The following is a 50810-nucleotide window of genomic DNA, read 5'->3' on the forward strand; positions in this document are numbered from 1 at the left end:
ATACAATTGAAGAATATTTTGTACCAGGTATGTACCGGTACATCCACCACACATTTTATTTCACCGAGTAAGTTATTATTATTTTATTTTTAATTGTAGCCCTTATATCGTGGCTAGCAATTCGGAATGTAATTGTGACATTAAAAATATATTTAGAAAAGTCTACGGTTTTTACTGCCTTATCGAAGCAACGAATACGAATGGACCCTAGACCATTACAGATGCGCAATTAACTGATTGCCCTCAGTCAGCTTCGTACAGAAACACAGCTTTCCTATTATCAAATGTCACGGCATGCCCTGATGGCGACAGATTTCAAGTTACAGAAATAAAGAAAATAAAAATTCAAATATATAAGATATTTTATTTATCCTGATTACCATAAAATTTGTTTCTACACAATACATATTTAGTACTAAAAGTATGCTCTTCATTTAAGTGTTTATGATGAAATTTGTGAACAAATTTTTTTTAAATATTGCAATAACGCAATTTTCCATTCTTAAATTCTTTGAAATTTCGTGTTTTATTCGGGAAATAAATCATTTAACAATAGTTTTCTTTTAAAACCTATTTGTTAGAAACATTAAATCTTCTTATTACATTTCATGTATATAAATTTAACAGCAGAACAAATGCTATCCAATGTTTTAGATTTTAAAAAATCCATGTTCTACGTCACAGATGCAAATACCACTTGTTTCTGAGTACAGAATATTAAATAAAATACAGAACACGAATTCAACAAAAAGTACACATGAATCAAAGAAGATCCACTGTTTTATAATTTTGTTCTTTCGGTGAATTCTTTAAAATAATATTTATTTTTAGCAATTTTGTATAGCTCGTTCATGGAAGTTACTCCTGTGTTCTTCACCAAATTATAAAAAGTTCCATTCACATTTTTCAGTAGTGCGTATGGTGTGTCAAATTGTTGTAATTTCCCTGTATCTAGAACCTAAAAAGTTAAAATATGTAATTAAAATACATATTAGCTTTATATTATAAGCAATAAAATCTTACCAGAACTTTATCCGAATCAATAATCGTATGTAATCTATGAGCTATTGTCAACACTGTACAAGATTTGAATTTTTCTCGAATTATTTTTTGTATGCAGGAATCAGTGCTAAATAGTAAATAAATAAAATATGTGTTATTGTTTTAAATATTAGTGTAAGTACGAAATTCGAAATACTCAGATGAGATGAAAAAATTATTTCAAAATATCACTAACAAGTTTGTTGACTCAAAAATATTTATTTAGCGATATTTTTTCTTAATTCATATATCTTTTGATAATTTTTTATTCTATTTATAGCATATTTACGTAATAATATTACTAAAATACATTCATTCATGCTATAATAAGTTTATTCAGTTATAATAAGTCAAGGTATTATAAATACAGTAATACCTCGACTTATGCTACCCCCCGACTTACGTGAACCCAGAGTTACGCGATATTCAAATCTCGTCGATTCATCTTTTGTTTAAGCGCCACGAAACTCTTGATTACTCATTCCTCCCACACTATTGTTCAGCTAACATGTTCGGACATATCGCGCGGAATCGACACATAGCTACAATTTATTTTGTGTTTGTTATATATAGGTAGCCTCGAGAGACTCTATGTGATGATTTCTTGTAACCGTGAACGAATCAAAAGACCAGATAAGATTAACGGACACATTTATTAGCTTACATACATATGACTTGGATTTTACACAAATTGCAAAATTATAACCCGACTTATGGTAATTCGACTTACGCGGTTATCTCTCGGTCTCACCTATTGCGTAAGTTTGGGGTATTACTGTATTTAAAAATGAGCCTCAATTCTGATATTTTATATACTTTATTTTTTATTTTCTAATTTAATATAAAATACTAGCACATGGTAAATGTATTACTACTGGTTTATATATTTATTACAAAAATTTATAATTTTGTTCGAAATAAAGTGAATAAAGTATATTAGTTCCTAATATTAGTTGATAGCAAAGTAAAGTTTTGATTTCAAATAAACGATTTATATAATCTGTGATAATTTCAAAACGAAAAATTGTACATTCATAAATGTTATGTAGAATCGTACAGAACAATATTTCAAGTCGTTCTGGCTTAGTGCCAAGAACAAACTACTTAACTGGAGTACTGTATATTAATTTTAACAAAATCTGACAAATTTTTACAGTTAGATGTCAATTCTAATATATTATAATTTTTTCTATTGAATTTAATATTGAAATGTATTTAAAAATATCGTATATATAACTACAGATATTAATAAATGTAATGTGATTTTTGTCATATGAATATAAGGATAACTTGATTTTTGGTGAATTTTTTAAATATAACATGTCTGACCTCGTTTGACGTATATTGCCCTTGGCTCTTTTAGAAAATACACGTAAAAAAAGGGGCGTGGCAAACGGTATTTTAAATACAGTAGAGCGTCGATTATCCGAAAGTCAATCATCCGAAATAATTCCAGTCGGCAAATTTAAATTTTTGACAGTGCTGTGGCGCTTAAATCTTTGGCTAGGTCTTGGACTACTCAAATATTTTACGTTTTTGATACTAAATTAACTTCTGAAGTATAAATTTTTATTGTTTTTATATTTTTAATATATTTATTTTGTTCGTACAAAATAAAAAAATAATTTTTAACGATACAATAGTCTTCGTTAGGCTTAAAATCGACGAAAATTCAACGCGAAGCGACACGCAACGGAGAAAAATGTCAAGATGGGATAAATTAATATATTTTTTCTCTGCATAATCGGTTATCCGAAACATCGATCTTCCGAACAACCCCAATCCCCAATTGATTCGGATAATAGACGCTCTACTGTAATTAATTAAATCAAAGGAACATGTTTTTCACTTAATTTCCTGATAATTTTTTTTTATTATTTTTGTAATTTACAGACATCATCAGGTATATTTCCTCTCCTCAAATTATCGCATATTTCACACAAAACTTTAATTTGATTGGGAGTAGCTTCTTTCAGTATTGCTTTTCATTGAGGAGTAGTCTTGGACAAAAGTGCTAACATATGATAATTTTTCTTTACATACTTCATTTTATTGGTAAGTGTATCCAAAAAATACCTTGTTTGTCGGGAAAACACGAATCTCTCACAGAAAATTTCTTATTCGTTTTAGAATGAAAATCTAATAACAAATAACCAAATTCTTTTTCCGTCGCTTTTTTTATATGCATCCATAAAAAATCGCATTTACTAGCAAAAGCTTGCTGCCCCAAACAACTTACTTGACTTTCATCGCGATTATTTTTAAATAATATCAAATAATGCGTGTTTAAAGTTATATCTCTTGTTAAGTTCAGTTGTAACATGTGTCAGAGATGTGTCAGGTGTGTGGATGTCAGCAAGTGGTGATGGACAGTTCACAGCTTTGTCACACGTGTCAGGTGAATGAGGTAACATTATCCCAAGAATTCGGGGTGAAATTGTCCTGCCTAGAGAGGGAGAAATGGTGAGAGAGGGAAATTTTGTGCGCTTCCCTTTGGTTGTGTGTATCGAGTCAGAGCTGTGTGTAGAGGCAGTGCTCAGAGGAGTGCTGACCACAGTACTGACTAGGGAGCTAACCAGAGTGGGTAGCTGTGTGGCTGGTCAGGAACCAGTGTTGTAATTACCAATAATTGTCGGGTGCCTGAGTGTTGCTCGATTGTGGAGTGCCAGAGTCACTCGCGGATTTGGAGACATTACAGAGTCATTGCATTGTTATTGTTACAAAGGAAGTTTGTACTGTGTTCTTTTAGACCGTGTAAACGGGAACATTTCATACCAACACCATTACAACATCATTTTTTATACAACATCTCTCATAACTCTATTTTTTGGAAACAAATTTTGCATTATCATTATCACGAGTACATTATAATGACGAGTCTCTGTTGTAAACAAAAATGCAGTTTTTGAACTGAGTTCGTGCATCAAATCATCAATTATTATTAAATCCCATCCTTGCACGGATTCAGGTAAACCGTACATGAATGAAACATCTTTTCCCTCGCGAAAAACGGTAAATATACGGAATAACACCATAGAACCACTTTTAATGTCTTTTCATAAATTTTGTTACGAATAATTTTTCTCCCTAGTGTAGTCTTTCCGCATTACGAGAATCCAACGATTATAAAGTTACTAGGATTTTTGAAGCACATATTAATTGAACTTATATGCTTTAGTAAATTTATAATGCTTTAATCCGCAAGTTATCTCTCTAAATATTAATATATTCTTTTTGTTCTTTTCTATATAAACTTCATTTATAACTTTTGAACATTCCTCGAACGAATAATGTAATTTATTACTAACTTGATTAATTCTTCCATCCTCGTCAACAATTATAAAACCAAATTTTTATTTCCTTTCCATATTTCATCGTTAACTTTAGAATAACATAAAACAATAGGGAAATTATCAGAAATATAGAAAGATAAATTATTTACCGCAGCAATGCAGGTATTCAAAGACTTGTAAAAACGAGGAGAAACAGAATAAATTCTATCACCCTAGTAAGTAATAATGTGAGGATCGTAAAAGCGCGTCGAAATTACGACTAATTACGAAACTTTTACGTCGGAGAGTTTCGAAGATAGAATCGGGTCAAGAGGGTGTGTTAATGACAGAACCCACATGGGACGAAAACTTTTTTCGAATTGTAAAACAAACGCGACGCGATGATAAACAACAGGGGGGAATGTCGACAGAGAGAAAGAGCTTTGTCGAAATGCTCGCGAACAAGTGTCGGGTCGTCGAGCGCGAACATTAAAAGCACCGTCATCACCTCTCCGATCTTTTCCCGACCCGGATCAGTCTCAAGTTTCGCCTAGAAACAAAAGAGTGACCAATCGGGGTAAGGGAGAGGGCGAAAGGAACCAATCAAGAGGGTGAGATTCGGGGAAAATCTTATAAAACCCCCGGATCTCAAGGACAGCAGAGAGATTCTCCGCCGCTTCTCTCCGAAGAGGAATTCCCAGCCGATTCTTCGCAGTTCTCCACTCGGACAAGTTTCTGCACCAGTGACCAAAATCTCCGTGCATCCGCAATATCACCGACAGAGGCACCTGTGTAACGGACACTCTCCTGTCAAGCCTAGGACACCAGTCAGCGCCCGTTCGTCGACATCAAGGAGCTCCCACCAAAGCCGATCTAGATCGCATTGTAATTGTCATTTTGTAAGTTAACCTTATGTCAAAATAAATGGTTTTCTTGTAAGACACTTGTCATCTTTGTCTCTTACCGCCACCACCCACATACGGTTTGACCCTAGGTTTTCCTGACGCGCAATTAACGTATTGTCCCCTAAAGTCGGCGACCTTACAATAATAAAACCATATGTTTCCATGATTNATGTCAAGATGGGATAAATTAATATATTTTTTCTCTGCATAATCGGTTATCCGAAACATCGATCTTCCGAACAACCCCAATCCCCAATTGATTCGGATAATAGACGCTCTACTGTAATTAATTAAATCAAAGGAACATGTTTTTCACTTAATTTCCTGATAATTTTTTTTTATTATTTTTGTAATTTACAGACATCATCAGGTATATTTCCTCTCCTCAAATTATCGCATATTTCACACAAAACTTTAATTTGATTGGGAGTAGCTTCTTTCAGTATTGCTTTTCATTGAGGAGTAGTCTTGGACAAAAGTGCTAACATATGATAATTTTTCTTTACATACTTCATTTTATTGGTAAGTGTATCCAAAAAATACCTTGTTTGTCGGGAAAACACGAATCTCTCACAGAAAATTTCTTATTCGTTTTAGAATGAAAATCTAATAACAAATAACCAAATTCTTTTTCCGTCGCTTTTTTTATATGCATCCATAAAAAATCGCATTTACTAGCAAAAGCTTGCTGCCCCAAACAACTTACTTGACTTTCATCGCGATTATTTTTAAATAATATCAAATAATGCGTGTTTAAAGTTATATCTCTTGTTAAGTTCAGTTGTAACATGTGTCAGAGATGTGTCAGGTGTGTGAATGTCAACAAGTGGTGATGGACAGTTCACAGCTTTGTCACACGTGTCAGGTGAATGAGGTAACATTATCCCAAGAATTCGGGGTGAAATTGTCCTGCCTAGAGAGGGAGAAATGGTGAGAGAGGGAAAATTTGTGCGCTTCCCTTTGGTTGTGTGTATCGAGTCAGAGCTGTGTGTAGAGGCAGTGCTCAGAGGAGTGCTGACCACAGTACTGACTAGGGAGCTAACCAGAGTGGGTAGCTGTGTGGCTGGTCAGGAACCAGTGTTGTAATTACCAATAATTGTCGGGTGCCTGAGTGTTGCTCGATTGTGGAGTGCCAGAGTCACTCGCGGATTTGGAGACATTACAGAGTCATTGCATTGTTATTGTTACAAAGGAAGTTTGTACTGTGTTCTTTTAGACCGTGTAAACGGAACATTTCATACCAACACCATTACAACATCATTTTTTATACAACATCTCTCATAACTCTATTTTTTGGAAACAAATTTTGCATTATCATTATCACGCGTACATTATAATGACGAGACTCTGTTGTAAACAAAAATGCAGTTTTTGAACTGAGTTCGTGCATCAAATCATCAATTATTATTAAATCCCATCCTTGCACGGATTCAGGTAAACCGTACATGAATGAAACATCTTTTCCCTCGCGAAAAACGGTAAATATACGGAATAACACCATAGAACCACTTTTAATGTCTTTTCATAAATTTTGTTACGAATAATTTTTCTCCCTAGTGTAGTCTTTCCGCATTACGAGAATCCAACGATTATAAAGTTACTAGGATTTTTGAAGCACATATTAATTGAACTTATATGCTTTAGTAAATTTATAATGCTTTAATCCGCAAGTTATCTCTCTAAATATTAATATATTCTTTTTGTTCTTTTCTATATAAACTTCATTTATAACTTTTGAACATTCCTCGAACGAATAATGTAATTTATTACTAACTTGATTAATTCTTCCATCCTCGTCAACAATTATAAAACCAAATTTTTATTTCCTTTCCATATTTCATCGTTAACTTTAGAATAACATAAAACAATAGGGAAATTATCAGAAATATAGAAAGATAAATTATTTACCGCAGCAATGCAGGTATTCAAAGACTTGTAAAAACGAGGAGAAACAGAATAAATTCTATCACCCTAGTAAGTAATAATGTGAGGATCGTAAAAGCGCGTCGAAATTACGACTAATTACGAAACTTTTACGTCGGAGAGTTTCGAAGATAAAATCGGGTCAAGAGGGTGTGTTAATGACAGAACCCACATGGAACGAAAACTTTTTTCGAATTGTAAAACAAACGCGACGCGATGATAAACAACAGGGGGGAATGTCGACAGAGAGAAAGAGCTTTGTCGAAATGCTCGCGAACAAGTGTCGGGTCGTCGAGCGCGAACATTAAAAGCACCGTCATCACCTCTCCGACCTTTTCCCGACCGGATCAGTCTCAAGTTTCGCCTAGAAACAAAAGAGTGACCAATCGGGGTAAGGGAGAGGGCGAAAGGAACCAATCAAGAGGGTGAGATTCGGGGAAAATCTTATAAAACCCCCGGATCTCAAGGACAGCAGAGAGATTCTCCGCCGCTTCTCTCCGAAGATGAATTCCCAGCCGATTCTTCGCAGTTCTCCACTCGGACAAGTTTCTGCACCAGTGACCAAAATCTCCGTGCATCCGCAATATCACCGACAGAGGCACCTGTGTAACGGACACTCTCCTGTCAAGCCTAGGACACCAGTCAGCGCCCGTTCGTCGACATCAAGGAGCTCCCACCAAAGCCGATCTAGATCGCATTGTAATTGTCATTTTGTAAGTTAACCTTATGTCAAAATAAATGGTTTTCTTGTAAGACACTTGTCATCTTTGTCTCTTACCGCCACCACCCACATACGGTTTGACCCTAGGTTTTCCTGACGCGCAATTAACGTATTGTCCCCTAAAGTCGGCGACCTTACAATAATAAAACCATATGTTTCCATGATTGCAACTTTCAATCTTGGTATTAAAAATAAATTCTAACGTTCCTTAAAACTACATTTATATCAAAAACCGACCAATCATATATCTTCTATAACATAATTCATAATCGAAATAAAAATTAGCTCATAAAATGAATTAGAAAAATAATTAATTTTTTAAAACATTTGATAATTAAACTTATTGTTAAAATACAATTAATTTAATTAAAATTTGTGATTAAGATTTTTCCTAAAAATTAATTTTGTAATCAGTATGTTTCAAACCACCACTACTGTACTGACATATATAGTATATATTCAACGGATATTCATTAAAATTCTTAAGATACTTGGTATAAAAATGTTTGGCTTTTCCATAAAGTTATTAAGTGAATTGAAACATTATTATATGATTTGCTCTAAAACCTAATGGATTTTTGTGTGCATTAGAAATTGCGTCCAATGAAGTGAAAGAAGTTAAATATTGACTCATGATTCATAAAGATTAAAACTAGTTAATAAAAAGATTAATAATAATTCGAACGTCGTATTACGCTCATGTTATAAATTATTATTCGATAATCAATTAGTAATTAAAATCCATTATCTAATTAAATGATGCCACTAGTTACACATCTAATCAACTACAAAACTATCTCGTGTAATATACATCCATTAACTTAGTCATTTTATGAGAAAGTTTAGTGCTATTCAAAAAGAAGCACTGTCCATTATTTTGACTCTCTTCGACTACTACTGAACATCGTCATTATCATGAACCCATTCAAAATCAACGAAATTTGCATGGGCTGTCTATTAAGACCATGCTGTGCACACGCTCTCATCTACGGTTTCGAACCTTTCAAGACTTGTAACCACACAAACAATAACCTTCAAATTATTCATAATAACAAATTTAAAAACGCTTATATTCAATTTATTGAATTGATATTTTGGAATCATTCTGTTATTTTATTGTGGCAAATTATTCCCAATTGGAATAAACATGCAGTCTGCCTTGGATGGTACAATATAATTGAAGGAGATGCGATGCTCGTTAAATGTGTAGTTATATGCTTGGTGTGTTCATGCGTCTTCATTTTCAATTTTTGCAAAAAGAAGAAAATGATTTTGGAATTAAAATTAAAAAACGAATATCTTATTCGAAACATAAAATCAATCAACTTCGCAATGAATGAGTTTTGTCTATTTGTTTCTTTTGCAATTATTTTCACAATCATTAATCAGGCTGCTCACAATCTTTTAACCTTTTATCCAGAAGTAGAAAAATCGGCAAAATTTCCAGGAGAAGCATTATTCTGTACCATCCAGCTTCAATTATACTGTACTTTTCTTTATGGCTTAATTGGTCACGGTTTAATAATGGCAGTTATATTGTTAATTCTCATCGAAATGGAATTCAAGCAACTATCTAAAGAACTGGCTCTTGTAAGAAGAAATGATGGCAATACCTATTCGAAATTGAAAGATGTGATGATTCGTCACGAAAGTCTATGGAAGTTCGTCAATCAGTTCAATACGAAATTCAGTCATCTTAGTATGATTACTTATTTTGCTATGACTTCGACTACGAGTTTTCTCTTTTACATGTTCTTACACACGGATGCAGCCGACATAATTCGTGTTGGATTTCTAATAATGCTTATTTTCTTTACTTTCACATGCATTATTACTGCTTGTCAATTGTGCTGTTTTGCCTTCACGGTAAAAATTATTTTTTTGTAATATACTAACGTCATATTTTAATATTTTCTGTTAATAAATTACTTGATTTTGCAGATGCAGAATGCCTTTCAGGACATCCGACAATTTGCTGTATGCGGTTTACGTATAGAAAAAAAATTAAAAGTAATAGGCAGCGTTTACATATATAGTGAAAGTATAATTTTAAAAAAATACACACATTTATATAGTAGGAAATACACAAAACGAGCTGAGCATTAAGTTCTCATAATCAGTAACCACCTATTCATATTAAAACATAGTAAAGTCATATGATTAAATTGTATTTAATAAACCAAAAATTACCTAAACAAATATGAGATTAAAGTAATAACTTTTAAAAATGATAAACATAAAGGTTTTTCTGTACGGAAAATTGTGAACTACGAGTTTTATACATTAACTGTTGTCAAGATGAATAAAAACATTTGAATCTTCGTAGTTTCAGACATTGTGTTTCAGACTTCTTCCAAAAATCAACACGGCTTTATCTTGAAGTGTACTGTTTTATAATAGCTACAGCAGCAAATTCAAATTTGTCCCGTATCGAAATTACTAAATTGTATTTTGAATATGTGGTGGTGAATGATGAATAATTAATACTCGAAAGCGCTTCAGCCGTTCAGTGTATTTCCTACTCAATTACATCACATTTTAATTTACAGTTTGAATTTTTATGCAATAATAATCTTAAAGATAAGTAATAATTAAATAAATTTTTACGAAATGTTATTTTTGCAGATTTTAAATTTTATGAAAAGATTTGGGAAAGTCTCCTTATGTCTGACCATTGGTGGTATCTACCCAGTTACAAAGAGAATTCCTTTCAAAGTTTGTAATTTTTTCACAGCGTAAAGGAGTTTTAAATCTTGATAAACATAGAAGTTTGCACATTAAAATTTTACCATAAAAAATTATATAAACTTTACATCAAGTCTATAACCCTTTTCAATGAAAGCTATTTTTAATATTACTAATATTTAATTTATAAAATAATTTAAATGCGAGAGATATATTATTTTATTCTTTTAAACTATAATTGGAAATGTCTATAGGCAGGAATATTTGAGAGACAATTTTATTTGTATTTAAATTAAACATATTAATTATTTAAAATATTAATGATACGAGTTTAAAATTTATAATAAAAATTAATATAAATATTTAACAAAGATGTTTATTCTTTTTTTAGGTGTTTTTAACCATTATCTGGCTAATTTATTTCACATTCTTGCAGGTTGCAAAAACATTACATTCCTTCTTTTCGGCTTTCATGAAACTTCAAGGTTTGTCGAAAGAAAAAAGCAGCTGTAACAACTTAACATTGTAATTAAATTCTTCAGAAAAGAAGTTTTTTAGATATTGATATTAAAACAATTCAAATATGCCCATAATTTAAATAAGTTATTATGTGTAAAATGCAATATAACCGTTCAAATACATGGAAGAAGGAGTATCTCTTGTTTGCATGAAAGATGCAAGTAGATTGCAATTATTCGTTTATACTTAATAGATGTTTTGTAAATCTAAACTGATTTTTTTATGATAAATAATTGTCGTATAAAGTCACTTTAATAGCGATAATAGTAATTCTCACATTTTATTTACCTAACAATAAATATTATTTTAATTTTTAAAAAATTAGTTGGGATGTCGACAAATGTCTAACTGGAAAACTAAATTAAACCAATTTTAATTGTTTCCTTTAATATATAGTAGAACTCGTTGTTCTTCGTTGTGGAATGATTGTGGAAAACAATAAATACTTATCAGTTTTTATTTGACAAGAATATTTTAGAATAAAAATACATTTGTTTAGTGTCGCACGAACATTTCTTTTGCAGTATTCTTTTAATAGAAATTGACATACAAATATATTTATAAAATTTATTTCTTGTCTAAAAGTGAAAGTGTTCTTTATAGCAAGATCTATAAAATAGATAAGGGAAAGTCATCCAGCATTCTCGCAGAGACCAGAAAACCTATTGTGCCAGAGTTGACAGGAAGCTAAGAGAAAACGATTCTAACTGGCCCACGGGAAAATTCATGAAGACTTACCAATATTATCCTGAGGTCGCTACAAAATGCAGAATACCGACGAGACAGCCACTTTATTCTCAATTCCAGCGCCAAAGACTTTTAGAACTCATAGAATAAGGCATTCATAGCCCAAACTCAATTCCCTGGGTCCATAGAATAAAATATTAGACTTTGTTGCAGAATACACAGAAAACTAAGGTTGTAAACATTATACATAAAATATGAATTTATTGTTTTCTTCACCAATATCCATACAGAAATCAAAGCATTTGTTATTTTTTAATCACTGCTAGTAATGTACTTATAGTAAAATTGGATTGTAAATCGAACCACACTTAATAATTTATAAAACATTTAAATTACGACAATGGAAAATTATTATTAGAATTTAGATTATTGAATTAATCGTGTTACACTTAGTTACGTGTATAGTAAAAACTGTCTCACGAAATTCAAGAATTAGCTAGCTTGAATGAGGTATCAAACACAATGTAGGAATGTTAATAACCACTATTTGGTCAATAAAAAATGTTAGTAATATCAAAATTAGAATGTACTTTGGTCTCCTTTTCTTATTTCTAATTTTGTGAAATTTTATACATTTTTGAATAAAATCCTAAATTTCCTTTTAAGAAAAAACTTAAAATTATTTCTATTGCTGTAAAACAAACGCAGACGTGAATGAGATAACTGTCTAACTTATTGATTGGAAACATCTTGATTGAAAAATTTGATAAATTGTTGACTCGTTTTAATAAAAACATGACAACAATTTTATTCATATATGCTGTTATATTCTTTATATTATTTGTATTCATATATAACTTCGTATATTTATGTACAGTACAGTAGAACGTCGATTATCCGAATCAATTGGGGACTGGGGTTGTTCGGATAACTGATATTTCGGATTATGTTCGAAAAAATAGTTTAACGTATTCGATGCTGAAATTTTTCTCCGTTGCGTGTCGCTTCGAGTTGAATTTTCGTCGCTGTTAAGTCTAACGAAGACTATTGTGTCATTAAAAATTATTTTTTTATTTTGTACAAACAAAATAAATATATTGAAAAATATAAAAACAATAAAAAATTATACTTCAGAAGTCAATTTAGTATCAAAAACGTAATATATTTGTTTAGCCCAAGACACAGCCGAAGATTGCAGCACCACAGCACTAGCAAAAATTTAAATTTGCCGACTGGAATTTTTTCGGATAATTGACGTTTCGGATAATCGACGCTCTACTGTATTCGTATAAGAGCTGACGTTGTTTACGAATATATACTTATAAGAATACATATGTGAAAATTCGGAAGCAAGTGTGAATTTTTACACTTTGTGTACTGTCACATCGAAGGTGACTTTCATTGTCTGAAAAAGGACTCCACTCACACCAGGGGATCGTTCATGTCTAACGTAAATATAAGGTGCAGACAAGTAACCAATTAACGGTGACGGCCCACTGTTACTGTGTGGAGAGTAACTAAAAAGGTCAGCTGCAGGGGTAGACTGTCAGGTGAGAAAATGTATAACGTTACTGGGAATGGCCAGTCATCACCTCAAGTGATGATAATTTTAATACTGACTGGTCGGTCGAGGTGACGTCGATGATCATAACTGCGCCACCGTGACGGGAGAGACAGTAATAAATCTGAAGAACTGTCAAAAATCAAGTAAACAGCATACCCAGTCAAGACAATTACGTCAAAAAAGTCCCAGGTATTTCCCACGCTAACCGTGTATAAAAAGTAGTCGAATTTGCACCTTCGGGTGGACTGCCGAAGAGGACTCCACCAGGTAAACACTCTCACCGAACAGCCGAAGAGGACCCCGCCGAAGCAACACCCTCAACGGACAGCCGATGGACAGACCTCTACAGTCGGAGATCAACGGAGCGTACACCCATATCGGACTGATGTACCTGGATGTCGAGCAGACATCCAGGAACATCAGTTCCATACCGCCATAACGTCCATCGCTCCATATCGCCATCCTAGGAAACTTCGATTAGAAACTGCCGATCACAGTGCATCCTACCAACGCCCTATACGAAGAGATCGAATCCTACGAGGTAAACCCTTGCTCGAATGTTGTCTCTCTCTCTCTCTCCAACACGTCCCTCTTAGAAAGGTCTCTCTTGATCTTTCGATCTTTAGTTTAAGATAAAACGTAGATATAGAATAGATTCCTTTTATTATTTATGCATGTGTCGTTTATGCTTTTTTCTTTGATATGTATAATTTCTTAGTTGTTCATTAAAAGTGTTGTGGTTGTTCAACCTGTGTAGTTATTTGGAAACCTTGTCATGGCCTCACGACCTCTCTCGACTCGATTTGCTTTCCTAAGCCATCCGACAAACCGAAAGCGGGTTTTACCAACCTGTGCAGATTAAGTGGTCATTAAGAATCAATCCGGTGGCCCCTGCTCACTCACACATACATATACATAATTTACACACTGTTTTTTTACATATAAAAAGACCAATATTAAATTATAATAAACTAGCAGATAAGCCCAGTGTTACCCAGGCAAAAAGTAATGATAACGAAAATTCAGATAATTATATCATAGTGAATCTTACAGAATGAAGGAATTAGGTCATCCTGTTTCCAGACTAATTAGAAAATTTTTAGATGGGTCAAAAAATATGTTTGATTTCTCGCAAAAACGCAAAAAACCACATTTGCACCTGTAAATCTTGCATGTTGCTTTCTCTTAACACTTAATTCTTACATTAACATTCTTAACACTTATTGTTAACATTGCAATTCTTAACACTTCTATTGTTAACACTTTCATTGTTAACATTGCCATTCTTAACACTTTTATTGTTAACACATTTATTCTCAACACTTCCATTCTTAACACTATTATTGTTAACACTTACATTCTTAACACTTTCATTTTTAACATTGCCATTCTTAACAATTTTATTGTTAACACTTCCATTGTTAACACATTTATTATTAACACTTTCATTCTCAACACTTCCATTCTTAACACTATTATTGTTAACACTTACATTCTTAACACTTTCATTTTTAACATTGCCATTCTTAACACTTTCATTCTCAACACTTCCATTTTTAACACTTTTATTGTTAACATCGCCATTATTAACAGTTTTATTTTTAGCACTGCCATTCTTAACACTTTTATTGTTAACACTTCCATTATTAACACTCGCATTGTTAACACTTCTTCCATGAGGAAATATTAACAACTTCTTTTCCGCGCGGGGGTAAAAGAATTTCGAAAATTTCTTTCTTCGTGTACATTGTTATGATATACCCTAATTTTGTATCAAATTCCAACTTTCAACTCCTAACTGCTTGGGCTCTACGCTTATTATTATTATTATTATTATCAACCTATCTTGATTATACTGTATGTATGGATGCAGATATCTGTATTTTAAAATAATTTATCATTTTTCAATATTGGCAAATATATTCGTAGGAGTACATAAATTTTATTTATACAAATAGCTCACATTGTGTTTGGAACATCTGTAAACAGTATTAATTTATTATCTTCTTTTTCTGTCTTTTCTCTTCTACATATAAATGAGGATTGCTTTTTTTTGTTCGCTATACACCTCTAGGCCTTTTTTTGACGAATTACAATTAAACTCGGTAGTTACGTTCAAGTTCGGGAGAAAACAGTACTATTTTGGGTTGCTGAAATAATTTAATGACTCTACTGTAAATGAGCAAATTGAATGTTTACATTTTCTTAAGTGAAACAAAAAAGAAAAGAAAAAATTCGCAATGAAAGAATTCAAACACAAGCTCAAAGACAAACTGCATACAGACAGCAAGAAACCTTCAACAGTTGACACTGGAATTTAAGTGCCATTAACTATAATCCACAGTATAGCTATGCATGTGACAATGTTTTTATTATTGGATCAATGTCTAAGGTATGTGGAAGGTGTAGTAATAAAAAGTGGGCTATAGAATCACCTGGAATGTGGTGTAACAATGGAAAAGTGCAATTACCCGTACTTTCAGAACCTTTGAAAACTGTACTTACAGGCAATACATCTGAATCAAAAGACTTCATACAAAGTATTCAAGCATAAAATTCTGCATTTCTTCAGAGCTAATATCATTGGTGAATGAGGTTTTATGCTTATATTTGAAATTTAAGATCAGATATATCACAAAATAGGTTCACCACAGCCATTGCCACACGAAAAACCAAGATACCTTCAATTGTATTTTGTTTCTGATCACCACCATCAAGCACAAAAGATACTATAAAATTCCTACAAGATTCAAACTAATTCTTCAACTTTAAAATATGCTTCATTCTTCAAATAATTGCATTCAAAGTTTTAAATATGCTTTAGAAATGTACCCACTATGGAATACAAAATAATTATTAATGCCGACAACAAACCTCCTTTTGAACATTCTAAAAGATTTAATCTCCCAGAATGAAGTGGCTGTGAACATTGCTACTTTAAGAACATGGCAATAGAGACATTGTGCTTAAAACGCGAGACAATACGCTACAATTCATTAGTGAAACCCATAGAGCATATGATGATTTGCAATATCCTTTACTTTTTCCATTGGAGAAGATGCATATCACTTTGGAATACCTCAAACAGATGTACGTTATAAGAAAACAGTTTCCTGCATGGACTACTATGCTTTTAGATATATGGTTTGTAGTAATTCATTAAATTATCTTATGCTTGATAGAAACCTCTTTCATTAATTTGCTGTTGATATGTATGCAAAAATAGAAGCAGAAAGATTATGTTACTGTATACGCATCAGATAGAATTAAGATGTGATTCATATATACATCTAAAAGATGGAATCAATAATGATGTAGCTAAAGGAGAGCTTGGCTAACTTTGCATTCTTCCATCAAATTTTGTAAGCATTCCACATTATATGCATGAGAAAACTCAAGATGCAATGACATGTTCACACTTATGGTCAACCTGATTTTTCATTACATTCACATGCAATGCTAAATGGAAAGAAATTCAGGCCGAGTTATTACTTGGACAAACATACATGACCTCATAGCCAGATATTTTCACATAAAATTTTTAAAATTAATGGACTTAATCACGAAATGTAACATTTTTGGCATATGCAATGCCATATGGACGCTACTGAATGGCAAAAAAAGGGGGATTGCTACATGCAAATATTTGCATTTGGCTGATCACCAAAATTCAAGCTGATCAAATTAATTCGGTTATATCTGCTGAATTTCTAGACCCTAATGTAGACAAAGAACTCTTTGAAATAGTTAAAACTCAAATGCTCAGTTCCATGTAGTTTTCTAAATTTTAATTCACAATCAGTGTTGCCACGCCGATTGTTGCTTGCCATCGGTAGACTCATTAGTCAATTTTCGGTAGATTTCGGTAATTTTTCGGTAAATCAACTTTTTGTGGCAGAAAGGAGGTTGCACATAAACAATAACATTCTTTTTCGTCATTTATTTTATTATATACTATAAAACAATAAAAAACAAAAAACTAACACAAAACACTTATGTAAAAAAATAATAATTTACTAATTAAGTAGGTACATTTTGTCTTATTTTTCTAACAAAATACAGTAATACCTTTTATTTTTCGGATATTAATAATAATTATTATTATTCAGTATCTTTTGTTTGTATGTTTTTAACACTGTTTCTTATTTTTAAAATTAAATTATCTTTTACAGGAAAATCGTAACAGTAATTTTTATCCAATTAATTGTTTAGTAAGAAGTAAGCCAGTGATTGTTTCAGAGCTCAGTTTATTTCCGTGTTTCGTGTTTAACAGATTTATTTACGAAAATATTCTTTTTACATTAGCTGAAGAATGGGGCAGACACAAGATATTCTCAACAAAACGAGACAGAATCTTTGCAATAAAGTCTCTTACAATATATAAGAAATAAAGGTACAAAAATATGTTTTATTGAAAATTTTTAGATGCATTGAAAATAAAAATTTCTTTCTTGAATTATCCTAAACTTTTCGGTAGATTTGATGCTTCAATCGGTAGATCGGTAGATCGGTCCCAAAATCGGTAGATCTACCGATAATTCGGTAGACGTGGCAACATTGTTCACAATGTATGAAAGACAATAAATGTACAAAACATTAACCAAAACAATTTATAAAAGACATTCAGACAGGAGAAAATGGTTATCTTTTATATCGCAGAAGAAAACCGGATAATTGAGGCTTTACAACGAGTATCAAACTTCATGAAATCGGTAATAGTTGGATATGGAATTGATTTTGAAATTTATTACTATATTATTCAATGCAGATTTCTCTTCATCTAAGTTTTTATAATAAAATCATTTAATTAAGAAATTTCTTTTCTTCCAACGTATTAATTTTCCACTTCAATCTGTTGGCACACTTTCATTCCTTACGGAAATATTTACTTCGTAACAAAGAACAGCTGTAATGTTTAATGTCAAAAGATAGCGCGAGTATTATATTTCTGACAGTGCACTACTTTTCTCACATAGTTCAGTTAAATATATTACCAGAAGAATCTAAACAGTTGTTTGGCTTTCCAGGTCTCCCTCTTTTTAGACCTGGAAAGATGGTCTAAAAAGTTCAATCACAATGCAGAAAAATATAGCTTTCCTTGCTTCTGACTGATAAATATTGTAGAGTGTTGTTCCTATACATTCAGACGGAAATGTCTAGAACAAACTGGATGTAAGGGCTATGATCTCTTTTGTAGGAGAATCCAGTCACATAGTATAAGTATGCATATGATAACTGGCAATTTACTTTTTTATTATAATAAGAAATGAAATAACTGATTTATTTATTCATTAATAATATGGCATTTTTTAGATATTTTTTTATTTTACATTTTATTAGTAAAGAACAAATATCCACATAACATGTGAGTGTTTGATCTTGGGTGTGATGTGAGTGTTGATATTCTTTTCTGAAAATTCAACATTCACATCACTCTCATAAATATTGCAGAGGTTGAATTGTTTTAGGAAAATTGCTTTCTCGAAAAATATAGCTAACATCGTATTGATTAAAACACCTTCACGTCCGATCCCGAGTTAACTCGGGCAGGTTACATTGCATTACATAAAACGCGGTCCTTAAGGTCCTGAATAAATTTTTTTTTTCCAATTTTTGAAATGTTTTTTAAGTCCCCAAATTTTTTCAAAATTTTTTGCCCGCGCGAAAAAATTTTATTACGATTTTAATTAGCCTTTAATAAAGCTCGATTAAGGCTTAATTGCTTTTTAATGGGATTTTTTTTAATCAAATTTAATTCATCATTCTAAAGTTCTAGTGCACGGATTTTCTTTCGGTAAAGTTATTTAAAGTTAGTTTCTGATGTCAAAAACGACCTCCAAAAGTTTTTAAATCTTTTAAATTAATATATTTTATTTTATATAAATTTAATTAATTAGGGAGAAATCGCAATACAAGTTAATTTTCTAAAAATATTTAAAAATATAGGCCTAGTTAATATTCACCCTACTTTAAACCCTTGTCCTCCCGAGACGTGTATGAGAATGTCCCGGGAATCCAACTTCAGCTGTGTTCAAGGTCACCCAGCTGTGTAAAGAATGACTCATGGGTGTTATATTTCACAGAAAGACAAGAAAAAGGAAAATAAAATTTGAAGCTTTTTCTTCAAAATAAACGCATTTCTTTCGTTTTTTTTCAGTTTTAAGTATTTTTTGTGTTTAATTAAAAATTCCTTTAAAAAAGCTCATACTCCAAGTGGTTAAATGAAGCAATTGTGTCTTGGGTGTAGTGAGATGTTGTTGTATCGGGAGAAAACTCATAATCTTCCGCTTCTTTAATTAAGGATACGATTATTCTCTTCTTGATGCACTCCATGTTTTTTACTTTCGTTTTAATGCAAATTTTATAGAGTGAAAGCCCGAGACAACCATTGAGGGCTTATGGCTACTAACACCAAAGCAGTTTTCGAGCATTTTGATTCACGTTTGAAATTTTCTTCTGGTAAGTTCTTTCATTTTTTACAGTAAAAACATTTATTACTTGAACATCCAGATCTATCTAATGTAAAACAAGACTAGTCCACAATAATATCAGGCTGTGGCCAGAAGGAGTGGTCCGAGTAATCCAATTTGAATTTCTAATTGCTTCACATTGTACTTTGGTGCAGAAATTATTTTCTGAATATCAATATTTCTTTCCATTAATAATCCGTGCATGTATGTGGGATATTTTGACTTTTTATTCATCTTAGAGAGAAACTCGTCCGTCTAACCTTCATCCAGCTAGGTTAATTACTTATCCTTAATTTCATTCATTTTATCCAGTTTTATTTCGCTTCCTTCAGCTGTAAATAGCGTTTTCTTCTCTTCCACTCTCCTAATTATATCATATATTGTATAAAATCCTATAAATTTAAAATGTTTTATATTAATAATGTTCCATAGTAAATAATGTAGAATCGTTCATCGAATTTATAATAGAAAAATTTCCAGCAGTAGAGGATTGAATAAAACTACTGAACATGGTAGTTAGTCGTGGTTATGCGCTTGGAAAATTTCCCGCTTTTAACATAAACTGTGGCCAATTTCCTATAGAAATTTTACCTAGAAGGCATATCTTTTTTTATCTTGCCCAAATCTGCGTTGCCTTATTCAATTTCATCGTATAATCCAAAAGATTTTTCTGCTCGCATGTGCAGAAACAAAATGGAAATAGCTGTTGAGAATTTTTAGTTTACATCCTTATGTTTAACTATAAAAGAAGAAAGTCGTTTCCCAAGATAAAATTTAAGGTCTACAAATTATAACACAATAAGCATTAAGAACATTTAGCTTTTTATTAAATATCCACCATTAATTTAATAATTATCTCAGTAGCCAGTTGGTATAGATATGAGACTACCAACTGGCTTTTCAGATAATTATTAAATTAATGTTTTAGAGGCGAAAAGCTTAAAACTATACGAATCTATATTTTTATATACAGTAGTTATTGATATTTTGATATGTGTAATGAAATGTTTTTTGTATTTCCTTAGTTAATTTTGAAAAATCCTAAAATCGTCGATAGATCACCAATTGTACACGACCTAGAAGGAGTTTTAGATAAATCTATTACGTTCAGGTTTGTTGAATTTATTTATATATATAGATAGAAATGAAATGCATAACCAGTCACACTGACTAGCACCTCATATGAGACATGTTACTTTAAAATGTATCATATGAGAGAAATAATCGAAAAGTTATATTATGAAGTAAAGCTGTCATTACTTTACGAGATCGATTTCATAGTTCTAGAAGAAATGCGAAACAGTTAGCTTATTAACAAAATTTGGGCCGAAATTTGAAAGACTTGAAGGCCTATAAATTCCCACTGTCGTCTGTTTATCCTTTTGTCCGCCAGTCTGGCCATCTTTCCTCAAGTTTCAGAACGGAGTTACATAGATGAAAGTCTGCTGTTGGCGAGTTGCAACCAGTGTTCAGTGGTTTTATGCACTCGGCCACTGCTGAGCATACTTCGTCTATAGGAAAATCCAAAGGCATCATTACGGTTCTTTGATACGATGACAAGCGACAATTAAAATGTTTTACTACATATTTCAATAGCGCGAACTCTAAAAGGACCTCTTTTTATCGTGGGTTCTACCAGGCTCACAATGGATGCGGCCGAACGAAAGAGACGGGACCAGACAATCCGAGGCATACCGCATATGAAAAATTTATGTTGTACACGTCTGTAGCGCCATTACGTATATCGTGTTTAAGACTTTGACAAGCATATTTGTTTTAATTCGTTAATTTAACTGCTTGACACCTAGACTCATCCGGTGCTGTAAATTACTATCGCTTAATATATAAGTACATTTAATAAACCGATATGATATCGATTCTTTAAGCCCACCAGCGGACAAAAGGATAAAAACACTGAACAATAGTCACAAATCGGCCTCACCAATGGGGTGATTTGCATGAATTTTTCCGAATTTACTTTGCGTGTTTAACACTTTATTATTGAATACATTAGTTCTAGTCATTTGCATTGAACATCGTATTATCGCATTCACCGCGCTGTCAAGTAACAATTATTCATTGTATTTCTATACATTTCGATTTAAAACGTACAGTACTTTACATGTATTTTGTAATTAAAAAAGCTATAATATTTAATAAATTACATTTCGAACTCAACAGTCCAAACGAATAACTACTTTAGTTACTGTGTGTATTTTTATAAATTCAAATATGGCCGAGCCTTTTCATAATTTTTGATAATTTTACTAAATGCATTTACATAAAGTATTAAGTTATATTTTTCTATGCAGTTCTTAATTTTAGTTATAATGCAATAATGTTCTTTTTTTTATTTCAGTAATGGCAGCAAATGAGTAAAGAAAAGAAAATTATTTACTCCTATTTTCCGTATTAAACAATTAGATGATTGTATTCCGAAGATAGAAAGACATTCGCGCAATACTTTAAAAAAATTAAAATCTTGCAAGAGCGATATCTCATTACCTGTAAAAGAAACAATAATGTCGATTGCTTTCGGTAAGTTTGAAAAAGTTTAATTATGTTTATATCTAGTGAAGAATCTGAAACACAGGGTGATTCAAAAGTCTTCTTACATAGGTAAAAGACGGCCCTGAGTATGCCGTCAAATAAGTCATAAAATATTTTATATGTTGATACTAATTAACTTGAATGCACACATAAACACTACAACTCCTGGACTGAGCCTATTCCAATCAACACCTTGAAAACAATTTTCTAGAGCATCTGATAAATTGGAGCGAGATCAAAAATTAAATAAACTAATATAAAGAGGAAACGTATTTCTCAATTGTGTTATCTACTGTATTTTTAATGTCCATTCATCTCTTCCTTCAGTAGTGCACCTGTCACTACTGAAGGAAAACGAAGATTACCTTTGCTCCTGTAAGCAAACGCGTTACCTGTATATATGAGAGAAGAAACTCCTTCGTCATGAAAATTCAAGCAAAAATAAGCATTTCTCAGTTGTAGCATTTATATTTGTTTGTTAACATGTTGAATTTTTATTTACCTGTCTGGACATCAACGTGATCTGGAAATACCTCTGAGGAATCATTAGGCTCTTTGACGAATCAGTATTATATTCACTATATCCTCGCATGACATTTATATTTATTTTTAGAGTTTTCGGACTTAGCAAACAATACATAACAATTCCTGGTAATGATCTATAAAATAGCAAACAAAACGGAACACAAACATGTGCTACAGTGAAAGTCCAGAAAGGTTCTAGAAACATTGCAAGTCTAGATCTGGTACATGTGCCACTCCGAAAATAATCATCATTTTTAGTTCCCGTACATACTATACGGTTTGTGTTATGAGCGGTAAATTAATCAACTTTTAACTTAACAGAACACGAAAACACATTGTAAAACAGAGGCGGTCAATTGACCGCCACCGAACACCAATGGTAAAATCGATGAAGTAACCAACGATCGCCTGAAAGATCGGGCTATAATCTGACTAATTAAACGATTGATATAAAGTAATTTGTCACTACAGATAGACGTCAGGCGCCATCTCTTAACTAAATTAATAATTATAATGTTTAATAAATTATTAAATACTTTTAAAACCTTCTGGAATAAAAGAACTAACCCGAAGCGAAGCTTAAACCCGCAACCTCCACTTGTCATGCAGCGTGCTAATCCGTTCATTTATTCCATCCAGAAGGTTTTAAAAGTATTTAATAATTTATTTATTCAGTTAAGAGATGGCAATTAACGTCTACCTGTAGTGACAAATTACTTTATATCAATCATTTAATTAGCCATATTATAGCCCGATCTGTCAGACAATCGTTGGTTACTTCATTATACACATAGTGCTTTAAGATAATTATTATTTAGGTAAAATCGATATTATCTCATAAACTTTATCCTAAAAAACAAACATTTCTAGTAAAAAATAATCCAGCAATTTGTTGCTGAACTTTCCTGGCAACATTTAAAATTTATGTGGCGTCATCTGTTAAATTTTATTTTAAAAAGTTTTATATTTTTAACTATTATTGAATGGCAAAAAGCTTAATTTTGAAGGTATAGAAGTGTTCTATAAAAAAATTGTAAATGCTAACAACTAGTAAAATCGTCATTAAGTGTGACCCAACTCGAGATACACACCACGCTAGTTGTGTGTACCTCCACCTCCATGACTTTTAACCACCAAACTTTAAGATCATTAATCACCTATTAAGCAGACCAACAAATTTCATAAATTTTCCACAAAGAAACACAAGAGTTATTAAGCTTCAAACAGGGCGAACAAAATCGTCCTTCCAAACACATACACACACACTAACAACCATATACACAGAAATTACCTGAGAATTTTTTGCATTTCTCAATGTTTGAATGTGTCCTAAGTCCGAAAATGTAAAAATCTTCGGTGTGGGTTATTTTTTGATCGATCGCAATACATTTTTTTCTGTTATATATAACAGCAGCTAAAGTAAAAGCTTTAGTAACACTTACCTAAATATCATTAAATAAACATTAACGATGATACGAAGATTAACCTATGAAAAGAAAACACAGTGGCATTCTTAAGGGATGAAATCTAAAAGAAACGAAACAACACCTGGTTAATAGGAAAGTAAGTGAAATATATTTATTTCTTGTTCTATTAGTTTTCATTAACACCTAAACCTGTTGTTCGATCTGTACCAAATTTTTATGCTCATTCTCTCTTGGACTTCCAGGCAAATATAAACTACATATAAAACATTGACATCACACCATTTCCCTGATTTCATCCCCTTATTAACTTCCAGAAAAATATAGACGTACGTGAAATTTGAACGCCCCACACTCCTCTCAACTTAATCTCCTCGACATTTCTTGATAAAGGTAACAACCTTAGGCTAAAATAGCAAAACTTATAACATAGTTTTTATTTTACATTTTTTCCGTTAATTTATTTAATTTAAAATATAAGCTCTCCACCTGAAATTAGTACTGGCTTGCCCCTGTACATCATACTTTCCTGCTAGCAATAGAGTCGTGCCTATTACCTATCTGACTCCTTTTATGAGAAAAGTTTTGAATCGAAATAACGAGATTTCCTATTCAAAATAGATATGTTTTATGCTTAATCTGGGCTTCCTGATGCTGAAATTTCCACATTTGTTTTCCACTTTTATCTACATAATTCTGTATTTAAGATTAAGGAATGACAGACAGTAGAAATTTATAGGTCTACAATGTTTTCAAATTGCAACCCAATTAATACTAGAATGGTCCAGTGATTCGTGGTTTTTTCTGTAATTTTGTGTTAAAATTATATTTTCAAATTTAACGAAAACAATTCTTTTTGGATAAGGTGACTTTGGTGTAAAATTATTATTTAATATATTATAATAATTATATTACAGAAACTATATTTGGATTTCAAAAGTCTCTACACATCGAAGAATTTCCTGTGATAGATAAAATATACGAATTGTAAGTGTAATTTGTTTTAAATGCTTTATTTTGTGATAATATTTTCTCAAATTATGTTTAATACGTAACGTTAACGGTTTTTTAAAAACATTTTTGTTTTGCTGAAAAGAAAAATATGTTTTAATACTGATTATAATAATAATGAGTTTTACGTTTTATTTACAGAGTGGTTCAAAACTCGCTTAATAATTAGATAACTGTTTGTAATTGTTATTAAATTAAATAATTAAATTACTAGAAAAGAAGTTTCCACAAATTTGAAAAAGTACGTAATAGAAAAATAATAGAGAATTTTTAAATGGTAAAGGGATTTATGGACCACCCTAGAAACTGATGCATAATTAACTTTTAGGATCAAGTTATTTTTTTCCTTTTGGTTCCCACGTGTAAAATAATAATAACAACCCTAGGTATCATGTTAATAAAGATGATAGATGGATACACGTTAACATGTGTTTCTATCTATCAACATCATCATCATCGTGTTTTGGTTTCATACTTGTGCTGCATTTTTGGTTCTTAGCAATAGAGAAATTTGATATGAATAACATCTGGGTGATAACAACAACAACGCCAACAACTGTTCAAACAGAATGAATCGTATTATGCAGCATGAGGTCTGTATTAAACGTATTCTCACAATTAAAAATGTGTACACTACACAAAAGTCCAGAAACATTAAGCCTTAATTAAAACATATAAATGGCACTAGAGAAAGCTGCAATATTTAACACGTTTCACAATGTTAGCAAATTTCTAAATGTTAATATATATGTTATGGACAAAGTGATTAATACGGGCATTATGAATAATTCCCGTATTATTCATAATGCCGAATAATGCCCGGGCATTATGAATAATGACCAACAAAATCGGGCACTGTAATAAATTTCAATAATTTATTAAATTGACCGGTCATTATGAATACTGCTACCACCTAGTCGGGCAAAGTGATAAAATATGTTAAGGAGTGATCATCCGACATAGTTAGCCAATCAGAACTTACATCTTACTTGCTCACGCGTATTGCATTTAGTACCGAATTTTAAATTTATGTGTTCAGTAGTTAATCTTTCTTCTTTGACGAAAGTAACGATCATGGAGGAATCATTAAGTGATATGAATAATCGCTTCAACAACCAATTAAACGAGCTAAAAACAAAAGGGCTGAAGAAGTAGCATATATTCTTTTGGTTTTTTTTAACAATTTTTGGTGCACCGAGTATTCTACAAAGCGATAATGGCAGAGATTCCCCAATAATATCATCAAAGAAATGTGTAATATGTGGTCCGAGTTAAAAATGGTGCATGGAAAGCCCAGGCAATCACAAAGTCAGGGTTCAGTAGAAAGATGTAATCAAGACGTAGAAAATATGCTTAGTTCTTGGAGATTAATAATACTAACAAATGGTCGGAAGGATTACGTTTTGTACTACTGATGAAAAATCGAGCGCACCATACTGGTATAAACTGCAGCCCCTAAGAGGCCATGTTTGGAGCAAAGTTAAAAGTTGGACTAAAAAATTTTATACCCAACGAATCCTTGTTCAACGTTAATACGGAAGAGGATCTACAGAGACTTTTTAAAACTATCAACGAAGTAAGTCAAAGTTGCTCAAACTCTGAAAGTCCGGGTACCGTCCAAGAAAACATGATAAAATATTATTTCATAATACTACCCTTACATAGCAATATAACTGATGAAGTTGAAAGATCTACATCGTCTTCACGTGAAAAAAATCTAAACCAGGATGATATTAGTATTACAGAATTGGTGAATGAAGAAGAAACAATCCAAACAATTGATCCAAAAATAGAAGAAAAAATAAGAAGTGTGTCTAAAACAAGGGCTTTGTTTAATCTTAAAAAGCAAGTAGAAAAAATGATTAATACATCAAATTCCAAATACACAGCAGCTATTGTTGTGATACAGTATGGATTCGTGTCCCTGATGTAGATCAAGCCCGCAGTGATGGAAAAAATATTTTAGGTGTTGTTGTTGCGGTTAAAGATAAAAACCTTTACAAACTGGGTACCAAACATGGCATATTAAATCTATTATATTCCACAAACCAATTTACTGTTTGTAAAGAAAACTTTATTTCTGTTGGAGATGTACCGGGTGCAGAAATTTCGCTTAGAGAATGTGCAAGAATGTCATCAATTTCTGAAGGCCACAACTATAGTTAATGCTGCTGAAAAATTGGTTGAAAATCTAATAGATGCAAATGCTACCAAAGAAAAAAAATTTATGTAATTCCAAATGTCATGAAAATGTTAATTGCTCAAATAAATAAACTAAAAAGCATTTAATTTTTTATATAATTTATACCAAAAATTGTTAATAATACTTTTCGTTAATATTAGTTTAATTAATATAGTTAATAGTACTTTGATATAATTTACAAAAAATAAATATTTATAAATGAAATAAGTGGAGTTTTTTTAATCAAATTTAAAATTCTGTACTAAACGCTGTACGATACGCACACGCAACTCAGCGTGCCGATTGGCTAGCGTATGTCAGATGATCACTCCTCAACTTATTATTATCACTTTGCCCGACTAGGTGATAGCAGTATTCATAATGACCGGTCAATTTGATAAATTAATCAATATTTATCACACTGCCCGCCCTATTTGGTCATTATTCATAATGCCCGGTCATTATGAATAATGCCCGATTAATCACTTTGTCCATAAAATATATACCAAAAACACAGAAGCACATTAATGTAACATTTGTTTGGGTAGCTATGCTTTGACTTGAGTCCTGCATAAACACTTGGAACAAGTATCAGCTGAACATGACATTTACAAATATTAATAATTTAAAAACGTGAATTTTCAATAAGAATACAAAACAAGTAACTGATTTTATTAAATTTCAAATGCATTCAAACATGAATTCGAAAAACATACATCACGCGATTTCAATGCCGAATAAGCTGTAACTTCAAATTCTGACAAATGGTTCTATTCTTTTAGACCTCGATGCTATTCTCCAATCGTCACTTTTCTTGTATTTATAATTCTACAAATAAATTCATAATTAAAAGCGTTTCGCACTGATACGAAATTGTCTAATTAATGCAAAACTCTCACCATAGCCATATCTGGCACAGGTATGTAAATAATTACCGTTGTGGTTCGATAGGACGCAGGTAATACCATCAGCTGGCTCTGTAAATTTGTGGAAAGGTTTAGAGAGGGTCATGGTATTCAGAATTTTTAGTGTACTGTACAGTACCTATTGTTTGGAGATCTTCGAATGCCACGTATGCATGTACGATGTTGTCAAAGACATTACTTACAGCTGATGAAGTTTGACAATGGCGCATCATTAGGAAAGAGATGTAGATTAATCGTTTTTCGACATGACTGTGAGATATAGCGGATACTTGAGCGCCTGTAAGAGTTCACAGTGTGGTCAGGCTCTGAATGTCACAGACACACTGCCATGAAAGATGATAGTTTGATTGCGAGATAAGTACGAACAGCTGCAACGCCGTCTTTGATCATCAAGCACATTCGGAAGCACATAGAAGTCTCAGTATAGAATTTTGTATTTTCCTATATCGTTAACGAGTGATTAGCAGAGGCTAATTTTCTTGCAGATTACTACTATAAGTTCTGTCATTAGGACACATATCTTCGGTGTCATTAGGACGCATCGTCAATTTTAGAGCTGCCATGACAAGGAAACATAAACTGCCATGGACTGGCAGAAGGTGATGAATCTCGATTGTGTTCGGGAATGGACGACTACTGTGTTATGAAATGGAGAACCATTGGCAAACGTTTCAATCCCATGTCTACATACTATGAGCGGTATACTGTCTCATGATGAGATGTTGGTCTGGCAAATCATCTCGTATGACAATCGATCATCCATAACAGTAGTGCTCGAGGCATTGATGGCAAAACGATATGTTTAAAAAAATTCTGTACCCTCACTTTGTCATTCATGGCAGAGCTGCTTCACAATTTTCTAGCAAGATAACGTTTAATCAGACAGCTAAGGTTTCACAAAAATGTCACCTTACCACAAATGTTCGGCCTGCAGATTTGCTACTATTGGTTGAATCAGATCGATGGAATAGAGCATCCAATCTACCAAAGGAGGTGCCTTTTCAGAAGACTTTCTATGGGAAATTGTTCCCTTTAGAAATATGAAAGACACCCAGAAAACTCGACGTGGCACATATCAAAGAAGAAATAAGCACTTAAAGTTCCCAGGTTTTATTTACTCGGCCACTGGTAGGCCTGACCATTTGTATGACCAGATGGACCTCATCTTCCGCCATGTACGAATGTTAGGAATCCGAAATGACAGATGCGCCATCTTTTCACAAATTTAGCGTAGTACAGCGAATGACGCTTTAGAGTTTCCATGCCCGCGATTTCATCTCTGTACTTATCCTGTCAAAAGGCTACGTGCAAGATATTAAAGGTTCGTTAACATTGTATCGTCATTTCTCAAAAAAGTTTCTTTGCTAAGATATTGTAATAGTTTCTTATTAACGTCATTATATTTGTACAAACGCAGTATTCAATTACAATACCTCTACTTGGTGGGTAAGTTTTTTTGACAGTAAATGTATTTTGCATTAGTAATTGCTACATTGTTGAACCTATTACTCTTCTTAAGGCTTCTATTCTGATCTTTTACGACAAGTACTAACAAAATATAAAATTATATTTATTACAGCGTGAACAAGATGAGTTGGAAACGAACAGTCAACGTATTTTTCAGATCANGGTCTGGCAAATCATCTCGTATGACAGTCGATCATCCATAACAGTAGTGCTCGAGGCATTGATGGCACAGCGATAAGTTCAGGAAATTCTGTACCCTCACTCTTCGTCATTCCTGACAGAGCTGCTTCACAATTTTCTAGCAACATAACGTTTAAGCAGATAGCTAACGTTTCACAAAAATGTGACATTACCACAAATGTTTGGCCTACTCGGCCTGCAGATTTGCTACTATTGGTTGAATCACATCGATAGAATAGAGCATCCAATACGTGGACAATTTACCAAAGGAGGTGCCTTCCAAGAAGACTTTCTACGTGAAAGTGGCCCCTTCAGAAATATGAAGGAAACGCAGATAACTCGACATGGCACTTACCAAAGAAGATATACGCACCAAAATTTTCCAGGTTTTATTCACTTGGCCACTAGTCAGCCAGAGCGTTTGTATGACCAGATGAACACCACTTTCCTCCATCAACGAATGTTAGGAATCCGATGTGACAATTGCGTCATCTCTTGAGAAATCTGGCATAAAACTGCGAATGATGCTTCAATGTTTCCATGCCCGTAGCGTTATCTCTGCACTTTTCCTATCAAAAGGTTACGTGCAAGATATTATACGTTTGTTAACATTACCATCATTACTCAAAAAACTTTTGGAACGATATTATAATAATTTCTTATTATCGTTATCATATTTTCACCAACATACTAAAATGTTATTGTTATTTAGTTTCAAGTTTTTTGACGGTAAGTGTAATTTTGCATTAGTAATTGCTACATTGTTGAACGTATTACTCTTCTATTCTGATCCTTTTCGACAATTACTAACTAAATATAAAATTATATTTATTACAGCGTGAACAAGATGAGTTGGAAACGAACAGTCAACGTATTTCTCAGATCAAATTTAATTTTTGATTATTTTTCGAATGGAAAGAAACTTAAAGAATATTGCAATGTCTTAAAAGAAATATCTGAAAAAGTTATCTTTTCTTTTATTTTAATAAGATTTTTAAATATTGTTATGCAATTATACAATTCTATTTCTTACAGATACTATTGAAAAATTTACGTTCCACTGAAGATAATCGTGATGTTAAATATGATGATTTGGATAACGAAAGTACAACGTTTATCGATATATTAAGTCGAAATTTAAAACTGAAAAAGTATATACCTGACGAAGTTCATCAGAATTTCTCCGCACTTACATCTGCTGTATTTATTCCTACTTTTTATATGTTTCATTATAAAGAATATAAGTTAAAATTAAATCATTCTACCATTTGAGCATAAACACAGATAATACAATATCACCAGCGGCTAAGTATATAACACCGTTGAAAATGGGTGTATTTGATTCCGGGTTTTCTCCTGACCAAAGAGTTGGCCGAGTGGAGTTTTACAAGTTTTTCATACGTGTAACAACAAAATAATCGCAAATGCCGACTAACAATTTGAACAAGAAATCAACTTGCTCTGCTCAGTGTTTGAAAAATTTATAAATAATTAAAAGATAATATCTTTACATATATTTCTCACACCTTTTATATATGTCGTATATAATATTATACGTTAGTTGTGTGAATTGATATAAACTATAGTTTGAAAAGAATTAGTATAAAATTTGTAACCTGTGTATAAATATGAAGGTTTTATATTACTGTTCTTAATACTATATTTCAGTTTCTATACCGTGCAGTTCCTTAAACAATATTCACTAGACAATAATTGGGCAACGCTTGACAATTGTAAATAAATAAACTTTTAAACGCACTCTTGTACAGTACTGTACCAGTTATCTGGCACATGAAAACCAGCTATTTTTGAAAGTAGTTTTTAATTTAATGGGCTATAATACAGCTGTAGCTGGTTCACTCGGCATACATTCTAGTATGACTGCTGGAATGCGTTGTGTTGAATACAGTTAGTTCAGTTCCTTACTCTCCATTATCGATTTTATACGCCAAGTAAGTATTTAGCCTCCATCCAGACAACCGGAAAATTTAAAAAATACTACCAGACCCAAGCTTGCAGGATCTCTGTATAAGATTCCAAGTTTTTGGTTACTGGTTTATCAAATATAATTTTCCTTTTTCGTTATTTTTATCATTTATTTTATAGAAATAAGTTTTTGGAAACCATTTGTATTCTTCTACTCAAAAGTATTGTTAACGTTTGTCAATCTATAAGAATTACTGAAAATGATTTCGATTATTATTTTTTCAATAGGCTTATACTACATTATCGAAAACAATATGCTGGTGTTTGTACGAAGTTGGAAAAAATCCTGAAATTCTGGCAAAAATACAGGATGAATTAGATTCTATACTCGAAGATGTCAATTCTCCTATTCGAAAAGAAGAGTTGCAAAAAATGGAATATTTAGAATGTGTCATTAATGTATGTTGTTTTCTGTTACACTATGGAAATATTATAACTTTAACTTTTGTAACGTTTCGCGTTATTATTACCAGTAAAAATATATTAACACTTTAGTAATTCTAAATATGTGTGTGCTGTACTGTATATGTAACGAACCAGGTACGCAATGAGGAGAGAAGTGGCTTCGCCATGACAGACCATTGCCTGTAAGTGACTGCGGAAGCTGCACATTTATCTCCCCTATTGTGAAGTTAGTTCGTCATATGTACTGTACATGTAGTCTATATTATAAAATATAAGTACGTGAATGTATTTTTACGTATAGCGTAGTTAAGAGTCGCACTTATTCTACGCGGACCTTAGTAACGAAATGCCAGTGTGCGGTTAATAACTAGGAGGCACGATCCGGGTTCGATCCGGTCATAGAAGAAGACGTGGGATAATTCTCTGGTTGTACGTAACGCGTTACGTGGTTAATTTGTCGGGGCGGGTGTAGATTTTAGAATTTTTTTGTCTTAGCTGAGAATTATGCGAAAACCTTATAACTTCCTGTATCTATTCGTATGTTACATCTATCCCTCGCTAGTATTGTGTTGTTTAGACTTATAGATTTGGGTTTGCAGATCCGTTTTATCGTTTTTAAGCTCGTAGTTTTGCATATTTTTGGGGGAGTAAATAAATACGCGGACTTTATCGTATTTCTAAAAAAACACGTCGAATACTTGAAAAGTAAGCTAAGTGTGTCTTCCCTCTCCAGTTGAAATTTCTTTTGAAGAACCGAAAGATTACACACGTCATGGTCAATAGTTACGAATTGAATCATTGACAGTGCACTCGAACTCGGAGCCATTCCTGTTTATTAACACGTGACGCCCGTCAAAGGTCGGTGTCGTTAAGCATTTAAAGAGACTTCCGTTCTATATCCTTTCGCCTTCGTTTAGACTTAAACTGATTTAATCCGGCGGCTAATTCCTGTTTAATAAGGAATCGGATGATAAACGGAGATACAAATTGATAATTAACTCTTTACAAATTTGTAAAATGTTTAATTGCTTGTTGTAATCAGTCCATTTAATCTAGTTTTACAATTCCAGACAGAATAAATTAACTTTTTTCTACTTTCAATCGCGGCTCGGTCTTGGTAAAAAAAGAAAAACAAATACAATTAATTTCCTCAAAAAATTATTTTAATTATTCCAACGACCTGTTCCGAAAGACCTGGGAATTTAATTTAATTTTACTTCAAATTCTTTCCGGTTATTTGAACTATTTCCAAATATTTGTCTATTTTATAAAGCATAAAAATTAAATAAAGATTTTTCTTCTCTAGTCTGATCTGTTGGTCCATCGATCTATTGTTTTTTGCTGTTGTTTTCGTAATTTTCTTTGTTTTTTTCTTAATCTTTCTAACATCTGTCTCAATCTCTTCTATTATTTCGATGTCTTCATTTTCGTGGTAATCGGGATTTTTTATTCTCGCCCCTTCACGAGTTGCTTTGTCCGGATTAAAGGGGAAAGTTTGAATGATGCGATCATTTTCAGATGTTATATTTTTCTGTATTTATCCTATTCTGTTTTTGATCTTTCAATGTAAGGCTTCTTAGCTTCAAATTCCAATTGTTTCCATCTTTTCCCCAATATTCTTGTCACTTTAGTGACTCGCCTTACTCCCGCTGCTTGAAGTATTTTTATTATCGATAGGATAAGTCTTAATAACTTTACACGGTATTGTTATTTATCACAGGAAACAATGAGAATGTATCCAGCAGTTCCTATAACGGCTAGATTATCGGAAGAAGAAATATCTGTTGGTAAAGATGTCATTTTTAATACTTTTCAAATAGCATTACGTTCATAAAACACTGACAACTTTAACATTTGACAGGCAACCAGATTTTTCCTTCAAATTGTAATTTTCTGATATCGATTTATCATCTTCAGCGAAATTCAAGATATTTCCCTAATCCGAACAAATTCGATCCACTTCGATTTCTTCCATCAAATTCAGCAAATAGGCATCCTTATTGCTTTATACCATTTTCAGCTGGGAGAAGGAATTGCATTGGTAAGTTTTATAAAAATTTAAGTAAGGGTTTAAATTATTATTAAGAATTTTTATTTATTTTCGAATTGATTCGGCATCACATGTTCTCAACAAATAAGGAATTTCAGAGGTTATTGATCTGTTTTTCTTTTAAATGCTAAATAAATCTATTTATATAATACAATAAAACAGCCATTTTCTTTTCTTTTCATTTATTTCTTACACAAATTATTAAGTTTTAAATACCATTAATACAAAATATTAACAATTTCATTGTCATAACTTGCATTTATTTTTTATTTTCTGTATTAAAATGTGTTTTTTAATCCTCTGCGCTACAAAACAAAACAGTACAAATACATTAATTGTAATTTACAATAATGTATTTGAACAAAATCGTGCCCCTCACACACTAACATCTATAGATACAGAAACAACCCTTGAATATTTTTGCATTTTTTAACATGTGAAAGCTTCCAATCCAAGTGTAAATATCTGGTAGGGTCATCTTTTCTCACCGATTGCCACAGTTTCCCTCTGTTATATATAATAGCCGAGTAACTAAAATTACAAGATATATATATATATATATAACAGAACACGTTATTGAGAGAATAGGATAATATATTCGAACAATCCAAAAGCCAAAACGATGGAGTGTGCAGCCTTTCCAGCTATAATACTCCGATAGAGCAAAAGCGTAAGCATCTAATAATCCGGCCGAAGCTTTTAACTGCTTGGCCTTGGGTAAGAATGCGGAATAATGCCTTCCGGGATGTCTTTTAAGTGTAACTGGCTTTTATTCAGGTGTTACAGAGGTGGAGAAAACCCAGAAAACTCCACACGGCCAGCCCATCCGGGAAGGGTGCAAACTTACGACCGAACTCCCAGTGTTCAGGGAACAGAACCACTTTGGCCATTGTCTGTTTATTTGATCAAGTATCATTTAAGAACATTTGAACCGATTTCTATGAAACTTTGTATGTACTGTACATTAATTCAGGATAGTATACATCATTTTCTCTAGCTTGTAGCCCGGTACCTCAATTAATTATGTATAATTTTAAAATATATAAACGTCAATAATTATCTCTTGTATATTTATGCAAATTATAAACCTAATATTTTTCATTAATTAGTATTTATATAATAATTTTACACAATCTGAATTACGAATGTTATATTTGTAGGTAATCGTTACGGAATGTTGGTGATGAAAATCTTTCTAGCAATCGTCTTCAGACATTTAAACGTTGAATCAATAGGAAAAGTTAAACCAAAAATTATGGGAATAGCTTTGGAGTCGAATGTACCATTCCGTTTCAGAATAAAAAGCAGATGTTAAACTTGCTGTTATTCATGGAATATAATTATAAATAAAGAAATTTATATTATAAATAGAAAATTTGAAATAATATATGTCTCAATATCTTATTTTCGTGTACATTTTTTCACAATATTAAAAATAATTTGATAAAAAATTAATTTTTTGTTATTAGATATTGACATTTTTTAACTTGTAAACGTTGTATTAACAACGTTTACAAATTAAGAACAGTTAGGATTTTTAAGGAATAATTTTGGACTGTAATATTTTAAATATTACAGTTCACTTGTTTCAATTTCTACTTGTTTTCACATATCACTTGTTTCAATTTTGTTTCAATCACTTGTTCAAATTGAAACAAGTGATACACGGTGACATTTCTAGACAGTTGTGTTAAATACGTGAGACTCGGCCTTGTTTACTTAACTACTGGCTGACCTAAATCGTTAACGACACTCTTTTATCGTTTAAATTTCAAATTTTCAGGGTTGTGGAGTCGCGTAAAAATCTCCCAATTCCAGCTCCGACTCCGACTTTTCCTTATCATCAGACTCCGACTCCGACTTCGTTTCATATACATAACAAGTTGGTAACTAAAAACGGAGTCAGAGTCGGCGGACTTTTTGACAACTCTGACTCCGGCCAAAACACCAAAACTCCATGACTCCGACTCCACAGCCTTGCAAATTTCACACCTGGTACGTAATCACTCAACAAGTTCTCGGTCGCGAAAGGACCTATTATTGCAAGTTGTCAAATGAATATAACTAGAAACCGATATTCGAGGCAGTTGCCACCGTTCCTCCGATGTGTTACCGTCTTCACCCGACATTCAGAAGTGATTTTTCGTACCAACTCATCACGTACACGCAGTGCAAATTCTTGGATTTATTTCATCGATCTACAAACCTATTAAGTGCCTAACCTTTGGACTACTTCATCGGGAACCCAACGTACTAAATGCCTCCTATGGGATTATCGACAACGCCGACTCGGAACAATCGAACAAAGAAAAATAATTCGCTTTGTAGATATCCAGATCAATGGATATACAATTTTCTTATAAAACTCATTTCTACAATCGAAATTAAGTTTGTTTTCTAACTTATAATAATAAATTAATAATAAAAGATTTTCATATAAAATATCATTACCGGTACTACATACAATTATAAATTATTTTGCTATGAAAGTTATGCAACTCATTTCTGGAATTTTATATAATTTATAATAGAAAATGTTATACGATATTATTTTATCGATCATAAATGTTTCCAAAGAAGAAAAATGCATATTAGAAAGTATGATCAATCTATCAAAACGATCAATTATCTATAATTAGTCTTCCATCAAATTCAGCAAATAGGCATCCTTATTGCTTTATACCATTTTCAGCTGGGAGAAGGAATTGCATTGGTAAGTTTTATAAAAATTTAAGTAAGGGTTTAAATTATTATTAAGAATTTTTATTTATTTTCGAATTGATTCGGCATCACATGTTCTCAACAAATAAGGAATTTCAGAGGTTATTGATCTGTTNAAAACGATCAATTATCTATAATTAGTAATTTTAATCGATTTTAAACGATAAAGAAAAGTGAAGTATGCATTTTACGAAGCATTATTGAAATTTTTCTCATAAAATTTTAATATTGATGCAAATCTATAAAAAAATTCTACCATTACCATTATGAAACTAAGTAGTCTTTTACATTTTCTAATGTCTTAATGGATAATTTCTTATTATGGTCGATGCGTGATAAACATTCTTCCAATAATATTTTGCCATTTGTCTTGAATAGCAAACACGTGCATGTGAATTTTTATGACATTACCAGAAAAGTGAGTCACTCGTTTGATTTTACACAGTTAAACTCACTACAACAGCAATGGACTCGGTTGTAATTAACGAAATCTGTATCAGTTGCTTCTTAATAAATACCATGTTAGACAACTGATTTGATTTACGATTTTGAACCTTTCGAAGCATGTAATTCACTATAATAAGGTTTTGTAAACACTATTCTCCATTAGATCAACAATGGCCGAATTCATACAACCACACGTGGGAAGGATCAACGGGCTGGCCACGTGGATATTTTTTGGACTTTTTGACAAGTCTTACACCTAAATTTGTTCTAATTCTTTCAAATTTTATAGTAAAACAGATAAATTTGTTTGTGTGTTTTTTTATTACGCAACTCGAGCGATCTGACTAGAGGAATGCCTTGCGGGAGGTGTTTTTAAGGGTAACTGGCTGATATTCAGACATGGAGATAGTGCGGAAAACTCCACGTGGCCAGCCAGGGAATGGAACAGCTTGGCTACTGGTGGTTCATACATTAATTTAATTTTAATTTTATTAAATTTAAGCAGTAAACATTACAAAACTGACTAATTCTCAAAGTTACGCTAATGAATATTAAAAACTTAAAACTGATAATAATGCACGCTCATGATCTTGGCTCAATTTAATTTGGGAGTAAATATTTACTGTACTTAATTGAAATCTTCTTATAAACGAATTACTTACATTGCTTTGTAATTTATTACAAAAATCTTAAGTAACTTTACGTAATTTTCAACTATACGTACGTTAAATTGAACTAACTCAAACACTCTTCGTACCTTAAATGCTAATATTTATAACAAGAATTTAATTAATATACAAGAGATGTTGACTATTCATTCAATTAAATCAAGCTAGTATTATAAACCTAAATGATTAAAACCATAAATAATAAGAGCCACTATAAATCGGTTCTTAGATTACTCCTCTTAATTAATGCTCTTACATAAGGAAAAAAAATCTAAAGCCAAAATAAGCCAATAGTACGTGTCTAGATGATGTATTCTGGTCAAATGCAAGAAGATATTGTAGAAATGGATTCGTTTGTAACTAATACAATATGCATGAGTTGCATAATGAGACCATTTTGGACAACTGCCTTAATCTACGGAGTAGAACCTTTTCAAACTTGTAATTGCTTAAATACTGATTTTTTTATTATAAACAATACGAAATATAAAAGAAGGTACGTAAATCTTATCGAATTTATTTTTTGGAATCATTCCTTTATTATATTATGTCAGATTATATCAAGTTCCGAAAACAATACACCCTGCAACGGTTGGTTCAACGTAGTTAATGGTAACGCTACGTTGATGAAATGTACAATGTTATTACTAAGCGGTTCTTGCGCTTTTATATTCAGGTTTTTGAAGAATAAAAAAATAAATATAAGAATAGAATTAAGAAACGAATACATTCGTGAAAAGATTGTTTTCATAAATTCTTTAACAAATAATCTTTGTGTGATTTGTTCTTTGGGAATTCTTTTGGTATCGGTTTGCTTTCAAGTCTTAAATATCTTTTACTTTTATCCGGCGGTCGAAATGTCTGAAGTGTTTAAGGGTGAAGCTTTGCTTTGTACTGTTGAACTTGGATTATTCTGCACTTTAAACTATGGTTTAGTTGGCTTCGGTTTAATAATGGCATTAGTATTGTTAATTATAATTGAAATGGAATTTCAACAACTCTCGCAACACTTTTCAGAAGTCAGAGTAAACGATATAAACGTGTATTTGAAAGTACAAAATCTTATGAATCGTCACGAAGAACTATGGAAATTCGTTGATGACCTGAATACGAAATTCAATTATATTGTTTTGATTATTTATTTCGCTGTCACTTCACTGACAAGTTTTCTGTGCTACACATTCTTGCAACACGATAGAAATGACCCAGTTAGATTCGGATTACTTGGACTACTTATCTTGTTTACCTTTATATGTATCATTGCTGCCTGCTTGTTGTGTTCTTTTTCATTTAATGTAAGTATACAATGCTTAATGTATTGTGTTCATAACTCTAGATACTAAATAAATTCATTTTGTAGATGGAGAACTCTTTTCAGGACATCCGACAGATTTCTGTATGCAGATTACGTATAGAAAAAAAGTTGAAAGTATGTATTAAAACACTAATATAGCCGAACCTCTTAACAATGGTCACCTCTAAATATTGCCATTTTTTTTTTTACTTTTCCGGCTCTATTACATATAATACAGGAAAGTATTGTGATTATTCAAAGAGGGGAAATACGATTGTGTTCACTCTTTTTGAAGCTCAATAACTCTTGCGCTTTTTGACGAAAATATCTGCAATTTTGCACGGAGATTTGTTTATTAGGGTGATAAATGATATTAAATTTTGATAATTGAAGGTCGAGGGAATCGGTATATAATGGGTGTCGTATGTATCATCAGTAGGGTCGATTCCAGTAGCTGATTTTTACTGCTGTAATTATATTTGTACTATAAATTAAGCAAATATCAGTAACACATCGGGCATAAAATTAAACTAATTAAAGCTAATAATTTTTACTACAATATACATTTCTTCTAATACAATACTTATTACTTTCTAGATTTTAAATTTCATGAAACGATTTGGAAAAGTATCCTTATGTTTGACGATTGGTGGTGTTTACACCGTCACAAAGTGGATTCCGTTCAGAGTTTGTATTTATTAAAATATTTATATATATAAATATACGTAAAATACAGTATAACAAAGCAATAAACGTTGTTGATTTGAACTATTTTTATACTGTATTTTCGCTGATTTTCTGGTGTATTCGAGAAAATACAGTAGTAATATTCTCCATTTACTCTATCATTTATAAAATGATTTTTTACTATTATTTAATTTAATTTATGTATTTAATTTTTTATTTCAGATTGCAAGTACTTTACATTCTTTCTTCTCGTCTTTTATGAAGTTTAAAGGCATAAAATCGAGAGATAAAATCGTTTGTCATCAATACAACTCAACGGAATGGCATTAATAATAGAAATATAATAGATTGATTGATAGCTTTGGTTAATTGTTTGAGATATTTTACAGCTTTTTCTTACATAAACCGTATTCAATGATAACAAAGTATGTCATTTCCTTTTTATAGCGTACATTTAATATTTATTCCCCTTTCTCCCTTCTATAAAAGATTCTCCTATTATTTGATTTATTTGTAGAGTCTGAAACTATAATGGCCAAATTAATTTTTATCGATTATAAATTTCTAAAGAGTCGGGGGTTTCGATTAAATACTACGTTCTGCAGCTTCTTACCTAGTGGGTGACATTGGCTTGGCCCCCAAATTAATTTCCTCGTTACCCTCTACCCATCCGACACAGAGTGTTGGATGTAGCGCAGAGGAAACTCTACACCTCGTTTGTACGTAATAATTGCTACGGTTAAAACAAAACGAGAGGATTAATAAACAAACGGAAAGTAATTATAGCGCAGAAACCACCTGACAGTGTCAGTGACAGAAGCTACCTGTGTCGTGACGTAAATTTCGTTTACACCGAAGCCATTTCATACAGATTAGTAGCGGGTTCGGTTCCGGCGGTGTAACTTTATTATATACAGTAGACCCCCTATTACACGGATTCGAATAACACGGCGAAAAAATTGCGATCGTTCAACGTTCAACGTGACGGATATTCTTTCAATTCCTGTATTGTTCTCTTCACTATTAAACAGTTTCCATCTTTTCCCCAATATTCTTGTCACTTTAAAAATTACTGAACTGTAAAATCCGTACGGTTCTAACATTATATTTAGTAAACTTTATATTAATTCAATAATTACTTGGCTCAATAACGTAGAATTTTATGAGTTTTCTTCACCTGTCTAATGCCTATGTATTATTTTAAATTTTAAAAAAATTATATACTTTTATACAATAATAATTTATTGTACAAAGGCTCATAAACTTAAAGAAATGTTTATATAAAAAAAACTTGTAATCTATAACGCAAAAATAATTATAATTGAGTACAGTCGACCCCCCTATAACACTGTTGTAATTTCGTTTTAAATGAATTCCATGTTGTACAAGTCACATAGATTTTACAAATTCGTGAGCCGTTCAAAGCCCGGCACACGTATTTGTAAAATCTAAGTGACTCGTACAACATGAAATTCATATAAAACGGAAAAATCAACAGTGTTATAGATGAGTCGACTACTGTATAACGTTTCATTTATTGCTGCGGTGGCTGGTATAATGTGATGTGTTGGAGTTGACACTTGTGCATTGCAGGGATGTCTTGTCAATCTGTTTTGTGGTATGTGACAGTGCTTTGACTGGTGTGATGCCTGCTTGGAGGTGTCCTTCTTCACTCTTTGGACCTTTTTGAGTTGCGGAGGGGCTTGTCTGCGCGGTTTGTTTTGAATGTTGCCTGTGTGTGTTGTGCTGCATCCCTGTCGAGGTGCTTCTGCCCGTATCGGACACTGTGTGGGGACGCTTATCAGGTGCTCTGCTGTCAATGTTGGAATCAACTCTTGATATGCCCAGCAGGGATATACCTGATAGACCTCAACAGACCACAGCGCTGCAACTCTTCAGTGCATAACCACCAGCATTATTTTTGTTTCTATTAACTTTTTTTTATGTTTGCCGTCGTAATACTATGTAAACCATTATAATTGTCGGTTGTCTACTTTATTTTATTTTATTTTTCTTTGCTCAACATAAACAGTATATTTGTATATGTATGCTTATGTCAATAATTGTAAAATACGACTAACTGTCCGAGTATTGTATTGTTATTACTACATTTATATATTTTTTATAAATAATTGTAAGCAGATTATGCTACTGCAGAATCTGCAATGTAACTTATGTTACGAAATAAAAAGATTTGTGTGTGTGCTGTATAACGTCAAATTTTTATCGGTCTCATGATTTTACCATTCTAGATAATGTTAAAAAACCTATTTGTAACGACATACTGTTTTAATGTCATATTTGAACCACTCCCAAATTTACAAAACTAGATTACAAATGTTAATTAACAAAGAAAATACTACGGGTTCGGTCCTAAGATCAGAGTTCACTTTTTAGAACGACTGCGAGTGGTACTCTCCCCATCTGACTTCGGTGGGTGAGATGCCTGTTCTGCCTGTTTGTAGAAGAGGGTCGCCATTTTGTATTTTATTTTGACTCGATTCTCGGTTCCCTGACTACCTACGTGTCTGGATATTTTTATGCGCAAATGATTTGGGCACCTAATACTCTGTGCCAAATATCAACTCTCGACACGTACTCCTTCATATCTCTATGCTGGTAACATAAACCGACAGTACAATGTTATAAACAAGACATAGTCTTGTCAATAAGGTAGGTTGATACAGAAGCGGAAGTGGTCGCTTATTACAGTTGTTGTATGTTGTTCCGAAACAAAAGTCGATGACTGCAATCGCGTTACACAGGTGATCGTTTAATACAGGTAACTTATACGAAGACTCTATGTATAAACTATTACATGCCAGAAATTTTTACCCGTTTCGACAGGTGCCCGTCGAATGCAGGTGGCGGCCTAAGCAGTTTCCACTGTACATACAAATATAGTTTAATTGTAAATAAATTGTTTATTTCTGTTTAGTAATTCTGATAGGAAATTGTAAATAATACATCAGTATCGCGTAACTCATTCTTCTAGTGTATTGTAGTGTAAGGTTCTTCTGTTACACTTCCTTGTATTGATCGTTACGCATTATGGAAATAGAAGCTCAAAAATATATCAAACAATTAGCCAAAGCTAACAATGACTCGTGTTTATTCCTTTTGAAGACATTTATTCACTGTCAAAATGCCTTTTTCTCTCCCGTAAGCATCTACACAGCCTTAAGTCTGACTTGTGGAGCAAGAAGAGATGAAACGGGTTGAAGGACGAAAATATTCTTTGCACGAATTCTTAAGTAAAGGTTCCGAAGAATACAGATTAGAAATGGCCAACGCCATCCTTACTCAAAGAGGCTACGACGTTGCAGATGAATATAAATTATTGCTACAAAATAGTTTTCAGACCCTTCACAAAGAAGTGGACTTCTCTGAAAACAGTGACCAGGAACAAAAGGAGGTCTTCTCCGAAGTTTTACGTGGATCATCCTTTCCTCTTCTTCATCCGAGATCGCATAATTGATGTGATTTTGTTCGCAGGGCGTGTAAACAGTTTGTAGTATATTTTCTTTATCTAGTCATATATTAATTACACATGTATAATTAAACTGAATAACATAAATATTATTACCTATAATATTCATGTAAATAATACATCAACATCTCGTGATTCATTCTTCTTGTGTATTACATTGTCAGGTTCTGTTACAGTTCGTTGTATTAACCGTTACATCTATAATACAAATATAGCAACCGAAAGTTACACAAGTAATTTTAAGCTTTAAACGTTATACTTTGTTATCATTGAATACGGTTCATGTAAGAAAAAGCTGAAAAATACCTCAAACAATTAACCAAAGCTATCAATCAATCTATTATATTTCTATTATTAATTCCATTCTGTTGAGTTGTATTGATAACAAAAAATTTTATCTTTCGATTTTATGCCTTTAAGCTTCATAAAAGACGACAAGAAAAAATGTAAAGTACTTGCAATCTGAAATAAAAAATTAAATACATAAATTAAATTAAATAATAGTAGAAAATCATTTTATAAATGATAGAGTAAATGGAGAATATTACTACTGTATTTTCTCGCATTCACCAAAAAATCAACCAAAATACAGTATAAAAATAGTTCAAATCAACAACGTTTATTGCTTTGTTATACTGTATTTTACGTATATTTATATATATTTAATAAATACAAACTCTGAACGGAATCCACTTTGTGACGGTGTAAACACCACCAATCGTCAAACATAAGGATACTTTTCCAAATCGTTTCATGAAATTTAGAATCTAGAAAGTAATAAGTATTGTATTAGAAAAAATGTATATTGTAGTAAAAATTACTAGCTTTACAGGTTTTAAGTCCGACCCTACTGGATATACACACGACACCCATTATCTCTGAATCCCCTAGACCTTCAATTATAAACATTTAATATAATTAATCAGCCTCCATGCGAAATTGCAGATATTTTCGTCCAAAAGCACAAGAGTTATTGAGCTTCAAAGAGATTGAATACAATCGTGTTCTCCCTCTTTGAATAATCACAATACTTTCCTGTATTATATGTAACAAAGTCGGAAAAGTAAGAAAAATGGCAATATTTAGAGGTGACCTTTGTTAAGAGGTTCGGATATATTAGTGTTTTAATACATACCTTCAACTTTTTTTCTATACGTAATCTGCATACAGAAATCTGTCGGATGTCCTGAAAAGCGTTTTCCATCTACAAAATGAAATTATTTAGTATCTAGAATTATGAATACAATACATTAAGCAGTGTATACTTACATTAAATGCAAAAGAACACAACAAGCAGGCAGCAATAATACATATAAAGGTAAACAAGATAAGTAATCCAAGTAATCCGAATCTGACTGGGTCATTTCTATCGTGTTGTAGGAATGTGTAGCACAGAAAACTTGTCAGTGAAGTGACAGCGAAATAAATAATCAAAGCAATATAATTGAATTTCGTATTCAGGTCATCAACGAATTTCCATAATTCTTCGTGACGATTCATAAGATTTTGTACTTTCAAATACACGTTTATATCGTTTACTCTGACTTCTGAAAAGTGTTGCGAGAGTTGTTGAAATTCCATTTCAATTATAATTAACAATACTAATGCCATTATTAAACCGAAGCCAACTAAACCATAGTTTAAAGTGCAGAATAATCCAAGTTCAACAGTACAAAGCAAAGCTTCACCCTTAAACACTTCAGACATTTCGACCGCCGGATAAAAGTAAAAGATATTTAAGACTTGAAAGCAAACCGATACCAAAAGAATTCCCAAAGAACAAATCACACAAAGATTATTTGTTAAAGAATTTATGAAAACAATCTTTTCACGAATGTATTCGTTTCTTAATTCTATTCTTATATTTATTTTTTTATTCTTCAAAAACGTGAATATAAAAGCGCAAGAACCGCTTAGTAATAACAATGTACATTTAATCAACGTGGTGTTACCATTAACTACATAGAACCAACCGTTGCAAGGTGCATTGTTTTCGGAACTTGATATAATCTGACATAATAAAATAAAGGAATGATTCCAAAAAATAAACTCGATAAGGTTTACGTACCTTCTTTTGTATTTCGTATTGTTTATAATAAAAATATCAGTATTTAAGCAATTACAAGTTTGAAAAGGTTCAACTCCATAGATTAACGCAGTTGTCCAAAATGGTCTCATTATGCAGCTCATGCATATTGAATTAGTTACAAACGAATCCATTTCTACAATATCTTCTTGCATTTGACCAGAATACATCATCTAGACACGTACTATTGGCTTATTTTGGCTTTAGATTTTTTTTCCTTATGTAAGAGCATTAATTAAGAGGAGTAATCTAAGAACCGATTTATAGTGGCTCTTATTATTTATGGTTTTAATCATTTAGGTTTATAATACTAGCTTGATTTAATTGAATGAATAGTCAACATCTCTTGTATATTAATTAAATTCTTGTTATAAATATTAGCATTTAAGGTACGAAGAGTGTTTGAGTTAGTTCAATTTAACGTACGTATAGTTGAAAATTACGTAAAATTACTTAAGATTTTCGTAATAAATTACAAAGCAATGTAAGTAATTCGTTTATAAGAAGATTTCAATTAAGTACAGTAAATATTTACTCCCAAATTAAATTNGCAACTTTAATAAAAATAATTAAAATAATTACAACTTTACAAAAAGAGAGAAGTTGCCGATCTTGCCCCTATACCCGGGGCAACTTCGTCAATTTCTCTCTTCTTGTAAAGTTGTAATTATTTTAATTATTTTTATTTCCAAACTGATTTTAACCAGTTCTATAGTAAGGTAACATTCCAATAGACAATATGCAAAGCTTTTTTTTCAGTTTACAGCAGTATTTATTACACAAAATTTAAGTAAAGCTTAACATGCCGATCTTGCCCCGATCTCCCCTAAATTATAATATTTTATATGAAAATCTTTTATTATTAATTTATTATTATAAGTTAGAAAACAAACTTAATTTCAATGGTAGAAATGAGTTTTATAAGAAAATTGTATATCCATTGATCTGGATATCTACAAAGCGAATTATTTTTCTTTGTTCGATTGTTCCGAGTCGGCGTCGTCGATAATCCCATAGGAAGCATTTAGTACGTCGGGTTCCCGATGAAGTAGTCCAAAGGTTAGGCACTTAATAGGTTTGTATATCGATAAAATAAATCCAAGAATATGCACTGCGTGTACGTGATGAGTTGCAACGAAAAATCACTTCTGAGGGTCGGGTGAAGTCGGTAACAGGTCGGAGGAATGGCGGCAACTGCCTCGAATATCGGTCTCTAGTTATATTCATTTGACAACTTGCGATAATAGGTCCTTTAGCGACCGAGAACTTGTTGAGTGATAAACTACCAGGTGTGAAATTTGCAGAGCTGTGGAGTCGGAGTCGTGGAGTTTTGGTGTTTTGGCCGGAGTCGGAGTCAGAGTCTTCAAAAAATCCATCGACTCTGACTCCATTTTTACTTACCAACTTGTTATGTATATGAAACGAAGTCGGAGTTCGAGTCAGTAGATTTTTACGTGAATCCACAGCCCTGTAAATTTGAAATTTAAACGATAAAAGAGTATCGTTAACGATTTAGGTAAGGTTGTAGATAAGTAAACAAGGCCCAGTCTCACATATTTAATTAACTAACACCACTGTCTAGAAATGTCACCGTATAGCACTTGTTTCGATTTGAACTGTAATATTTAAAATATTACAATACACAATATTACAGTCCAAAAATATTCCTTAAAAATCCTAACTGTTTTTAACTTGTAAACGTTGTTAATTCAACGTTTACAAGTTAAGAAATATCAATATCTAATAACAAAAAATTAATTTTTTATCAAATTATTTTTAATACTGTGAAAAAATGTACACGAAAATAAGATATTGAGACATATATTATTTCAAATTCTGTATTTATAATATAAATTTTCATATATGGAAAATTATTCTTAGACTTTTATAATTATATTCCGTGAATAACAGCAAGTTTAACATCTACATTTTATTCTGAAATGGAATGGTACATTCGACTCCAAAGCTATTCCCATAATTTTTGGTGTAACTTTCCCTATTGATTCAATGTTTAAATGTGTGAAGACAATTGCTAAAAAGATTTTCATCACCAACATTCCGTAACGATTACCTACAAATATAACATTCGTAATTCAGATTGTGTAAAATTATTATATAAATACTAATTAATGAGAAATATTAAGTTTATAATTTGCATAAATATACAAGAGATAATTATTGACGTTTATATATTTTAAAATTATACATAACTAATTGAGGTACCGGGCTACAAGCTAGAGAAAATGATGTATACTATCCTGAATTAATGTACAGTACATACAAAGTTTCATAGAAATCGGTTCAAATGTTCTTAAATGATACTTGATCAAATAAACAGACAATGGCCAAAGTGGTTCTGTTCCCTGAACACTGGGAGTTCGGTCGTAAGTTTGCACCCTTCCCGGATGGGCTGGCCGTGTGGAGTTTTCTGGGTTTTCTCCACCTCTGTAACACCTGAATAAAAGCCAGTTACACTTAAAAGACATCCCGGAAGGCATTATTCCGCATTCTTACCCAAGGCCAAGCAGTTAAAAGCTTCGGCCGGATTATTAGATGCTTACGCTTTTGCTCTATCGGAGTATTATAGCTGGAAAGGCTGCACACTCCATCGTTTTGGCTTTTGGATTGTTCGAATATATTATCCTATTCTCTCAATAACGTGTTCTGTTATATATATATATATATATCTTGTAATTTTAGTTACTCGGCTATTATATATAACAGAGGGAAACTGTGGCAATCGGTGAGAAAAGATGACCCTACCAGATATTTACACTTGGATTGGAAGCTTTCACATGTTAAAAAATGCAAAAATATTCAAGGGTTGTTTCTGTATCTATAGATGTTAGTGTGTGAGGGGCACGATTTTGTTCAAATACATTATTGTAAATTACAATTAATGTATTTGTACTGTTTTGTTTTGTAGCGCAGAGGATTAAAAAACACATTTTAATACAGAAAATAAAAAATAAATGCAAGTTATGACAATGAAATTGTTAATATTTTGTATTAATGGTATTTAAAACTTAATAATTTGTGTAAGAAATAAATGAAAAGAAAAGAAAATGGCTGTTTTATTGTATTATATAAATAGATTTATTTAGCATTTAAAAGAAAAACAGATCAATAACCTCTGAAATTCCTTATTTGTTGAGAACATGTGATGCCGAATCAATTCGAAAATAAATAAAAATTCTTAATAATAATTTAAACCCTTACTTAAATTTTTATAAAACTTACCAATGCAATTCCTTCTCCCAGCTGAAAATGGTATAAAGCAATAAGGATGCCTATTTGCTGAATTTGATGGAAGAAATCGAAGTGGATCGAATTTGTTCGGATTAGGGAAATATCTTGAATTTCGCTGAAGATGATAAATCGATATCAGAAAATTACAATTTGAAGGAAAAATCTGGTTGCCTGTCAAATGTTAAAGTTGTCAGTGTTTTATGAACGTAATGCTATTTGAAAAGTATTAAAAATGACATCTTTACCAACAGATATTTCTTCTTCCGATAATCTAGCCGTTATAGGAACTGCTGGATACATTCTCATTGTTTCCTGTGATAAATAACAATACCGTGTAAAGTTATTAAGACTTATCCTATCGATAATAAAAATACTTCAAGCAGCGGGAGTAAGGCGAGTCACTAAAGTGACAAGAATATTGGGGAAAAGATGGAAACAATTGGAATTTGAAGCTAAGAAGCCTTACATTGAAAGATCAAAAATAGAATAGGATAAATACAGAAAAATATAACATCTGAAAATGATCGCATCATTCAAACTTTCCCCTTTAATCCGGACAAAGCAACTCGTGAAGGGGCGAGAATAAAAAATCCCGATTACCACGAAAATGAAGACATCGAAATAATAGAAGAGATTGAGACAGATGTTAGAAAGATTAAGAAAAAAACAAAGAAAATTACGAAAACAACAGCAAAAAACAATAGATCGATGGACCAACAGATCAGACTAGAGAAGAAAAATCTTTATTTAATTTTTATGCTTTATAAAATAGACAAATATTTGGAAATAGTTCAAATAACCGGAAAGAATTTGAAGTAAAATTAAATTAAATTCCCAGGTCTTTCGGAACAGGTCGTTGGAATAATTAAAATAATTTTTTGAGGAAATTAATTGTATTTGTTTTTCTTTTTTTACCAAGACCGAGCCGCGATTGAAAGTAGAAAAAAGTTAATTTATTCTGTCTGGAATTGTAAAACTAGATTAAATGGACTGATTACAACAAGCAATTAAACATTTTACAAATTTGTAAAGAGTTAATTATCAATTTGTATCTCCGTTTATCATCCGATTCCTTATTAAACAGGAATTAGCCGCCGGATTAAATCAGTTTAAGTCTAAACGAAGGCGAAAGGATATAGAACGGAAGTCTCTTTAAATGCTTAACGACACCGACCTTTGACGGGCGTCACGTGTTAATAAACAGGAATGGCTCCGAGTTCGAGTGCACTGTCAATGATTCAATTCGTAACTATTGACCATGACGTGTGTAATCTTTCGGTTCTTCAAAAGAAATTTCAACTGGAGAGGGAAGACACACTTAGCTTACTTTTCAAGTATTCGACGTGTTTTTTTAGAAATACGATAAAGTCCGCGTATTTATTTACTCCCCCAAAAATATGCAAAACTACGAGCTTAAAAACGATAAAACGGATCTGCAAACCCAAATCTATAAGTCTAAACAACACAATACTAGCGAGGGATAGATGTAACATACGAATAGATACAGGAAGTTATAAGGTTTTCGCATAATTCTCAGCTAAGACAAAAAAATTCTAAAATCTACACCCGCCCCGACAAATTAACCACGTAACGCGTTACGTACAACCAGAGAATTATCCCACGTCTTCTTCTATGACCGGATCGAACCCGGATCGTGCTTCCTAGTTATTAACCG

General features: G+C 32.2%; 1 protein-coding gene across 1 annotated transcript; it reads left to right on the plus strand.

Moving 5' to 3' along the window:
* Positions 1-9386: 9386 nt before the first annotated feature.
* LOC111639942 (cytochrome P450 4C1-like) lies at positions 9387-35808 on the plus strand. Its single transcript, XM_023385905.1, has 9 exons — positions 9387-9728; positions 9804-9903; positions 25204-25273; positions 30890-31016; positions 31088-31252; positions 32267-32437; positions 34164-34230; positions 34305-34484; positions 35654-35808. Exons 1-9 carry the CDS (start codon positions 9387-9389, stop codon positions 35806-35808), a joined length of 1377 nt encoding a protein of 458 aa, XP_023241673.1.
* Positions 35809-50810: the final 15002 nt, after the last annotated feature.

The sequence above is a fragment of the Centruroides sculpturatus genome, unplaced genomic scaffold, assembly GCF_000671375.1.
Source record: "Centruroides sculpturatus isolate CEXI.00-Female unplaced genomic scaffold, Cexi_2.0 scaffold1264, whole genome shotgun sequence".
Classification (NCBI taxonomy): domain Eukaryota; kingdom Metazoa; phylum Arthropoda; class Arachnida; order Scorpiones; family Buthidae; genus Centruroides; species Centruroides sculpturatus.

Excerpts from the sequence above, each read along its gene's own strand:
- LOC111639942 (XM_023385905.1), top strand. The coding sequence starts at position 9,387 with ATGGCAGTTATATTGTTAATTCTCATCGAAATGGAATTCAAGCAACTA. Across the intron at positions 9,904-25,203 it reads CGTTTACATATATAGTGAAA|AAACTATATTTGGATTTCAA; the intron begins GTATAATTTTAA and ends ATTATATTACAG. Across the intron at positions 25,274-30,889 it reads ATAGATAAAATATACGAATT|CGTGAACAAGATGAGTTGGA; the intron begins GTAAGTGTAATT and ends TATTTATTACAG.